General features: G+C 38.6%; 2 protein-coding genes and 1 pseudogene across 2 annotated transcripts; 1 reads left to right on the top strand and 2 right to left on the bottom strand.

The window, feature by feature from the left end:
• The first annotated feature begins 20452 nt into the window (after positions 1-20452).
• On the top strand, positions 20453-33062 carry LOC145766244 (phosphatidate cytidylyltransferase 1-like). The gene is made up of 12 exons (XM_082577914.1): positions 20453-20629; positions 20981-21085; positions 21768-21878; positions 22481-22534; positions 22860-22982; positions 27942-28061; positions 28469-28639; positions 29662-29880; positions 30161-30295; positions 31160-31263; positions 31898-31997; positions 32828-33062. Exons 1-12 carry the CDS (start codon positions 20576-20578, stop codon positions 32837-32839), a joined length of 1308 nt encoding a protein of 435 aa, XP_082434040.1. The 5' UTR covers positions 20453-20575; the 3' UTR covers positions 32840-33062.
• A 1246-nt stretch (positions 33063-34308) lies between these two features.
• On the bottom strand, positions 34309-48040 carry LOC145766367 (actin-binding protein WASF3-like). Its single transcript, XM_082578065.1, has 8 exons — positions 47777-48040; positions 42675-42836; positions 42066-42219; positions 40590-40716; positions 38588-38769; positions 37491-37801; positions 36892-37014; positions 34309-36571 (listed from the first exon to the last, which is right to left on the bottom strand). Exons 1-8 carry the CDS (start codon positions 47880-47882, stop codon positions 36408-36410), a joined length of 1329 nt encoding a protein of 442 aa, XP_082434191.1. The 5' UTR covers positions 47883-48040; the 3' UTR covers positions 34309-36407.
• Positions 48041-50976: 2936 nt separating this feature from the next.
• Positions 50977-53736, bottom strand: LOC145766421 (calponin-1 pseudogene; annotated as a pseudogene).
• Positions 53737-72089: the final 18353 nt, after the last annotated feature.

Genomic DNA, 72089 nt, shown 5'->3' with positions numbered 1-72089 from the left:
ACACGATCTTATCCTTCTGCTATGCCACCGGACAGTACCATTTTACAGTAGTTATTCATACCCAAATTTTTGTTGAACATGCGCTCAGAATGCACAAAATTCAAAGTAATTTTTCAAAGTTTTCTTGGGGAGGACACGCCGTCAGGCTTCGCCTACCGGCCGTTTAACCCCCCTCCCCTTTCAAAATACTTAGCTACGCTACTGAATTGGATCATTGTCATTGGGGCCCGCAAAGCACATTCCGCACAGGGCCCGAAATACCCTAAAACCGGCACTGACGCCACCCCCTGTTTGCAGTGATCGGTAAATAGTGCTTCCACTAAACTTGCTGTAGTTTTCTCGTCTCTGCTCGGATTTTAACAATTTTACCACTGTTGGAAAGTACAATTATATATCTACCCGAATCAATTAAACACAAGCACAAAGTAAGTACTATCTTTATCTTGTGATAACTTAAACTTCACCAACTTGCACCAATTCTCAGCAATTTAATTTTTACAAAAAAACATATTGATGATAACGTAGGCCAAAACACAAAATTCCATGAAGCAAGCAGAGAATAATAAAGTTTCCGAAGCAACTGACAAGTTGGTTTCCATAACATATCACTTACGATGCACTGTAGCTTTGTAAAATTAACGTTCTGATCTCTTTTTTGAAACAATGAAATGATAAGTTTTTTAGCCTACTTGGAACCTCTGACCAGAGCATTGGTCCCAATACCTGCATGGACTTCTTGCCAAATTCTGTGTTTGATCTGTTTATAAAATAATTGTTGCCTGTTTGATATCTTTAATTTAATTTGTTTAATGTTTGTTTAATTTAATGTTTAATTTGGTAAATTTTATGTCATTCTAGGTAGTTATATTCAACACTCGACGTTGGTTTAATGTTTTTATTGTAAAAACACAGTAAAATTGTTAAAAAATCCATATCCATTCCGCTTTATCACCTTCATTCCGCCGCTTTTCAGCATCCTTTTTTTCACCCCTTATGTAGTAGTTGCGTCCGTTTTGTGACGTCATGTTGACTAGGGTGGCGGATTCTATACTTGCACCCAAACTTCTTACTTGAGCAAACAAGGAACGGTATCAATCAATAATTTTATTTTTAGTCATTAACGCGTCCGGGACGAAAAAGATACTAACTACAAAAATTGATATAGACCTACCAGCACGTTAACGAACGGAAAAAGGTGGCAAAACCTTGAAAGGTTTAAAATGTGCCTGAATGAAAAATTATGTAGTAGGCTACCGGTATATACATCAGTAGTTAGCACCGCCACAAAACCCAAAAAACAAATAGCAAAAACAGAGAGAAGCACCACACATGTAGTAATGAATGACAGCCTAATGAAAAGTGCTGTGGATTGAATTTTCCAGGGGCTGTAGCCTACTTACCTATATCGCAATCATAGCGAGAAGCCATAGGCCACTAGATCTAGATATATTGGTACCTCATATATACACGATAGGCTATACTAAGCTCAGCACCTGCTCTCCTGGGCCACATTGAAACGGGCTTTTGCCTGAGGATGGGTTTCTTTTATGTTTGATTTTCTTTCTCCATCCTATTATTATCACTGCTCATCCACATCAATATTGGAACTGGCAAATTTAATCCACAACACTTTTCATTAGGCTGTCATTAATTACTACATGTGTGCTTCTCTCTGTTTTTGTTTTATTTTTTGCTATTTGTTTTTTGGGTTTTGTCACTTTTGTGGCCGTGCTAACTACTGATACGGTATATAGCCTACTACATAATTTGGTGCTCTTCCACAAGACGCCCTGTTGGTCAACCAGACAAAATGATGACGTCACACATTGGAATGGACTATTATGAAGGAGGAAGTGCGGGGTGGAAATTGAACGAAATACACCAGAAGGAAATTGTCTCCCATTCATTCATTTCTTGTTCAATTTCAACAAATTTGCTATTGTTGGAAAGCACAAGCATAGATCTAACCAACTAAATTAATACCAAGTCCTAAAATACTACTAGCTCCATCTGGTGGCCACCTAAACTTGACCAAATTCAAACCATCACCAAAACTTCATTTTAAATGATAAACAATCTAAATCAAATCTAATTAAAAGAACATGTTACTGTTTATTGAAGTGCTAACTTTCATTGTTATATCTTATTGAACATGCGCGCAATCGTTGTTCGAAGACAGCCCCCCAACGAAGCTTTTGCCCTATGCATTTCAATGGCGAATCGATCGTCTTCCAGTTCACGCCCTGCATGTTCACGATAATTAATTGTCTCCCATTTATTCATTTCTTGCTCAATTTCAACAGATTTAGTATCGTTGAAAAGCACAAGCATAGATCTAACCAACTAAATTAATACCAAGTCCCAAAATACTACTAGCTCCATCTGGTGGCCACCTAAACTTGACCAAATTCAAACCATCACCAAAACTTCATTTTAAATGATAAACAATCTAAATCAAATCTAATTAAAAAAACATGTTACTGTTTATTGAAGTGCTAACTTTCATTGTTATATCTTATTCAATATGCGCGCAATCGTTGTTCGAAGACAGCCCCCTAACGAAGCTTTTGCCCAATGCATTTCAATGGCGAATCGATCGTCTTCCAATTCACGCCCTGCATGATCACGATAATTAATTGTCTCCCATTTATTCATTTCTTGCTCAATTTTAACAGATTTGCTATCGTTAAAAAGCACAAGCATAGATCTAACCAACTAAATTAATACCAAGTCCCAAAATACTACTAGCTCCATCTGGTGGCCACCTAAACTTGACCAAATTCAAACCATTATCAAAAGTTTATTTGCAATGATAAAAACATTAAACGACAACCAATTAAAAGAACTTGTTACTGTTTATTGAAGTGATAACTTTCATTTTTATACCTTATTTAATATATGAGCAATCGTTGTTCGAAGACAGCCCCCCAACGAAGCTTTTGCCCAATGCATTTCAATGGCGAATCGATCCTCTTCCAGTTCACGCCCTGCGTGATCAATGGTGAATCGATCGTCTTCCAGTTCACGCCCTGCATGTTCACGATAATTAATTGTCTCCCATTTATTCATTTCTTGCTCAATTTCAACAGATTTGCTATCGTTGAAAAGCACAAGCAGGGATCTAACCAACTAAGTTATAACCAAGTCCCAAAATACTACTAGCTCCATCTGGTGGCCACCTAAACTTGACCAAAATCAAACCATTATCAAAAGTTTATTTGCAATGATAAAAACATTAAACGACAACCAATTAAAAGAACATGTTACTGTTTATTGAAGTGCTAACTTTCATTTTTATACCTTAATTAATATATGAGCAATCGTTGTTCGAAGACAGTCCCCCAACGAAGCTTTTGCCCAATGCATTTCAATGGCGAATCGTTCGTCTTCCAGTTCACGCCCTGCGTGATCAATAGCGAATCGATCGTCTTCCAGTTCAAGCCCTGCATGTTCACGATAATTAATTGTCTCCCATTCATTCATTTCTTGCTCAATTTCAACAGATTTGCTATCGTTGAAAAGCACAAGCATAGATCTAACCAACTAAGTTAATACCAAGTCCCAAAATGCTAATAGCTCCATCTAGTGGCCACCTAAACTTGACCACATGCAAACCATCACCAAAACTTCATTTTAAATGATAAACAATCTAAATTAAATCCAATTAAAAGAACATGTTACTGTTTATTGAAGTGCTAACTTTCATTTTTGTATCTTATTCAATATGCGCGCAATCGTTGTTCGAAGACAGCCCCCCAACGAAGCTTTTGCCCAATGCATTTCAATGGCGAATCGATCGTCTTCCAGTTCACGCCCTGCATGTTCACGATAATTAATTGTCTCCCATTTATTCATTTTTTGCTCAATTTCAACAGATTTGCTATCGTTAAAAAGCACAAGCATAGATCTAACCAACTAAATTAATACCAAGTCCCAAAATACTACTAGCTCCATCTGGTGGCCACCTAAACTTGACCAAATTCAAACCATCACCAAAACTTCATTTTAAATGATAAACAATCTAAATCAAATCTAATTAAAAAAACATGTTACTGTTTATTGAAGTGCTAACTTTCATTGTTATATCTTATTCAATATGCGCGCAATCGTTGTTCGAAGACAGCCCCCTAACGAAGCTTTTGCCCAATGCATTTCAATGGCGAATCGATCGTCTTCCAATTCACGCCCTGCATGATCACGATAATTAATTGTCTCCCATTTATTCATTTCTTGCTCAATTTTAACAGATTTGCTATCGTTAAAAAGCACAAGCATAGATCTAACCAACTAAATTAATACCAAGTCCCAAAATACTACTAGCTCCATCTGGTGGCCACCTAAACTTGACCAAATTCAAACCATTATCAAAAGTTTATTTGCAATGATAAAAACATTAAACGACAACCAATTAAAAGAACTTGTTACTGTTTATTGAAGTGATAACTTTCATTTTTATACCTTATTTAATATATGAGCAATCGTTGTTCGAAGACAGCCCCCCAACGAAGCTTTTGCCCAATGCATTTCAATGGCGAATCGATCCTCTTCCAGTTCACGCCCTGCGTGATCAATGGTGAATCGATCGTCTTCCAGTTCACGCCCTGCATGTTCACGATAATTAATTGTCTCCCATTTATTCATTTCTTGCTCAATTTCAACAGATTTGCTATCGTTGAAAAGCACAAGCAGGGATCTAACCAACTAAGTTATAACCAAGTCCCAAAATACTACTAGCTCCATCTGGTGGCCACCTAAACTTGACCAAAATCAAACCATTATCAAAAGTTTATTTGCAATGATAAAAACATTAAACGACAACCAATTAAAAGAACATGTTACTGTTTATTGAAGTGCTAACTTTCATTTTTATACCTTAATTAATATATGAGCAATCGTTGTTCGAAGACAGTCCCCCAACGAAGCTTTTGCCCAATGCATTTCAATGGCGAATCGATCCTCTTCCAGTTCACGCCCTGCGTGATCAATGGTGAATCGATCGTCTTCCAGTTCACGCCCTGCATGTTCACGATAATTAATTGTCTCCCATTTATTCATTTCTTGCTCAATTTCAACAGATTTGCTATCGTTGAAAAGCACAAGCAGGGATCTAACCAACTAAGTTATAACCAAGTCCCAAAATACTACTAGCTCCATCTGGTGGCCACCTAAACTTGACCAAAATCAAACCATTATCAAAAGTTTATTTGCAATGATAAAAACATTAAACGACAACCAATTAAAAGAACATGTTACTGTTTATTGAAGTGCTAACTTTCATTTTTATACCTTAATTAATATATGAGCAATCGTTGTTCGAAGACAGTCCCCCAACGAAGCTTTTGCCCAATGCATTTCAATGGCGAATCGTTCGTCTTCCAGTTCACGCCCTGCGTGATCAATAGCGAATCGATCGTCTTCCAGTTCAAGCCCTGCATGTTCACGATAATTAATTGTCTCCCATTCATTCATTTCTTGCTCAATTTCAACAGATTTGCTATCGTTGAAAAGCACAAGCATAGATCTAACCAACTAAGTTAATACCAAGTCCCAAAATGCTAATAGCTCCATCTAGTGGCCACCTAAACTTGACCACATGCAAACCATCACCAAAACTTCATTTTAAATGATAAACAATCTAAATTAAATCCAATTAAAAGAACATGTTACTGTTTATTGAAGTGCTAACTTTCATTTTTGTATCTTATTCAATATGCGCGCAATCGTTGTTCGAAGACAGCCCCCCAACGAAGCTTTTGCCCAATGCATTTCAATGGCGAATCGATCGTCTTCCAGTTCACGCCCTGCATGTTCACGATAATTAATTGTCTCCCATTTATTCATTTTTTGCTCAATTTCAACAGATTTGCTATCGTTAAAAAGCACAAGCATAGATCTAACCAACTAAATTAATACCAAGTCCCAAAATACTACTAGCTCCATCTGGTGGCCACCTAAACTTGACCAAATTCAAACCATCACCAAAACTTCATTTTAAATGATAAACAATCTAAATCAAATCTAATTAAAAAAACATGTTACTGTTTATTGAAGTGCTAACTTTCATTGTTATATCTTATTCAATATGCGCGCAATCGTTGTTCGAAGACAGCCCCCTAACGAAGCTTTTGCCCAATGCATTTCAATGGCGAATCGATCGTCTTCCAATTCACGCCCTGCATGATCACGATAATTAATTGTCTCCCATTTATTCATTTCTTGCTCAATTTTAACAGATTTGCTATCGTTAAAAAGCACAAGCATAGATCTAACCAACTAAATTAATACCAAGTCCCAAAATACTACTAGCTCCATCTGGTGGCCACCTAAACTTGACCAAATTCAAACCATTATCAAAAGTTTATTTGCAATGATAAAAACATTAAACGACAACCAATTAAAAGAACTTGTTACTGTTTATTGAAGTGATAACTTTCATTTTTATACCTTATTTAATATATGAGCAATCGTTGTTCGAAGACAGCCCCCCAACGAAGCTTTTGCCCAATGCATTTCAATGGCGAATCGATCCTCTTCCAGTTCACGCCCTGCGTGATCAATGGTGAATCGATCGTCTTCCAGTTCACGCCCTGCATGTTCACGATAATTAATTGTCTCCCATTTATTCATTTCTTGCTCAATTTCAACAGATTTGCTATCGTTGAAAAGCACAAGCAGGGATCTAACCAACTAAGTTATAACCAAGTCCCAAAATACTACTAGCTCCATCTGGTGGCCACCTAAACTTGACCAAAATCAAACCATTATCAAAAGTTTATTTGCAATGATAAAAACATTAAACGACAACCAATTAAAAGAACATGTTACTGTTTATTGAAGTGCTAACTTTCATTTTTATACCTTAATTAATATATGAGCAATCGTTGTTCGAAGACAGTCCCCCAACGAAGCTTTTGCCCAATGCATTTCAATGGCGAATCGTTCGTCTTCCAGTTCACGCCCTGCGTGATCAATAGCGAATCGATCGTCTTCCAGTTCAAGCCCTGCATGTTCACGATAATTAATTGTCTCCCATTCATTCATTTCTTGCTCAATTTCAACAGATTTGCTATCGTTGAAAAGCACAAGCATAGATCTAACCAACTAAGTTAATACCAAGTCCCAAAATGCTAATAGCTCCATCTAGTGGCCACCTAAACTTGACCACATGCAAACCATCACCAAAACTTCATTTTAAATGATAAACAATCTAAATTAAATCCAATTAAAAGAACATGTTACTGTTTATTGAAGTGCTAACTTTCATTTTTGTATCTTATTCAATATGCGCGCAATCGTTGTTCGAAGACAGCCCCCCAACGAAGCTTTTGCCCAATGCATTTCAATGGCGAATCGATCGTCTTCCAGTTCACGCCCTGCATGTTCACGATAATTAATTGTCTCCCATTTATTCATTTTTTGCTCAATTTCAACAGATTTGCTATCGTTAAAAAGCACAAGCATAGATCTAACCAACTAAATTAATACCAAGTCCCAAAATACTACTAGCTCCATCTGGTGGCCACCTAAACTTGACCACATGCAAACCATCACCAAAACTTCATTTTAAATGATAAACAATCTAAATCAAATCCAATTAAAAGAACATGTTACTGTTTATTAAAGTGGTAACTTTCATTGTTATATCTTATTTAATATGCGCGCAATCGTTGTTCGAAGACAGCCCCCCAACGAAGCTTTTGCCCAATGCATTTCAATGGCGAATCGATCGTCTTCCAGTTCACGCCCTGCATGTTCACGATAATTAATTGTCTCCCACTTATTCATTTTTTGCTCAATTTCAACAGATTTGCTATCGTTAAAAAGCACAAGCATAGATCTAACCAACTAAATTAATACCAAGTCCCAAAATACTACTAGCTCCATCTGGTGGCCACCTAAACTTGACCAAATTCAAACCATTATCAAAAGTTTATTTGGAAGGATAGGAACATTAAACGACAGCCATTTAAAAGAACATGTTACTGTTTATTGAAGTGCTAACTTTCATTTTTGTATCTTATTCAATATGCGCGCAATCGTTGTTCGAAGACAGCCCCCCAACGAAGCTTTTGCCCAATGCATTTCAATAGCGAATCGATCCTCTTCCAGTTCACGCCCTGCATGTTCACGATAATTAATTGTCTCCCATTTATTCATTTTTTGCTCAATTTCAACAGATTTGCTATCGTTAAAAAGCACAAGCATAGATCTAACCAACTAAATTAATACCAAGTCCCAAAATACTACTAGCTCTATCTGGTGGCCACCTAAACTTGACCAAATTCAAACCATCACCAAAACTTCATTTTAAATGATAAACAATCTAAATTAAATCCAATTAAAAGAACATGTTACTGTTGATTGAAGTGCTAACTTTCATTGTTATATCTTATTTAATATGCGCGCAATCGTTGTTCGAAGACAGCCCCCCAACGAAGATTTTGCCCAATGCATTTCAATCGCGAATCGATCCTCTTCCAGTTCACGCCCTGCGTGTTCACGATAATTAATTGTCTCCCACTTATTCATTTCTTGCTCAATTTCAACAGATTTGCTATCGTTGAAAAGCACAAGCATAGATCTAACCAACTAAATTAATACTAAGTCCCAAAATACTACTAGCTCCATCTGGTGGCCACCTAAACTTGACCAAATTCAAACCATTATCAAAAGTTTATTTGCAATGATAAAAACATTAAACGACAAACAATTAAAAGAACATGTTACTGTTTATTGAAGTGATAACTTTCATTTTTATACCTTATTTAATATATGAGCAATCGTTGTTCGAAGACAGCCCCCCAACGAAGCTTTTGCCCAATGCATTTCAATGGCGAATCGATCCTCTTCCAGTTCACGCCCTGCGTGATCAATGGTGAATCGATCGTCTTCCAGTTCACGCCCTGCATGTTCACGATAATTAATTGTCTCCCATTTATTCATTTCTTGCTCAATTTAAACAGATTTGCTATCGTTGAAAAGCACAAGCAGGGATCTAACCAACTAAGTTATAACCAAGTCCCAAAATACTACTAGCTCCATCTAGTGGCCACCTAAACTTGACCACATGCAAACCATCACCAAAACTTCATTTTAAATGATAAACAATCTAAATTAAATCCAATTAAAAGAACATGTTACTGTTTATTGAAGTGCTAACTTTCATTTTTGTATCTTATTCAATATGCGCGCAATCGTTGTTCGAAGACAGCCCCCCAACGAAGCTTTTGCCCAATGCATTTCAATGGCGAATCGATCGTCTTCCAGTTCACGCCCTGCATGTTCACGATAATTAATTGTCTCCCATTTATTCATTTTTTGCTCAATTTCAACAGATTTGCTATCGTTAAAAAGCACAAGCATAGATCTAACCAACTAAATTAATACCAAGTCCCAAAATACTACTAGCTCCATCTGGTGGCCACCTAAACTTGACCAAATTCAAACCATTATCAAAAGTTTATTTGGAAGGATAGGAACATTAAACGACAGCCATTTAAAAGAACATGTTACTGTTTATTGAAGTGCTAACTTTCATTTTTGTATCTTATTCAATATGCGCGCAATCGTTGTTCGAAGACAGCCCCCCAACGAAGCTTTTGCCCAATGCATTTCAATAGCGAATCGATCCTCTTCCAGTTCACGCCCTGCATGTTCACGATAATTAATTGTCTCCCATTTATTCATTTTTTGCTCAATTTCAACAGATTTGCTATCGTTAAAAAGCACAAGCATAGATCTAACCAACTAAATTAATACCAAGTCCCAAAATACTACTAGCTCCATCTGGTGGCCACCTAAACTTGACCACATGCAAACCATCACCAAAACTTCATTTTAAATGATAAACAATCTAAATCAAATCCAATTAAAAGAACATGTTACTGTTTATTAAAGTGGTAACTTTCATTGTTATATCTTATTTAATATGCGCGCAATCGTTGTTCGAAGACAGCCCCCCAACGAAGCTTTTGCCCAATGCATTTCAATGGCGAATCGATCCTCTTCCAGTTCACGCCCTGCGTGATCAATGGTGAATCGATCGTCTTCCAGTTCACGCCCTGCATGTTCACGATAATTAATTGTCTCCCATTTATTCATTTCTAGCTCAATTTCAACAGATTTGCTATCGTTGAAAAGCACAAGCAGGGATCTAACCAACTAAGTTATAACCAAGTCCCAAAATACTACTAGCTCCATCTGGTGGCCACCTAAACTTGACCAAAATCAAACCATTATCAAAAGTTTATTTGCAATGATAAAAACATTAAACGACAACCAATTAAAAGAACATGTTACTGTTTATTGAAGTGCTAACTTTCATTTTTATACCTTAATTAATATATGAGCAATCGTTGTTCGAAGACAGTCCCCCAACGAAGCTTTTGCCCAATGCATTTCAATGGCGAATCGTTCGTCTTCCAGTTCACGCCCTGCGTGATCAATAGCGAATCGATCGTCTTCCAGTTCAAGCCCTGCATGTTCACGATAATTAATTGTCTCCCATTCATTCATTTCTTGCTCAATTTCAACAGATTTGCTATCGTTGAAAAGCACAAGCATAGATCTAACCAACTAAGTTAATACCAAGTCCCAAAATGCTAATAGCTCCATCTAGTGGCCACCTAAACTTGACCACATGCAAACCATCACCAAAACTTCATTTTAAATGATAAACAATCTAAATTAAATCCAATTAAAAGAACATGTTACTGTTTATTGAAGGGCTAACTTTCATTTTTGTATCTTATTCAATATGCGCGCAATCGTTGTTCGAAGACAGCTCCCCAACGAAGCTTTTGCCCAATGCATTTCAATGGCGAATCGATCGTCTTCCAGTTCACGCCCTGCATGTTCACGATAATTAATTGTCTCCCATTTATTCATTTTTTGCTCAATTTCAACAGATTTGCTATCGTTAAAAAGCACAAGCATAGATCTAACCAACTAAATTAATACCAAGTCCCAAAATACTACTAGCTCCATCTGGTGGCCACCTAAACTTGACCAAATTCAAACCATTATCAAAAGTTTATTTGGAAGGATAGGAACATTAAACGACAGCCATTTAAAAGAACATGTTACTGTTTATTGAAGTGATAACTTTCATTTTTGTATCTTATGGGACGAATATGACATTATTTCTAAAAAAACGTTATTTTAAAGCAAATCATGAACTAAAGCAATTTTATTGCAAAGTTTAGTCATTGTTTCTTAACATGAAATCAAAACAGTGATGACTGTAGGCTAATATTCTTTATTGTTTTTTTTTCATCATTAAAAAGTGTCAGACAACTGTCCCATAGGTTGCTTACATACATGATCAATGGGACAAGGGGTTATGTCCCAGGAGACACTTTTCTAGATACATCAATTGATTGTCAAGGGTATGATGGAATGAAAGAGACTCAAGAGAAAAGAAGCAGAACTTGTTTTCTTGGTTTTCATCAATAAATAGACCCGCTTTTCTTTTCAGACATGATAAAATAAGACACTTTAAAGGTTCAATGAATTGAAATCTAAAAAGGTATATACTTTTGCCATGATCTATAGCAAAGTGTAGTGTAATAAGGCTTTTCAAGATTGTACAAAATAAAGCAGTAGCTCTTATCTACATCCCTAGTGAAAAATACTTTTTAAGTGAAAAAAATTTCTTTCAGCCTTAAAATAACGTAGGAATATGTCCCAAAAGTGATTGCTTGCACAGTCCCATTGGTCATTCAACCACCAGTTTGTGTTTAGCTTGTCTGAAGACATATCACAGTACAATGTGTACTTTTCTGTTGTGATAGCATCAGACCCAACCATTTGGCTTAAACTGTCATGCCAGGTCCCACTTGATACAACTTATTCATAGTGTAGAAACTGTTAACAACAATTAACCATTTAAAGTTACTTTGGGAGCAGAAAAAAAAATCAACTGACCTCGCCACTTAACTGCACAGCTCCTTTTCAAAAAGCACGATGGCTCATGCCAAAACAATTATGCATCCATTAAAAATAAATTTAACAATTTAACATGTTTTTGTTATTTCTATTTGGAAACCGTTGCAGCAAGCATTTTAGGCTGAAATTTATTTAAAGTTGCTTTCGTATTTTTTAGATCTTGGATATCGCCACCAAACGGTCAACCATCACCATCATTATGTTTCGGCCACAGGGGTTCATACGAACCACATTGAAAACCTGTGGCTGAATTGTAAACGGAAATTTAAAAGAATGGGTGGCACCACAAGGCCCATGATACCTGGGTATCTTGATGAATTTATGTGGCGACATCAGTTTCCACGGGGACGACATTTTCCGGAAGTTCTCCGCGCCATAAGGGAGTCCTACCCCTTACTGTAGCCGCCACATCGTCCATTTGCCAAAAAAAAAAAAAACAGCCCTTTTCAGGGCTACCTAATGATAAAAAAGAGTTGCTGCCCACATAGCCTACTTTGTGATATTTATTCTATAACAAACAAACTAGGCTAAAAAAAGTGCAATGTCACATGAAACAAAATAATTTTTTTAACTTACGTTTGTAACATGATTTTTGTGTGTTAACGTTTAAGGTTTGGACCTATGAATCATTTTGTTTACACACACGGATGCCTTTGGGAAAAAGACTTCGTGTGGTAATGAAAGAACACGAGAATGCAAGCCCAAGTCATTTCATTACGGTTTCGTTACTTACCTTTGATCCATATTTAAGCCTAGGTTTATTAGGCTTAGCCTATGTGTTGCGAAAAAATTTCTTGGCTAAGCATTGAACAAAACATAAGTATCCGCACCCACTGTCTCGCTGGTTGTTGTTGCTTTTTATTATTTGCAGAGGTTTCTCCATCCAAATAGGAACAATTTTCTGGCTCCTGCACTTGGAGCTGACATCACTTGCTTCCTCAACCGAGCTTTTCCAATAGATGTCGACTGAGGGCCGAGTGACAAGAATTCTTCCACGACCTCCCAAAGGATCAAAGTTCTACACCGCTCTAGAGCACACATCGCTTTCCTATTGATCAGTGTTTGTTACATTACTTGATTCGGACAAGCCATCACACCACCAACTAGGCTATTTGTGTGCCTGATCCTAATACTTTCTATGACTTTAGCATTTTTTCAATATAAATGGGACACAATTAATTATCGCGATCACGCAATGTGAATCCAGAAAGACGATCGATTCGTAATTGAAATGCATTGTGCAAAAGCTTCGTTGGGGGGCTGTCTTCGAACAACGATTGCGCGCATATTGAATAAGATACAAAAATGAAAGTTAGCACTTCAATAAACAGTAACATGTTCTTTTAATTGGATTTGATTTAGATTGTTTATCATTTAAAATGAAGTTTTAGGGAGGGTTTGCATGTGGTCAAGTTTAGGTGGCCACCAGATGGAGCTAGTAAAATTTTGGAACTTGGTATTAATTTAGTTGGTTAGATCTATGCTTGTGCTTTTCAATGATAGCAAATCTGTTGAAATTGAGCAAGAAATGAATAAATGGGAGACAATTAATCATCGTGATTACGCAGGGCGTGAACTGGAAGAGGATCGATTCGCGATTGAAATGCATTGGGCAAAAGCTTCGTTGGGGGGCTGTCTTCGAACAACGATTGCTCATATATTAAATAAGGTGTCAAAATGAAAGTTAGCACTTCAATAAACAGTAACATGTTCTTTTAATTGGTTGTCGTTTAATGTTTTTATCATTGCAAATAAACTTTTGATAATGGTTTGAATTTGGTCAAGTTTGGGTGGCCACCAGATGGAGTTAGTAGTATTTTGGGACTTAGTATTTGTTTAGTTGGTTAGATCTATGCTTGTGCTTTTCAACGATAGCAAATCTGTTGAAATTGAGCAAGAAATGAATAAGTGGGAGACAATTAATTATCGTGAACACGCAGGGCGTGAACTGGAAGAGGATCGATTCGCGATTGAAATGCATTGGGCAAAATCTTCGTTGGGGGGCTGTCTTCGAACAAAGATTGCGCGCATATTAAATAAGATATAACAATGAAAGTTAGCACTTCAATCAACAGTAACATGTTCTTTTAATTGGATTTAATTTAGATTGTTTATCATTTAAAATGAAGTTTTGGTGATGGTTTGAATTTGGTCAAGTTTAGGTGGCCACCAGATAGAGCTAGTAGTATTTTGGGACTTGGTATTAATTTAGTTGGTTAGATCTATGCTTGTGCTTTTTAACGATAGCAAATCTGTTGAAATTGAGCAAAAAATGAATAAATGGGAGACAATTAATTATCGTGAACATGCAGGGCGTGAACTGGAAGAGGATCGATTCGCTATTGAAATGCATTGGGCAAAAGCTTCGTTGGGGGGCTGTCTTCGAACAACGATTGCGCGCATATTGAATAAGATACAAAAATGAAAGTTATCACTTCAATAAACAGTAACATGTTCTTTTAAATGGCTGTCGTTTAATGTTCCTATCCTTCCAAATAAACTTTTGATAATGGTTTGAATTTGGTCAAGTTTAGGTGGCCACCAGATGGAGCTAGTAGTATTTTGGGACTTGGTATTAATTTAGTTGGTTAGATCTATGCTTGTGCTTTTTAACGATAGCAAATCTGTTGAAATTGAGCAAAAAATGAATAAATGGGAGACAATTAATTATCGTGAACATGCAGGGCGTGAACTGGAAGAGGATCGATTCGCTATTGAAATGCATTGGGCAAAAGCTTTGTTGGGGGGCTGTCTTCGAACAACGATTGCGCGCATATTGAATAAGATACAAAAATGAAAGTTATCACTTCAATAAACAGTAACATGTTCTTTTAAATGGCTGTCGTTTAATGTTCCTATCCTTCCAAATAAACTTTTGATAATGGTTTGAATTTGGTCAAGTTTAGGTGGCCACCAGATGGAGCTAGTAGTATTTTGGGACTTGGTATTAATTTAGTTGGTTAGATCTATGCTTGTGCTTTTTAACGATAGCAAATCTGTTGAAATTGAGCAAAAAATGAATAAATGGGAGGCAATTAATTATCGTGAACATGCAGGGCGTGAACTGGAAGACGATCGATTCGCCATTGAAATGCATTGGGCAAAAGCTTCGTTGGGGGGCTGTCTTCGAACAACGATTGCGCGCATATTGAATAAGATACAAAAATGAAAGTTAGCACTTCAATAAACAGTAACATGTTCTTTTAATTGGATTTAATTTAAATTGTTTATCATTTAAAATGAAGTTTTGGTGATGGTTTGCATGTGGTCAAGTTTAGGTGGCCACTAGATGGAGCTATTAGCATTTTGGGACTTGGTATTAACTTAGTTGGTTAGATCTATGCTTGTGCTTTTCAATGATAGCAAATCTGTTGAAATTGAGCAAGAAATGAATAAATGGGAGACAATTAATCATCGTGATTACGCAGGGCGTGAACTGGAAGAGGATCGATTCGCGATTGAAATGCATTGGGCAAAAGCTTCGTTGGGGGGCTGTCTTCGAACAACGATTGCTCATATATTAAATAAGGTGTCAAAATGAAAGTTAGCCCTTCAATAAACAGTAACAAGTTCTTTTAATTGGTTGTCGTTTAATGTTTTTATCATTGCAAATAAACTTTTGATAATGGTTTGAATTTGGTCAAGTTTAGGTAGCCACCAGATGGAGCTAGTAGTATTTTGGGACTTGGTATTAATTTAGTTGGTTAGATCTATGCTTGTTCTTTTCAACGATAGCAAATCTGTTTAAATTGAGCAAGAAATGAATAAATGGGAGACAATTAATTATCGTGAACATGCAGGGCGTGAACTGGAAGACGATCGATTCGCCATTGAAATGCATTGGGCAAAAGCTTCGTTGGGGAGCTGTCTTCGAACAACGATTGCGCGCATATTGAATGAGATATAACAATGAAAGTTACCACTTTAATAAACAGTAACATGTTCTTTTAATTGGATTTGATTTAGATTGTTTATCATTTAAAATGAAGTTTTGGTGATGGTTTGAATTTGGTCAAGTTTAGGTGGCCACCAGATGGAGCTAGTAGTATTTTGGGACTTGGTATTAATTTAGTTGGTTAGATCTATGCTTGTGCTTTTCAACGATAGCAAATCTGTTTAAATTGAGCAAGAAATGAATAAATGGGAGACAATTAATTATCGTGAACATGCAGGGCGTGAACTGGAAGAGGATCGATTCGCGATTGAAATGCATTGGGCAAAAGCTTCGTTGGGGGGCTGTCTTCGAACAACGATTGCTCATATATTAAATAAGGTGTCAAAATGAAAGTTAGCCCTTCAATAAACAGTAACAAGTTCTTTTAATTGGTTGTCGTTTAATGTTTTTATCATTGCAAATAAACTTTTGATAATGGTTTGAATTTGGTCAAGTTTAGGTAGCCACCAGATGGAGCTAGTAGTATTTTGGGACTTGGTATTAATTTAGTTGGTTAGATCTATGCTTGTTCTTTTCAACGATAGCAAATCTGTTGAAATTGAGCAAGAAATGAATAAATGGGAGACAATTAATTATCGTGAACATGCAGGGCGTGAACTGGAAGACGATCGATTCGCGATTGAAATGCATTGGGCAAAAGCTTCGTTGGGGAGCTGTCTTCGAACAACGATTGCGCGCATATTGAATGAGATATAACAATGAAAGTTACCACTTTAATAAACAGTAACATGTTCTTTTAATTGGATTTGATTTAGATTGTTTATCATTTAAAATGAAGTTTTGGTGATGGTTTGAATTTGGTCAAGTTTAGGTGGCCACCAGATGGAGCTAGTAGTATTTTGGGACTTGGTATTAATTTAGTTGGTTAGATCTATGCTTGTGCTTTTCAACGATAGCAAATCTGTTTAAATTGAGCAAGAAATGAATAAATGGGAGACAATTAATTATCGTGAACATGCAGGGCGTGAACTGGAAGACGATCGATTCGCCATTGAAATGCATTGGGCAAAAGCTTCGTTGGGGGGCTGTCTTCGAACAACGATTGCTCATATATTAAATAAGGTGTCAAAATGAAAGTTAGCCCTTCAATAAACAGTAACAAGTTCTTTTAATTGGTTGTCGTTTAATGTTTTTATCATTGCAAATAAACTTTTGATAATGGTTTGAATTTGGTCAAGTTTAGGTAGCCACCAGATGGAGCTAGTAGTATTTTGGGACTTGGTATTAATTTAGTTGGTTAGATCTATGCTTGTTCTTTTCAACGATAGCAAATCTGTTGAAATTGAGCAAGAAATGAATAAATGGGAGACAATTAATTATCGTGAACATGCAGGGCGTGAACTGGAAGACGATCGATTCGCGATTGAAATGCATTGGGCAAAAGCTTCGTTGGGGAGCTGTCTTCGAACAACGATTGCGCGCATATTGAATGAGATATAACAATGAAAGTTACCACTTTAATAAACAGTAACATGTTCTTTTAATTGGATTTGATTTAGATTGTTTATCATTTAAAATGAAGTTTTGGTGATGGTTTGAATTTGGTCAAGTTTAGGTGGCCACCAGATGGAGCTAGTAGTATTTTGGGACTTGGTATTAATTTAGTTGGTTAGATCTATGCTTGTGCTTTTCAACGATAGCAAATCTGTTTAAATTGAGCAAGAAATGAATAAATGGGAGACAATTAATTATCGTGAACATGCAGGGCGTGAACTGGAAGACGATCGATTCGCCATTGAAATGCATTGGGCAAAAGCTTCGTTGGGGGGCTGTCTTCGAACAACGATTGCGCGCATATTGAATAAGATATAACAATGAAAGTTAGCACTTCAATAAACAGTAACATGTTCTTTTAATTGGCTGTCGTTTAATGTTCTTATCGTTCCAAATAAACTTTTGATAATGGTTTGAATTTGGTCAAGTTTAGGTGGCCACCAGATGGAGCTAGTAGTATTTTGGGACTTGGTATTAATTTAGTTGGTTAAATCTATGCTTGTGCTTTTTAACGATAGCAAATCTGTTAAAATTGAGCTAGAAATGAATAAATGGGAGACAATTAATTATCGTGATCACGCAGGGCGTGAACTGGAAGACGATCGATTCGCCATTGAAATGCATTGGGCAAAAGCTTCGTAAAAGCTTCGTTAGGGGGCTGTCTTCGAACAACGATTGCGCGCATATTGAATAAGATATAACAATGAAAGTTAGCACTTCAATAAACAGTAACATGTTCTTTTAATTGGATTTGATTTAGATTGTTTATCATTTAAAATGAAGTTTTGGTGATGGTTTGAATTTGGTCAAGTTTAGGTGGCCACCAGATGGAGCTAGTAGTATTTTGGGACTTGGTATTAATTTAGTTGGTTAGATCTATGCTTGTGCTTTTCAACGATAGCAAATCTGTTGAAATTGAACAAGAAATGAATGAATGGGAGACAATTTCCTTCTGGTGTATTTCGTTCCATTTCCACCCCGCACTTCCTCCTTCATAATAGTCCATTCCAATGTGTGACGTCATCATTTTGTCTGGTTGACCAACAGGGCGACTTGTGGAAGAGCACCCATAATTTTTCATTCAGACTTGTTTTAAACCTTTCAAGGTTTTGCCACCTTTTCCCATTCGTTAACGTGCTGGTAGGTTTATATCGATTTTTGTAGTTAGTATCTTTTTCGTACCGGACGCGTTAATGACGAAAAATAAAATGATTGATTGATTGATACTAGAGGTCACCATGATCACAATATATGGTAAATATAGCCTCTGCCAATAAATATAGTTTTGGTGTAGGGCAGGCTATTTTGTGTCATTTTGAACTAACCGTTTGTTGCAAACATGTCTGCTGTAAAAATAGAACCGATTGAAATGCAAGAAGGCACGGTACGGTACTAAAAATTTCACTTGATGCCATGTTACAATTGAGTTTGGGAGAAAGGTTTTAAAGTGTAAAAGAAAAGTGTCAGACAATTGTATTTAGCAGGACATATTGTTATGAATAAGTACTTTATGTTGACTGTTTTATGGGGAATGGCCCGTTTCGGTGAGTCCGATTCGGTGAGTCCGATCCCTTAACGGGGGATTTTTTCAATTTTTTTTTTAAATTATTGGGTACCGCAGCCTAATTATCATTGCCGTTTTAGGGTTAGTGGGTTGGGGTTAGGGGTTAGAGGTTAGGAACTCACCGAATCAGACTCACCGAATAGTAGCAGACTCGTTTTATGTATAGTCAAGTGGGGTAAAAAAATTTTTTTTTCAGAAAGGTTGTCCTAGATTTTTTAGCTTATCAAGTATGACCATTAAAGTTGGTCACAATATACAGACCATGTATGTCTATTATCCCCCAATGAATTTCTTTAAATCCATTAACTGGTTTGACAATTATGCACAAAATACCTGAATTTTTTTTTACTTCAGCTTTGGGGTAAAAAAAACACTTGTTAGTATAGCAGCTTCTTCTTTATTATTATAATATTGATTTCATATGTTTTGCTATTGATTTCATATGTAATGTAAATGATTCTCCACCAGAGGAAAGAAGCTTTGTATATCAAGGACTGTGAGAGATGCTGAACCCATAGTCGAAACTGACCGGATGAGTCATGAATCATGATGATGATGTAAACGATTTTGCCCACAATTTTTGTATGCACTTTTTATTAAAATACACTTTGCAAAATCGCAAAGTCTCATTTCTGTAATAAAAATAGCAGCAAGACAAAAAATTGTGTCTAGTATACTTATGACCGCCATCCTGAATTTTATCTGCTGCTCTAGTTTGAACATGCGAGTGGGCGATTAAATTTTGCAGATTGTGAATCCTAAAAAGTCAACCAGCAGTTTGTGAATAAACATACAACTAAAAAACAACAGACAGGAAATAAAACCAACAGTTTGTGTATGTATGTGTTACGCACTATCGATCGATGGATCACTCTGTATTCTCAATCTGCGCTATTGATCGAGTAACCCGCAACACTAACCTTAACCTCGGACCCCCAATTCCAACAAACATCAATTGATTGTGCATAACACATGCATACATTGGCACTGATGCATCCAGAAGTTTGTTTTTGTATTTTTTGATGATATACTGCTTGGCAGTTGATGTAACACCAATACAAAGCCAAAACATTCCATAAAATGCACTATTTTTTTTTACCCCAAATCAACAAATTTTATCGGGGTAAAAAAAACACCTCAATAATAATTTACACAAACGTTTGGAGGCCCCAGTCTTTGTTGCATCTAGTAGCCTCACAACATAGTACTCACAATATAACATTAAAACATTCATACTACCTATCACTAAATTTTAGCAAAAACGTTTAATAAACTCCTCCGAACCTTTTTTTTGCACCTTTCGCTGGCCATATTTACTCTATTTAACATATCTCTTTTTTGTCAAATCCAATCTTTTTCCTCTACCCCTCAAAGCAATCACCAGAGACCACTTAAACAGACACCCAAAAGTTGAGTGAGTATCTACTCATTTTAGATATGAGATGGTAAGTGTTTTTTTTACCCCACTTGACTATATGTATATTTTAGCATGTTTTAGGTGAAAATGTATACTGAAAGACTTACCCTCAGATAGATTAAGTGTTATTTTTTTGGTTAAGTTAGCATTACAAAGAATTTTGTTGTACTGTTGAGCCAATAATTTTAATATCTCCGCAATGGACGGTGGGAAATTACGCAAAAGACCTGTGGATTCGAAATCAGACTTTGATGTATGATTGTATGAAATTAAGCATTTGCCATAACTTTTTTTTTAAATTGCTTTTACCACATTTTAACTAAATCCCTAACTACAACACATTAGCTTCCAGCACATAACTTTTTTCCTTTGGTAAAACTCTAATAACAAACATAAAAATTACTTTTTTAATGCTCTTAAAAATGTTTCAATCATTTTCATTATTTTGCTTAGTATGTTTCTCGGCAGCCGATTTGTAGCAAGAATTGACAGCGATAGACACGTGTTTCGCCCATGAGGCTGGGCTCATCAGTATCGCACCGTATTCATCAGTATCGCACCGTATACATATCAAGAAAAGTAAAATTATTCTCACTTGTTCCAGGATGGAGACCATATCTTGACAGATTCAAGCTTGCCTAGAAGTGATGATCCAATGCCACCTGCTGCTAAAGAAGAGACACCCGAGTTTATGAAAGATGCACTTAAGGTAACTTTGATTTGTTGGGTCAGCTGGTAGCTTACCTTCTATAACTGATGAAAGCAGAAGTCATCAATGCAACTAAGCTGCCAGTTAGACTCATTTGTTATCCATTGTGCTCGTTTTTTTCACCAATCTAAATGTTTTATTTATTGTGTTACGTTTATTGCAAACAAGTTTTCTTTAAAAGCTACTACAGTAGTACCATACTCAAAGAGTTTTCTGTTTAGTCATATCACACTGATACTAATATATATGAGTAAATGTTTTTGTCCAGAATGTTGCAGTTCTAGCCTAAATAATGTTGCAGTTCTAGCCTAACAACAATTCGAAAATAACCCATCATGCACTGAAATGAAGGTCCTACCATCAAAGTCCCTCCCCCCAGGAGCAAACGCTCTTGGGTAAAGTGGAAAACATTAAATCGACTCTGAACCGGTGTTGGACGCACTAAGTCTGCAATGGTGAAGTGGGGCTACAACACGGGCCCAGTTGCATGTATCTGTGGCACCGAGCCCCAAACTGCGGATCACTTTCTTGTTTGCCCTCGGCTTACCACCCGGTGCAGTAGGTGGGACCTGTCAGTGGATAATTCCGTTGCGGAAGAATGTGTCAATATGTGGTGTATCAACAAACTTTAGAAGACTCGATAAAAGAAGAAGCCTAATATATCCTTTTTTGTTTTGCGAAGGATCTTTCACCTCGTTGGCGAAATTGGTGGATCCGAGGCTGGTTTTCAACCCTCATGATCTGTGGGTTTGCTGTTCTCATTTACTTTGGTACATTTGCTTTCCTGGTGACAGTAAGTATTTCATGGTTCCAATATATATCTTTTTATTAAGAATATCATTGTTGATTCTGACATTATATCATATATATACAGTATTATATGTACTGAGGTTGCATTAATAAGTGCAATTCACACTGTTGATAAAATTCAGCTAGGTTATTGAATCTCTTATGATTAAATAGTTTTCTGTTCAAAGCTGCTTTAGAAGCATGTTTTGTTTAAGCTGTAGAGCCGCAGACATATTCAACATCATATTGGAAGGCAAAGAGATGTCTTATGATTTTTGCATAGTCCTTGTTTTTTATTTCATTTGAAGTGATTAAATAGATGACCTGCAGGATGCAAGGAAAATCCAGATGCAGTAAACACTGCAAAGTGTAGTGTGACAATGTGTATTTCTTAACCTGGAAAAATATTTTTATTCAGTGTTTACGATTTCTTATCAAACAAGCTGATTTTGAAATCACTTTGAGTCATCTTAAGAGCAGGCAGTCACTCACTCAGCTATCAGTATATATATGTTTATTCAGTCAATTCTTGTAACTTGTGATGCATTTGAGGTTTTGGTGGCAAGACAGCATTGCTGAGAAGTTTTAATTATTCTTTCTATCCAGGTAATTGTTGCGCAAGTGAAATGCTTTCATGAGATCATTACCATTGGCCACCAGGTATTTTTCCATTTTCATACAACACTAAATATGTTTTTTATTCTTCTTATTATATTGTGTAAATGTGTAGGATACATGGTGTTTGTTGCGAACTAGAGGTATCCAATTGGAATCAAAATTGTTTTTCCACCAAAGCGCCAATGTGCTCAGCTCAGGGAAGTTGTACAATTTCAGTCATACCATTAAGTGTCTTGCCAGAGACGCAGCCGCATGCTCAAGAGCAGTATCAAACCGGCGACCTTGCGAACGCCGAGTCAGGACTCTCACCACTCAGCTATGCACTCATGCAGCCGAAGAAGCCTCATTCCTTGACTTCATTCTTTAGGTGTACAGATCATATGATCTTCCTTGGTTTCGGACCCTCAGTTGGTATTTCCTGATCTGTTCCAACTATTTCTTCTACGGGGAGTCACTTGCAGGATATTTTGCTGCTCTCATCCAAAAAGAGGTAATTTATATAATTAATAACCTTAGTTGCTAACGAAGCCAACTTGCATGCTACTTCACTAAATATTAGTAAATTCAAGTTGGATATTTTTCCATCGGTTTTAATCCGTTTTCATCCGTGTATAAATATCGGAATGGCCCGTTTCGGCTAGTCCGATTGGGCTAGTCCGATTCGGCTATTACCCTATTCGGCCACAGCCCGATTCGGCTAGTCCGATTGGGCTAGTTCCCTATTTGGCTACAGTCTTTATCAGTTAGTTTCCTATTCGGCAATTTTTTGAATATCCAACGATAATCCTTCTATAATCCAACAAAAACCTTCTGTAAATCCAACGACGCCTTCTGTTTATTTAGAGAATTTTGTATTTTATTCCACAATAGGCTATCGTTTCTTTTGCATTCTTGCATTTTATCCAGTGTTTACCTTTGAGTGCCTTCCCAGACGGCAAAATCAATCATTTTTGTTGTCTGGGTTCGTTCAAAATATGTGTTTTATATCAAAACAACATTTTTCTTGATTAACAATCCAGGTTAATGAGATAAACAGGGGTCTGCTACTATTCGGTGAGTCCGATTCGGTGAGTCTGATTCGGTGAGTTCTTAAATTCTAACCCAAACCCTAAAACACCAATGATAATTAGGCTACGGTACCCGATAATTAAAAAAAAAAATTAAAAAAATCCCCGGTTAAGGGATCAGACTCACCGAATCGGACTCACCGAAACGGGCCATTCCGGATAAACAGAAGTGTTTTGTTAGTTGTTCGAATGTGTTATTGTTCAAAATCATAGGCGCCTAACTATTTTTTTGGCCGTGGGGCGAAAGCGTGTTTCATCAGCAGCAACATAAATTCAGCAAATGTCACGCAGATGGATGACGTAATTATGCCGTCACACTAGGATTGCTTTTATTGCCACACTCGGAGTTATCGCTACGTTCGACCTACCGTTAATTATTATAAACAAAACTCGACCACTTCGGTTAAGCAAACACATGACATGCGTCTGCGTTAGCTAGCGGTTGATGGACTGCGACTCTTTAAGCCAGTGTTTCCCAAACTTTTTTTTAATAGCGCCCCCTGGACAACAAACAGAGTATCAAACGCCCCCTCGACAAAAAAGTAAAACCAAAGTTATTTTCCATTCAAGTCTAATGAGACAGATGAGGTGCAATGTCATCAGCCTCTTGACATCGGGCTTCAGTTGCATAGGAACAATCTTAAAGTCTCCCTCTATCTAAGTACATGTCAAGACGGTTTCTTTTATTATCCAGAATCGTTGTCACGGCACTGAAAGCACGCTCCACCAAGTATGAGCCGGGAAAGACGATAAAAAATTTGACCCGATTCCACACGTGAGGGTATTTCTCTTTGATTTGGTTCTGTAACCAGAACTATTGGTGCGAGATATTGAACTTCAGTTTGAGTGCAAAATCGCCTTGCAATGTTATCAGTTCCTTCTCAAGAATTCCATGTTTGGAAATATCACAGAATGGGTCGATTATCTAGTCAGAGATTATCCAGTCAGACTCCGCAGCAGTGGCCGAGTGGTTAGCGTGTTGGGATCGCAATCGAGAGCCTGCATGTTCGACTCCAGACACCCGCACTTGATGTTGTTTCTCTGGGCAAGAAACTTTACAATAATTGCCTCTACCCAGTGATCGATTTCGAGTAATTTACGGTAGTACCAAATTTAAGTCATAAGTAGAGTAGACAACCGGAAACAGACATTGCCGTCTGCTGCAGCGTGGGTCAGGTGTACGTCGGAAGGAGTACACCGATGCATGGCGCTTTAGTCCGCTTTCCCGCAATGCAGGGTAAAGATAAAACAAACAAACAACTGAAATGCATCATGGAATCGAACTCCCATGTCTTTGTGTACTTCTTGAAGATGATTGCTGTACGTCTCTTCATCAACATCAAATATGCCTCTGTCACTGGTATCAAGTTGATGCAAGCTTGAGACTTGGAAAAATTCTCGTCTAGCTAAATTTTGCTGATAGAACGCGAGCTTATCACTGAACCCAGACAGTGCCGATTTCACCTTGATTAGATTTACTTCGTTACCGTGAAGGGATAGACTCATTAAATTTGGAAAATATGTCTGACAAGTAGGCGATATCATTTCTCACAACCAAGACGTCATTCGCAAGGCCAGGGTCACAACTCTATGGAAATTCCACGACCGTTTCAAACAGCGATTAAAATCGTGCAAGGCAATTTCCCTTGGAAAACCATCGTACTTCGGTGTGGAGTAGTAAGCGCTCAAAAGATCGGGTTTGCATATTCGCAGTGCTTCAAAGTAAGTCATGCGTTACGACCTCAACAAACTTGTAGGGCACTGCGAAGTGACGTTGCCAACATGATTGCATGACAAAAATCCTTTGCAAACTTTTTCTTGTAACTGCCCTGGTTTACTCTCAGCGCCCCCCAATCGCCCACTTTATAGCCAGCGCCCCCTTCATGGTCGCAAACGCCCCCAGGGGGCGCTGGCGCCCACTTTGGGAACCGCTGCTTTAAGCTAAGCACAACATAAAGTTTAGCAACGAACTAGATTTATTAGCATGAAACAAGAGACGACAAGGTTTACTAAAAGGTACACTGTAAATTGAATGACAATGTTTTGAAAATGGAATGCAAATACTAACTTGATCATACGCTTGAAAATATACCTGTGGAAAGTAAAATCATTCATGTTAACATCAATTCAGCAGCACGTCACCTTGAATTAATTTAAAAGTTGCTGACATTCGTAAGCAGCCCTTGAAAAATAGTTACGGAGAGACGTTTGATTAACTTTTCGACTTGACATTGCTCCCTTTTCACTACAATATCGCAACTTATGACTGACCGCTGTAAAACGCCCGTTTTCGCGTTGCAGATGAAACAAAAGATGCGCATATTCCGCCTTTGATCGGGTTTTTATGGCAACGGACGTGTGTGCGCCATGCAGTTTGCGTGAGTCCGTCACTGCGTTGATTATGCGGCGTGCGCGCAATGCGGTTTGTACCAGCCCTTGTTGCGTTGGTTAGTGGTTACCTCGGGCCGAGACTTCAAGTTCATTTTCACAGCGAGCGATTCACTGGGCACCGCGCAATTCACTGCAGTGCAGAGGTTTCGACTTTCGAAAGCGACATCAAGTCTGTTTGCAAGCTCATATGGCTAAACGCACGCTCCGTCTACGTAGCAAATTATGTTTTTCTTTTGGGTGCATTCAACATCTGATGACATTGCATCGACACAAAATGGTAGATTTTTGCTATGTCCCAGGCAGCAAAATCAATCATATTTACATTGATTCAACGTCTGCAGACGTTAAATCAATGTAACAATGACAGATTTTGTTGTCTGGTGTGGGATTGTAGTATCGCTACTCGTTCTAGTGATTATTTATTGCGAAGCTGTTGCGGTTTGCATTCCAAGAATGTTTTCCTGCTGCCGATCCCTAGTTCATCTATTGTTTTATGTATCAATACAGCATAAAAAGTTGCCCCCACGGCTGAGGCGCCTATGTTCTAAATACATGTAAAAACTTACATACGAGTTATTAATTACGGAGATAGCATAAATTTGATGCTCTAAAATAATGTCATATATTATCATATATAGTCAAAGCGGCAAATGCGCGGACGGACAGTTTTTACAATAATGCACGGTCCATCAATTTAGAGAATTAACCGGCGGTAAGTATTAACCGGCGATTCAATTCGATAATATCAAACCTCCATCTTTACACTCTGACTACAAAAAAAAATTGGGCCTATATCACGTGAAAGTTACGAGTAATTAAGCATTGATTTCAACGACCTAATTTTTGGGCAAAATCAGCTTTACGACCGGTTTTGCGAACTTTGATCTTCCGCTTTGCAAGGCAACTTGATAGTTACTTTGAACTTTAGTCCAACGTAGAGTGGTTTCACATTAACCTGAATAAAAAAATGTCTACTTCTGGCTTTTCCCAATTAAAATCATTAATCAGCGCATTCGAAAAGGTTTTCCAGAATTTCGTTATTGCTTTGTGACAAGCATTTCTATGGTAAAGTAGTCTTGCTCCTCCGTCAAGGGGTGGTAATTACACGCAATTTATTATGACGCAACCGAAGGCTTTAATTTATCACATGGCTCACCCAGACAGTAAAATCCGCCATTTTTACATTGATTCAACGTCTGCAGACGTTGAATCAATGTAAAAATGATTGATTTTGCCGTCTGGGAAGGCACTCAAAGGTAAACACTGGATAAAATGCAAGAATGCAAAAGAAACGATAGCCTATTGTGGAATAAAATACAAAATTCTCTAAATAAACAGAAGGCGTCGTTGGATTTACAAAAGGATTTTGTCGGATTACAGAAGGATTATCGTTGAATTTTCAAAAAATTGCCGAATAGGGAACTAACTGATAAAGACTGTAGCCAAATAGGGAACTAGCCAAATCGGGCTGTAGCCGAATAGGGTAATAGCCGAATCGGACTAGCCCAATCGGACTAGCCGAATAATAGCAGACTCATAAATATTGCATTTGTTATATGTCCTCAGAAATCGTAGAGCCAAATTTGTTTTGGGCTCCATTGGACCCACGTTAGACAGAGGGTTAAGCATCATGTCAAGTTTTCTAAAAGTTTTCTTTCCGAAATCACTAAATACGAACGCAGTCAATTGTTTTTGAAGTTTCAGCTTTTGCAACAAGTGAGCCCAAGTGGAAACTCTCAGTTACAGGAAGATTTCATATTTTAAATTGTTTGGAAAATGTTTGTTTTAAGAGTCACTATGCAATATGCATTCATTAGAATAGTGCATGATACAGTGTTAACGTACCGGTACCTGCATTACAAAAGGGTGCAAATATAAGGCCATTAAAAACATGATGATCATTTGATTATATCAAATTGTCTAGTACCTCATCCCGAGGAATTGCTGTTGTGATATTTCATGGACTAAATGCAGATCTTGCATTGTTTCAGGAATACTTGATGTTTCTAGCCCGCTACCACCGCTTGATATCATACATGGGATACCTGATTGGCTTTATGCTCTTCGTCGTCAGTTTGGTCAAAAAGCGATATCGTCTTCAGTTTTTTATGGCAAGTTGTGGCCACCGGCTCGTTGGCTTAGTGGATTGAATGTCTGTCTCTTATTTGTGAACCTGGGTTCGATACCCTGCTGGGTCATACCAGACAATCTTGCAAAAATAATACCAAATATATATGTTGCCAAAGCATTGAGGAAGAATGGACGTAGGATAATAATAATTACGTAACTTTTCTCTTTGACGACTGCACTAGTTTCTTAACTAGACTCTAATTGGTAATTGGTTCTAATTAACTAGACCCTAATTTTAATATTTTTATTGATTGAGCGCTGCACATTTTTTACTGGCTCAATCAAAACACGATGCTGATCTTTATGTAGACCATTGGTGGGACTTATAAAAAGTTGTGCATCACGTTGTGCACTTGACGTTTAAAGCCTGTTTTTTGAAACTCGACAGTTCGGATGGACGCACGTCACACTGCTGATCATTGTGACGCAGTCGCATCTATTCATGCAGAACCTTATGGAAGGGATCATATGGCTCATTGTCCCTGTGTCTACGGTCATCTGCAATGACATCATGGCCTACATCTGCGGATTCTTCTTTGGAAAAACGCCGTTAATAAAAGTGAGGACATTGTTGAAGACTTCCGTTATATCGGGTGCAAGCCTTGAAAGTATTCCACCTTTTGGGTAAACTGGGCTATAAAAAGTTGACCACAACTGTTAAATTTTCTGATTTGTAAGCCAGGGTCCCCAACCACCGAGCCATGACCAAGTACTGGGTCGCGAAAAGGTTGCTAACAGGTTGCGAGAACACGCGTCCAAAATGGCAGTCCAGAGTGCGAGTTGGTTGAAAGTATGTCCTTAACCATAAATTAAACTCACTATTAAAGTAAAAACTATCACAACCATGCACTAATACGTATGAATTGTTCGTATAAACTGCTATAGGTTTACATCAAAGCAATATGGCAATTGGTTATATGTCAACTAAAGAAAACACGTCACTTTTCTACATTTTTGCAAAATTTTCTTGCTCGCTCAATCCCATGTCATTAACGTAACAGGTGGCATTGGGAGCGCATGGTTTCGGCCGTAGATATCGGAAAAGTTGTAAGGGTCCCAGTTGGTCACTCAAACTTCTAAAGAAATCCTGTTTTAATCTGATGATTTTGCTCAAATACAAGATGTGCGCTTTGATCGGAAAACGATTGTTGGGTCCAGAAGTGAACAAAAAACGGTCAAAGCAAGGTTCAATTAGTCAAAATGTTCTGAAGAACAAGCCCCCCAGATCCCCTGTTAACATATTTATCTTTTCCAACCTCGGCTTTTACCTTGTCTATTTTGTTATACGATTCTTGCTTAGGCTAAAGTGCGTTTAAAACCTCTATAAAAAATAATTAGACCTATAGCCTAAGTAAAGTTTTGTTGTTCAAACCGCAATCTCAAGCTTCGCTTTTCCTATTACCGGTCTGCGAGGCTATTTTTGTTTTAAAACCAGTCTGTGATAGAAAAAAGGTTGTGATCGTTGTTGTAAGCAATGTAGTTGAGTTACGAGCCCAGACCAGAGCCACACTACCACATTTGTCAAGCTGTAATTGAGTTTTTGTAAGGCTACTTTTTTTAATTTAATTTTCAATGTTTCAGCTCTCCCCCAAAAAGACCTGGGAAGGCTTCATAGGAGGAGCATTCTTCACTATCATATTTGCGTGGTTCCTCAGCGCATTTCTGAGCCAGTTTTCCTCCTTGACTTGTCCATCTGAAATATCTTCGGACTTCAGCGTTACAGTCGACTGTCAGCCTTCCCCAATATTCCATCAGCAGGAATACGCCATCCCGTTCTTCTTCCGAGTCTTCCTCCGAGCGGTGAGTGGTGAAGGTTAAAGCGTTTCCGTACATCTTCTTTTGTTTGTGTTTTTTCGTTGATCAACTGTGGGAATATTTATCTTCCAAATGAAATTGCAATGAATTTAATAGAAAAAGGTGCATTGCTTGCAATGGTGGATAACTTTCAAATTACATCTGGCTACTTTTTCCGTAAATATAAGGTAGCTTCCGTAATTATAAGGCGCTTCTGGATTGCTGCACCGGTTTATTGTTTTAAAGGTTACTAAAAAAATCAAAACTAATTGTGCTTTCGTTTCAGCTGGGGGCCGACCATGCATCGGTGTACCTCTACCCCATGCAGTTTCATTCATTGGCTATCGCCTTGTTCGCTTCTCTCATCGCCCCGTTTGGTGGGTTCTTTGCCAGCGGCTTCAAACGAGCGTTCAAGGTTAAAGTAAGTGACAAAATACAATCAGATCTCTTTAATACGACCAACGTTGTTCCATGGTATGAGGCCGGTTCAACAGGTGTTCACTGTTCACCCCAATAGCACGATTAAATGAACGAACGGGGTTGCAAACAAAGAAACGGCGAAGCAACGCTGGTTTGACTCTCGGGATGCGCGCTTGAGCAGCGCATTCGAAGGACTGCTCTCTATTCAGCGGCACCTAATGAATGGAATAATTCCTCGGCAACGAAGCTTCACTCTGCCAATCTCGATAATCGGCCCTGCGTGAAAAGCTTCTACAAGTATGCGAAACTACCAGGAATAACTTACGGTATCAAGGCTTTGTCAGTCTGAGGATAAAGATTCAAAACCCACACCAACCAACACACTTCAACCAAGAGTGTCAAGTTACCGGAGATTGAGATCATGAAATTTCTAAATATCAATTTCGAACTTTCGTGAGTTTTTGCGATAAATTAAATGAAAAAAAATCTGACGTCGTACCATCACTTTTGTTCAACCTAGAGACAATAGTTTTGTACAGTCCTTGCTTGCAAATTGTGCCAGCCTGAACGCTATTCGGAACTACAATACTGGATATTATTTTCTCGAATGTTTAAACAAGCCAGATTCCAGCACTATGAACGTACTTCCAACCTTGCCGCGTGCCAAACCACGTGACTACACCTGTTCCAAGATTCCACGACTGAATCAATCAAGTCCATTTTTCCATCCACCAGATACAGTGAAAATACTAGTGATGAAGGAATTAATAACAAATCCTACTGAATGAAAAAAGGGGCAGCGAAGCGACCGCGAACAATCCTTTATGAGCAAACAATCCTTTATGAGCTTGTATGTTGTTTCCAGGATTTTGGAGATACGATCCCGGGTCATGGCGGGCTCATGGACCGGTTCGACTGCCAGTATCTGATGGCCACCTTCGTCAACGTCTACATATTCACATTCATCAAGTAAGAAACAGACAGTTGATATAATCGCAACCTTCGTCCCGTCAACAACTGCTTTAATAATGATACCACTCTTTTTTAATCAAAAAATAAAGAGCCCAAAATGTAGATTGTAAAGTCATGTTCAGCAAACGTTTACTGGACTACTTCTGGGCTCTATATTAGATTGATCAGGCGTTTCAACGATTTTGCTCCTAACTGTATTTTAATTTCAAGATTTGCCATTATTATTTGCGGTGAGATGGCGCGGCGGTTAAGGCGCTTGCTTTCTAACCATGCAATCTTGGTTGAACTCACAGCTCAAACTGGTTGTTGAAAAACACCGCTCATGTCTATCCAAGATGAAATAAATTTGATGGGCGTAGTTGCGAAAGGAAAGGCGACCGAGAAAAAGGAACTGGCCACCCAACTCTACTTAGTGCCGATGGTTTAGTGCAATGAGAACCTTATCTTCTTATTCCTCTATGCTTGGATGAAGCATGGGACTCACCTTTGTGTAATTTCCGAGTGTAAATGAAATTATTTTCTATTTAAAGTTAATTGTTTACTTATTTGGCTTTGCGAAGTGACTGCTCCTCTACCAGCTGACCCACGGTAAGCTTATTTATGAGAGTAATGTGACTCATCATGTTTCCAGGCTACCATCCCCTAAGAAGCTCCTACCAATGATCACAGCCATGTCGTCCCAAGATCAACTGGAACTATATCAAACCTTGAAAGGCGCATTGGCCGATCAGGTAATTAACAACAGATCATTCTGGACAATCGCGCTTGCCAACAAAACAAACTGAAGACTTTGTTATAGATTTTGCTACCGTATCTTCTGGAAACATTGTATAAAGGCGCCTTAGCAATTTTCAGTTTCTTCTATGCCACCAACTGTAGATATAACCACCAAGGAACTTTTCAATTTATTGTTGAAATGTTTCTTGTTTAACGAGGTGGTGCACATGCATCCTTATGAAGTGGATTATTCTATTTGCACATTCAATTACTGCTTCAATGAGAAGGGTACCGGTACCGTTGTTGAATTGCTACTTTGTAAAAACCAGTTCAGCTATTTAAAAGTCATTTTATTTATTTTTTAAAGATATTTTTTATACCCGAATTATGGTTTTCAGCTGTGAGCTGTACGTTTTCTGTTTATCAAGCAATCCATGTCCGGGGTTTCAAGGAATTTTACTCCTGAAGTCCGGTGGCATATTTGTAATGTGCATGGCGTTGCAGCAGATGAGTTTTATTAACCAATCATAAGGCAGGATTTAAATCAGCTGTTTGCAGTCATGTGACTCACCCCTCTTTAAAAAGTAAACTCAGTGAACGTTTCTCTGTTGGTAACGTGGTATAGCGGTTTGAGGATTAGTGAAGTCATTTCGATAACTTAGGTTCGATTCCCACCCTGTCATCAATTTTCTTCTGTAATGAACAAAGTTCAAAGCAAGAATCAACTCTGGCTGAGTGCTAGAAGGGGCGCAATGACTGCAGTCAGCTGGTTCATAGAGAAATTTGTCCTATATTGAAGTGTCTACCTGTCAAAACACCCCATCTGACCGTTCTTAATTTGCAGGGATTGTTGTGAGAGACGATTATGCGCCAACACTTGGGGTCTATTCTTCGAAGCAACTTCTCTAATCATCGTTTCATGATCAATTTGTTTCGTAATTATGCTGGTGTCAATTTGCATGCTTGCCATTTTACGCCGATGTTCTCCCTCGGAGATTATGTGCACTCTTTTATTAGTAATCTTTGTCGTGCTGTATTACTCGTACTGTGATTGTTGTGAATACAAGTTATTCAAGCTGTATGATTTTCCATAAGACCGCCGTTGTGTAGGTGGTCCAGCACGTCTTCCGATATGTGACGTATCGACACTGGACGTTACTTTTTTGTACAATCCAGGCGACGCCCGGTAGTTAAGATTGTAGTTAAAGTGAACGGAAAGACAAGGAAGCCAAACACCTTCAGGCATGCCTTTTAAGTGTCCTTTTAACTGCCGTACCATGGCATTCACCACTCGGCTATGATATGCGAACTTCCATCATTACATTGAAACTTGTCTCGTTCAACTACGCCTCCCGCCAGCAACTTTCCAAAAGGTACCATAAAAATATTCCCCATGTTAAAACCTCGGAAGAACAAAGAAAAAACGCAAATGGCAGCTAAATTAAGTCATCGGCTGACTTGGCACAGAGGGTCAGGGCGATGGTAGTCATGTCATTGACGTGGGTTTGATTCCCACCACTGCTATTGCTGTTTTTTCTTCTGTAATTACCAAACAAAGTACGGTAATAAATGTTAATGTGCCTACCCTACTGATTAGCGCAACACTGATTGGTCAATTTCAAAGTAGGGAATTTTTATGGTACTATTTGGAAAGTTGCCTTCTAGCATGCGGTTCCAAAATTGGAAACCCCCTGAACTGAGCAAGGACGTCATTGTTCGAGAACCTCTGATCCGACCGACACGTATCGGATCACCAATGAATTAGCAGTGAAAGTTGGTAGGTTTTGAATCTTTATCTTCGGATTGACAAAGCCTTGAGGTTATTCCTGGTAGTTTCGCATTCTTGTGTAGGCTTTTGACGCAGGGCCGGTTACCGAGATTGACAGAGTGAAGTTTTCATGTTGTAGCCGGAGAATTATTCCATCCATTACGTGCCGCTGCTACAAATGCGTTGTTCAAGCGCACATCCCGAGAGTCGAACCAGCGCTGCTTGATCTTGCAGCTTTCGTTAGCTCAGTGGTTATGCGCCCGGCTCAAGATCACGCGGCGCAAGTTCGACTCTCAGGGTGTGCGCTTGAGCAACGCATTTCAGGACTGCCCTCCATTCAGCGGCACCTAGTGAGTGGAATAATTCCCCGACAACAACAATCGGAAAACTTCACTCTGCCAATCTCGGTAACCGGCCTTGTGTCAAGAGCCTCTACAAGTATGCGAAACCAGCTTCTTCGTTCACGGAGTCACGCGCTAAGCAACCGACGTATCGGGGCGGACAGTTACGGCGATTGCCGAGTCAATGCGCTTGTGCCGCGTGTTTCAAACTCACAACACCTTCATAAGCTATGTATTGATCAATAGACATTCGATAAGTTCAACTAACAATACTGCACATAATTTCTCGTTACAAAGAAGCGTCGTGAAAAAATCCGCACAAGATTTAGGCTACATACATACCAATGGTAGTTTTCTGAAGTTCAAGCTGCAATGTACAGCACTGTAGTAAAACTATGAAAGCGACCACTTTGCAAGATTCTACAGTACGGTAAATCGAAAAAGTATTTCTCAGGCAACCGAGTCAAAACTATGACGCAAAATGCCAGACAATGATTGACCGGCTGTTACCCAGACAGCAAATCAGTCGTTTTTTCACATTGAATCAATGTAAAAACGACTGATTTGCTGTCCGGGTACAAGGTGTGATGTTTTCTGTACAACCACCATGCTGTAGAGGACATGAATATTTCATCTTTTGACAAGAGTACATATCCGAAACTGTCATCAATCTTTTAAAGTACAGTACAACAATGAATATTTCAATAGCCAGCAGCTACCAACCAGTGCAAAGTTGGCTCCGTTTAATTTGCCATTCATCAGCTTAAAAACAAAAGTTACATTTTCAACATCAGGTTCTGTTGGGCTGATGTAAAAATTAAGCTTTTGTTTTATGGAAGCGGAATCAAAACTCTCCTGATCGCCAAGAGATGATTTCAATGATGCAACAATGGGAACATGAAAGTGCACGACTATGAACAAAACATGGAAAGTTTTGAAACAATTGCAAAGACTAAAGTCCCGAAACATGCAAATGATCCATCGAATGTTACATTTTGACAAGTGTAAAGTCACATAAACGCTGCGAACAATCTTTCCAGTCAAAAGCAATCTTAAATGTGATAGTTCAAAGTAGAAGAGACGTAATAAAACCGTTAAATTAACATTGATTTTCCAAGGTAAAGCTATGAAAATTCTGAATACACGTTATTCAACAATATTGCTGATACGCAAGAACAGTAACCAACAATTTGACAGGCGCACAACATAGTTACGTCATCAATGGCCAAGCATGCAGCCAGAAACTGTCAGCGTTCAATGAAAAACATCAGCGAAAAGAAGAAAACATTTTCAACCAAAAGAGATGGAAAATGGCCTATGCTAACTCGCAAATTTGGTGCTTTTTGCATTGTTTCAACATCCGTAGCAGATGTGGAATAATGCGAAACAGACCAATTTTGCTTGTTGGTTTTCCACTACAACATAACAAGAGGTGCGGAAATTTAAAGAACAGAATAGGAATTCCTAAGAAACGTGTTAAAGACATAAAAATACAACTTTCATATGATAAATATGAACACACAAAAACAGTACAATTCGCTAACGTTTAATTTGTCAGTTCGTTTTATTGGTCATACCTAGTCGGTCCCAGTAGTTTTGATCTGCACAATTCCTATAGTTTTGACATGTTTGCATAATTTGTCACTTTTTTCTAATCCCTTTGAGGTGACGAGTAAGGCAAATTATTCTACTTCTATATGTTTCATACGATAAACACACTAAAACTCAAATTTGTTCGTAAGTTCCATGCAAGTGCACACGGTTTTGATGCATCACGTCCGGTCGCATTTCTTCAGCTGTGAGTACCGAGTTCAGATAAGTTCATTGGAATTAGGAGAGTTTGTCGCCACCGAGTGACAAGTGATCAGATGAGTTGTGAGTGACCACAGGTTATCGAAAAAGATGAGCTTCCCACAGCATAAAAAGTTCATTTCAATCGACATTTGTGTGAGTATATTTAAAACAGATCATATTGAAAGCAACATAAAATGATTTACACACGACAAATGCTTGCTAAGAAAACTGAAAAAGCTACAACCCTAAAAAAGTTGCAAAACTACGGCAAAGTTTAGACAGCGTATAATGTATGGTGAGCAGTGACGTCATCAATCAAAGCGTTGTGTATCTTATTTTCTATTCGACGCCAAGAAAACAAATGAACCATATTCACTTCAACGATGGGGTGAGCTGAGCTGTGAACCATTGTCACTGGACTGTAACTTATTATACTGCGCCACCATTGTACATTTTGTACAAGTCACCTCTCATTTCGAACCCTGCACTGCTTGTTCATTTGTTCACTAACTTCGAGCTGTTTAATCTTCCCACTCGGCATCGTCATCAGACACGTAAGAATCCGACTCCGAATCGGAAAACTCAACAGCGATTCGGCGAGCCAAGATCGAGGCCACGTCATTTCCGCCTCCAAGTGACGTCGCAGCCGTCTTTTCGCGTTCTTCTACTTTCTTTAAGTTTATTCCTGAACAAAAAACTATGCAGTCAACCATATGATATTACAACGTAACGCGGAGCTCCCAATTTCTTTTAGTTGTTTTGAAAAGTAGGTAGTAAATAAGCAAGCCCATCAAGCAATCTTGGCAAGGTGCATGAAATAATTAGCGTCAAAACGAAGTTTCCAATGATATTTTCGTTCTATACATTCAGAATTGTTTCACCAGTAGAAAAGGAATAATTCAAGAAGTTTATTTTCTATTTTTAGAAAATAGACACGAAGTTTGTCTTTATATCCTTCTTGTCCAAGTAATCAACATGGCTACAGTTGTCTGACAAAACACTCACCAACTCTGATGGCCTGCAACAAACCGCCTCTGCTATCCACCGGAGCAGCCTCTTGCTGAGGAGCCTTGTTCAATCGAACGTTTGCCAACTGCGCTGCCATGCCGCCGGTATTGGCATCTGATACTGCAATAAATATTTGATAAACTTCTTAAGTAAGCGCTGTATAAACTTAACCATACAAACATGTATGCCCATCACTCAAGGGGATGTGAGACTTTGTAGCCATCAAAGCCCCAATCGGATAAAAACGAAAGACGCCAAACTTAAGTTTCACGCCTGTTTGGGATCATGTGATGCATATCTATGTGTATTGAGTATTGTGTACTGAGCTGGAATCGAAGTTCCAACTTGTTGGGAATTGTGGACGTCTCCGGATAGGAATTCAGTGTATGACTATGACGGGAGGAGTCACTGCAGACAACTGGTCGACCCTGATATTTCGGAATGAACACCAGGCTTTTTGAAAGCAAAATGAAGAGGTTGCTACAGAAGACTACAGTTTACGAAAGGGGTGAGAAAGCTTTTTATTTAAGTTATGGGCAAACAAACCAACAAGTGAGGTTTATTGGCGTCAAGAACTAAATTTTGAAACAACTCACCTGGGGAGTCCAGAGCCAGTGGAGGGGGCGGCGGAGGTGGGGGAACATTTGCTGGAGGAGGGGGTGGGGGGACATTATCTAATGGTGGGGGAGAAATATTATTTGGAATGGGGTAGTCAGGTATTTGTCCATTCATACCTGTCGGGGGTGGTAGTGGTGGCTCGGGTAGGTCAGTAATGGGTGGGGGGAAGTCGTTTGGTATGGGGGGTGGGGATGGGGGCAGAGTAGAGGGAGAGTAAGTCGAAGCACGAGACGCAGTGTCGTAATCCGACGTCGCAGTAGACCGAACGTCAGGGGTTGTCTGGTTGGACCTGCAACAAAAGGAAACTAAATTTAACAACCACTAAATATAAGCAGAGAGGAGGCAGATCTCAAATGCGAAAACGTCAACTATGGTTGAGTAGGTTGAGAAACGCAGCAACAGAATCTGTAGACTGTAGCTATCTACAAGTTTAAACCAAAAAGCAATACGTTGCTCTCTTTGGTTTCATGCTTTCTCTGTGATCATATTCATAGCAAAAATGGTACAATGTTGCACGGTGAAGTGAATAAAACACGTTACAAGCTGTAAGTGAGTTTGCAGTGCATGACGTTGCAACTGGGCATCAAGCTTGTACATTCGTTTCACCGAGTGACCATGTGGTGGCGACATCATTGCGTGTTCAATGGCTCATGTTAAAAGCAATCTACAAGTGTGACGTCAAAGTCGAAAATTGTGAAGTACACAAATTGCACCAAAACGAGAAAAAATCGGCACGTTTCTCAAACAGTGTTGCCAGATTGGATTTTTTCCCAATTCGGAGAAATGAAATAACGACTGAAAAAATTTAACGATTTTAAAGATTAAATCACGACAGTAGCTGCGGGATTGATCGGCATTTCAGTTATTTTATTCTTGACGCATACCACCCGTCTTGTAAAAAATGAAGGCCGTTTTATTCTGAAACAAGCTTTGGTGCGATTGACGTTGGTAAAACTCGCCTATGGGAAAATGTTATGACAAGTGTTGAAGAAATTTACTGGTGGACGTCTGGCAACACTGCTCAAGTGCTCATATAAACATTTTTCCTGAAACATTATGTAGAAATTTAACTCACTTCATCTTGGGTTGGTCTGGCACTGGGGCTGCATTGACATGGTTTGAAACAGGCCTAGTTTGGATGTTGGCTGCAGCGTCAACAAACTCAGCGCCATGCTTCATCTGCATCGCTTTCATTCGAGATGCCGGCACAGCAGCCTTGACCTTCGCCTCTCTCCGCATGTTGGGGTTTGCTTTACGCTGAAACAACAATTAATCACACATTTCATCACCCAACCAATATGCCAGTCTTATTTGCATTAAGTTACGTCTGCAAAACGAATGACTCAATCAAGGAAGTAGCACACGTGACAGCTAACAACTTTAACAATGGACGTTGGACAATGTAAGCTTGAAACACTAGACATAGATTTGAAAGTGTGCCACGAAAGTTTATCATACACGGCACTAAGCCAATCGTGAACAGCTGCAAGACAGTAGAAACAAGACAGTAGGCACTATTAACGATTGCGTGTGCTTGAAAGTAACGCATAATAATGTTTCCCGTTGTATCACAGTTCATTGGTTCCAAAACCACGCGGATATTCCGTTTATTTGGATTGCTCAGTGGAAACGGAGATTTGAGACAATTCTGCCAACCAAACTATCCTCTCTCAGGTTGCTACCATTAAGCATCAATGTATCCCAGCAACCAACCCGTCTTCAGACGTTGAATCAATGTACAAAAGGGTTGATTGTCGGCTGAGATTGGGCCATTTTTACATTTCCTGATTCGGAATGTCCACAATAGTTTCTTGACTACACCAAGCAGTAGTGAAACTGGATTGCAATACGTAACCGTGAAGGTGCCATTAAGTTGATAACCAAAGACTCCAGGTTTAATCTTGATGCGCAAACCCTATAAATTACAGTACTCTACAGCTACAGAAGTTCAACAAACAAAAAGATGAAAACTGCAACATAACAAATAAAAGAATAAACTAAATTATGTTACCAGCAATAAGAAGATCGTTGCAACACCACTTTTAATTTCTTAACCTTCTCTAAACAACCATAAGATGTTTTAAAAAAACAACTTGCGATCACAAGAAAACAATTTTCCATCAACAATGACACCTCACGCATCCCTATCCAATATCCATGCAATACATTTTCTTTAGCGTTCCTTTTTCAATAAAGCTTTATCACGTCACTGAGATGCTGAAATTATGATATGACTTGCGCCGTTACAGATGCGGCACAAGCGAAACACGTTCAACTGAGGGCCAGTGTTTGTATCAAACAGAGATGTAATTTAAACTTTTGCTGGATGATCAAACATTACAAACAGCTGAGTAACAGTTGCACAATGCACATTGGACTTGGAGACCACAGTAATTCACAATAGTAATTGTGCAACTACGTAATGGTCGTCATGTCATCAAAAAGATTCAAAAGTATCATCCACGGTTCACGAACACGAGTGAATAGTGCACTATTTCTTCGAAAATGATCGGAAAATCTCATAATTACAAGATGTTATAAGAAAGTTCACCTGCCCGGGCTTCAAAATCCGTCACTTTTACATTGATTCAACGTCTGCAGGCGTTGAATCAATGTAAAAATGACGGATTTTGCTGTCTGGGGCAGTGTCACCCACAAAGACAGTTTTTGTCATATCCAAGCTACAAAAGGCAGTTAAAGATTGAGGACTGAAAGGCAAGCAAACCAATCATCTTGTGTCTAATTAAATGTTTAGTTTATGCCTTCAGTTGGCGTTGAACCGACGTCCTTTGCAGCAAAAGACAACGTTCTTGCCACTTGACCACGCAGTTAATGTTCATAAACAAACAACTACCAAACCGCACTAACTTACACACAACCATTGCAAACTTATAAATTAGTCAGAGAAGTTGTAAGCCAAAAAGAGTAATAGTCGAATTAAACCTACCGGTATTTCATTTTTACCATTGTCAATCACTAACAAAAAAAAACTATGATTGGTAAAATGGCTTTGCTTAAACTTAAAGCAATAACCATAATTAACGAATATAGTTAATTTATGGTGTAAATGTAATAACCTCTTTTTTCCGTTGTTCACGCCGTTTTTCCTTTGCATCCCTCATTTCCTTCTGCATTGCTTCTCTCCATAAGTTAAAGAAGTAATCCGGGTCAGTATAAATCTTCAGTGCATCTCTGCCATCGTCCCTGAAAGACAAGGTTGAAAATCTATTCAGACAGCCAGACAGGATTAGTGACCAATGAACGTTGTCCTCACAGAAAATGCAGGCAAGCATAGCACAACACGCGATTCTATTCTTGACCGGTCTTAATCTACACCCAAGCATCTTCTGACGGCTTAATATAGGGTGAAAAAGGTTGTAAAGAGTTTGATAAGAGATACAATTTACACGTCATTCTATTCTTGACCGATCTACACAAGTCGATTAATGTGTGCAAGCTTTAATTTAAAATAACTGGCGACATGGCGTGAATGGTGTGTTGAATCAATGTATTGACTGCAAAACAAAAAGGACTATTTAAAGAGAGTGTTGCATTAGGTCATGAATGAACGACATTGCCAACATGGTCAACACTTTATTAGCACAAGCTTCATCCCTGTTAAATTATAAATTACAGGTCACATATCGGTTGCAAAAGGAAAAGGCCAAAGAACGTGACAAAGGGTCAAATCCACACCATAAACAGCCGCACTTTCCAGCAAAGCTAACTATCGGCATGGTTGAATTTGAGGCAAAGATTTACTGCTTGTGATGGGCAAAGTTAATATGACCGAAGTTAAACAGCGTAGAATGCAAGAGGATAAGCAAAATCAGAAACCTTTGCTTTCTATGAGTAAGCACGAGACAGCTGCGTTTGTGAATGGCTTTTCTGACAAGCGCGGAAGTAAAAGATAAGCAAATGCCATTCCGGATAAGTGCGTATTATTAGAAAGTGCGTGAGTGAATGGATGGAAATTGTTGTGAAATAGAGCAAATTGGCGGAAACTAAAACACGCAACAAAATATTATGACGAAAAAGTGGAAAAGTAAATCAATTATATCAATTGTACAGTGGTTCAACAGTTGTTAATGAGAACTGATGGTAATGGGAGCAATAAGAAACAAATCAAATATCAATAAAACCTCAGTCAATATAGACGGTTGAAAATGCATTGGGAAACTTCTCTTGTGTACAGAAAATCACGGTTTTATCGCAACCGAGACGGTTCATTGCAATTGCAAAAGTTAAAATTTATCGTCAAGTTTATCGCAAAAGAAATGTCTTAACTCTCAATAAACGAAATCGGCGATTAATGCTGGGGGAGACCTTTATGGCAGTTCAGTTGCTGACGGGGAACAGCAACACGGCCGAAATACTGTACGTGTCTACTGCTATCGACTTCTGTTCCACTCAGCTGGCCAAAAAGAGGTTCTATTTTTGCAGAAAAATGCTCCGTGAACTACTTACACCAATATTATTTGGTTGCGTGTTAAAGGCCGGATTCAAAACCAGAGATTTAAAAAAATCAACATGAATCACAGCTAACCAAATACCTGAATTGATTGAGATCTTGCAAAGGCGGAGGTTTATCTGCTTTATTGTAAGTTGCCTTTAAAGTTTCCGAAAGGGACTCTCTGGAAACCACTTGCTGGTCGGTTATTCCACTGGATCTGAAGGCTTTCTTCATATTGATGTCATGAAGAGACACTGAAAATTACAACTTATCATGATAATTTTCCATGGACTTCAAACGAATACAGCAATATCATTATAGGAATAATATATCTCTAGCAATATCTTACAAGATTCAAAATTAATAGTGTGAGCAAACTTTAATGGCAAAAATACATGTATCAACCAAAATGTATCTTGTCATCTAAAGCAAGGTGCCACGATTATACGGAATGGCCCGTTTCGGTGAGTCCGATCCCTTAACGGGGGATTTTTCTTTTTTTTTTTTTTTAATTATTGGGTACCGTAGCCTAATTATCATTGCCGTTTTAGGGTTAGGGGTTTGGGGTTAGAGGTTAGGAACTCACCAAATCGGACTCACCGAATAGTAGCAGACCCACGATTATACCACTCTATTAATACTGACACAAACTTGATTTAATGAAGTTAATTTACAAATTTTAGAATTTAAATTATTCAAAAATCTGTACCTTCTTCTACTGTCGAATCAAGTCGAGTGACTTTAACACTTAAATTGTCAATTCGATCCTGAAGTTTACTTGCTCTAGAGTAGAAAGAATTGGCCTCGGAAAATAGTTCCCCAAACATATCTTCAGCATGAATGGAGAGGGAAGAGAGTTGAAGCACCACTCCTAAAAATAATTTTACAACACACCTTTACAAAATAAAGATAAAACATATATAACAAACAATCCAATAATGTTGATTTATGGATCAAAACATTAGTAATTGCATGATTACTTTTTACTACATATCATTTTAGTACATATACATTAATCAAACAATGATACAAACAACATGATTATAATATATATGCAGAAAGGAGCGATTGTCCTGGCAGTCAGCACTAGGCTGAGTAGCCTACTGACTAGAAAAGAGAACTATTCCAGGCCTCGAAATCCGTTTTTGCTGACAGCGGACAAACGTGTCCGGTCTGAGCAGCTATCTCGGCGGACAAATTAAGTTTCACGGCGGACACACCAGTTTTAGCGTCGATTGTCATGCTTAACACTTTATCTTGATAATTCTTCGCCATTTGAGAACTATAGCTGCGGTTTAGAAGGCTTTAATTTCAGCGAAGTCACTCTGAAAGGCTTTCACCAGACCAACGACGTGCGCTTGAAGAGTCAAAGCGCCGTGTAGCTGCTTAATACGCCGCATAACTGATTAACTTCCACCGAACGAGGTTGTGTGGCTTCTTGCGTCACAATGCTCTGGGCACGAGTGGGAAAATTTCTGCACTAACGCTACTATTTTCTGCTGTGCAAAGTTTCACTAGGCTTTTTCCGTTAGGTTTATTTTTGCGTGTCAAGTGAGCGAAAGTGAATTTTCCCAGGGCCTTTTCTTAATGTAATACCCAAACTTAACAAATTTTGCTGCACATCTTGCTGTAATAGCCTACTCGTATAACCTAATTTTGTAACCAACTTTGCCTTATCAATATTACTCGGAGATCAAAGCCAGATATTGTGACGTAAGACTTGAACTAAGTTGCGCGTGCTTAGTGTGGAAGTACTGGTACTCCCATCGATTCTTAGCGAAGAATTCACCTTTGTTTCGCTGGTTCAATATCAGGATGAAAAATGTCATCAATAGTTGAAGCAACATAAAAACCGAAAGTTTTCCTGCTTGAATGGAAGCTAAGGGATACAGCATTCACATTTTCCAGATGCACGCTAGAATGCGCGGGAAATTATATTCTCGCAACACTTGTTAATCGTGCTATGCAATGACAATTTGTATCGCTCCTGTGTTATTTCTCGGCGGACAAATATGACCGATCTAGATGGTACTTCCGCGGACATCACATGCTGTGACGGCGGACATGTCCGCGGTGTCCGCCGTGAATTTCGAGGCATGCTATTCCATTGCAATTTGCTAACTATAATGGTGCAGCCTCTATGCTAGCTATTAAGACTATCCAATCAACTATATACTAACTGTATACATATTTTTGCAGCCTATTGCAAGGTAGAAAGAATTTACAGTTAGACACGTGTTATACTTCAACGAGGCAATGCGCAATTGCGCATCAATAATCGCTAATCAGGATTTGGTTGTTTTCTTTCCACAACAAAAATGATTTAACTGACTGGTAAAGGCAACGTTTGTGATTCCGTGACATGAATTAGTGGTGCGATACTAATGAGCCTGGCCTCATGGGAAAAACATATGCCTTTCGGTGTCAATTCTTGCTACTTTGCGATTGTCTACCACACTGTCCACACATATGATTATATTTATGCAATAAGCTACTTTTTAAACCTACAAGTATACTGATCAGCTTGAAGCAGAAACATGTGAAAGAAACTTTAATTAAAAGATAGTGTCTTAAAAAACAGCTTTCGAAGTAATAGCACAAAAAGTTAAAACATAAAATATTTAAAAGGCATGGTTGCAACTAGAATGAATAATTAAAACTCAAAGAAAGGTTTGTATAATATTGCATTGGTTAACAATGCTTTTTCTTAAATGTAAACACCTAATTCAACCTCTTGCATGGTTTTAAATCATGATCTGTGTAGCACATTGCCAAAGTCACAGCAGAACCACTCCGCCAATAACACTTTTGTGTTTATAATGGTAAAACAATAGGCTATTAATTTACATAGAAATCTTTGCTATGGATTATATTAAGTAAATGAATTCATTAGTTTGGCTTTAGCATCAAATTTCAATCAACTGTATTTGAAAAAAGACTTAAGAGTTTGGATTTTAGCAGGTTCTTGTGCTACAACACTACAAACCAAGTAAACTCTGTGCTGAGTAAAATAAATGCTACCAACAAAATGTAACATATTTTATTTCTTGAAACCTAGCATAAAATGAATAGCAATGTAAACCGACATTTTGGCATACCTCTGCTTAGGCTTTCATAATATGGAACACCCATTTTGAAAAATCCGATTCAGAGAAGCCGATTCGAAGACAGCCTTTTACGAAGAAAGCCGATTCGGTGAATTTTTTATTCTTCTGCCATGAGCTGGGTCTAACCAAGAAGCTAATGGAAGGAATTTCAGGTCATGTAATGCCAAAACTCAGGTTTATTCTAAACTGCCACTAGACTTTAATTTAGTTAATTATGAACATCAAATGCTTTTTTGGGTGACAGGTGATTTAATTAGCCTCTATTGTTAACCATGAAACGCCGTTTGATAACTGTTAATCTTTTTTTGCTGAGACTTTAGTTGAGTCTTTTTTGGTGACATTTTACTTGGTACGGTACTGTTTGACTACTGCTTTTTTTTGGCTGAGGGTTTATTTAATTAACCTCCATTGTTAATCATGAAACGCCGCTTGATAACTGCTTTTTTTCTTGCTGACTTTAGTTGAGACTTTTTCGCTGACACCTTACTTGGTTAACCTCAACTATAAGCGAATCCCTTTGAATAAACAGATGCCGCTGTGGGATTTCTCCAAATTGGCTTGTATGAATCGGATTCTTTGAATAGTAGCAGACTGTTCATAATAAGCTATTCTGGTAAAAAAATGTAGAAAAACAAATGTTGCAACAGCAGGTTTATACCAGGCATGCAAAAACTTTTTTTTGAATTTTTCACATTGAATTGATGTAACTGTACCGAACATTATCATGCATATTTTCTAGTTTGGAAGTAAAAGGAAAATATGAAATTATTTGATACATTATTTTGTTTCGGCAAAGCGAGAAAATTACCAAAATTACTAGTCTCTATTGTTTTACAGTTTTTCTACAAAAACTCAGAGATTGTTTGGACAACAAACCTTACAGTCTTTCATCACAATCCATGTTTTGAACTTTTGGAAAAAATTGTTTTTTTTTTATTCATAACATGTATTACTTTATCTTTATCTTTGTTTGTTCTAATTATCCCAGCCAGATTTTTTTAAATATTTAAAAAAGTTTGTAATTAGTTTCCTCGTGTTTTTAGAACAATTAACTGAGAGAAGCTGTGACACCATCTTAACGTTGCAGGTGTCCACCTTTGCAATAGCCGTTCGTCACAATCATTTGTTAAATTTACAAACCAGTTGCAGCAATTTAAAGGAAGGTTAAAATTGAACGAGTTGGCAGTGCGATATAACCTTTAGTTAATGTCACATTGTCACAAGTTGATGATGACCAAAACAAAAGTCATGTCGCAACAAAGTTGTGAAAAGCTTTGTAAGCTAGGTACATGTATTATTGTATATATAGCATACGTTTCATGGATTCAGTGCAGATGACACAAATTTTTTTGGCTTCACAAAAGAGGTATTGACAAGTGCAAGGTTCGACTTCCTACTGATGCCACTACAAATCATAAAACTATTCTTTAAAAACAAATTTATGTTAAGATGGATTGTAAAATATTTTGCTTTAATTTTTCTTTCAGCTACTTTAGCACCAATCGTATACAGGTCATGATTTCACTAAGCAAAAATCAAAAGCATTATCTGGGGATGTTAAAATTTACTATTTTGCAGTCGGTGTGCCAGTAAAAAGTTTTTGCATGCCGGATATAGACCTGCAATTGCAACTTACGTTCGTTTTTCCATGATTTTTTTACTAAAATATAGCTTATTATGAAAGCCTAAGCAGAGGTATGCCAAAAGTGTCGGTTTACAGTGCGCGAATCAAAAGTCAAAAACGGTATAACTATTGACAGAAACTTAAACAACACAATTTTTGTGCAGGCTACAAAAGAGTTATAAGAAAAAGTTTTGACCAATAAAACTAGCCTTAGCAACTAAGACCAATAATAGTGTAAGTGTATGTCTGATGACATAACATATTTACTCGATTGTAAAGTTTTGACCAATAAAACTAGCCTGAGCAACTAAGACCAATAATAGTGTAAGTGTATGTCTGATGACATAACATATTTACTCGATTGTAAACCATGTCTCATAAACTTTTATTTCTCATCATTTGTGCGGTTTAGACTTGGAGGCAACTAACACGTTTGATCAATATTAAATAGTGTACTCTTCATCAATTGTACAATATTAAACAAATCAGCAATCAACTGGTATTATGAAAGTTGTTCCTTATAAAAGACAGTGGCTCAAGAAAAGCATGATACCAATAAATTGAGTTCAGTTGTTTTTTATTTCTGACCATCATATTAAAAACAATACACGTCAACATAGCAAAGGTCGAGAAAGCATCACAAGCAATTGGGGAGCTGGTATACAAGTCCCCTCCCCCCTTGGTAACTCATGACAAAGACAGGACTCAACCAAACATATAGGGTGAAACTACTTTACCTTTGCTTTACTGTTCACGCACTTCAATCCACATGGTTTGGTCAATTCCTCTTTGTCATGAGTTGCCAAGGGTGAGGGGGGGACTTGTATACCAGCTCCACAATTGGTTATGCCGTAGACATCAATGCGTCATACACATACGAATTGTTTTCAACAACACAAGTGCTAACAACTGAACCACATGAGCACCTGAAGTGTGCAAGATATCATATATGACACATCATGAAGCTAAACTCATGAAGGACAATATTACAAAATCTCAAAACAATAGGCTAGCTTAGTGATAATTCATTACTATAATCCAACAGATGATATTGACAATTATTCTAGAAAACTAACTCACCAGACAAAGTATTGTTGGTCATACATTCCAGCTCACTTTTAACTTCTCTTGGAATTGCCTGCCTACACAAGGTAGATGGTTCAACTGCACGCTTAACAAGCGGCATCTTCTTGGTTAATATCTAATCCACACGTACTTCAAGCAGTTCCTCACGTTTTCCACATCTTTAGATAGCCTTTTCAATGTTTAATTTATAGCTCAATAATACAAAAATTCTAAGTTGAAAACGCTTTTTTAATGACAAAACTTATTGCCTGATGTACAGTACGGTACCTAACATGCAACTGCTGATCAAGAAAAGAAAAAATACAAATCAAAATTGACATGTTTTCAAACTTAAACAAGACACCTTATCACAAACGAGTCCTACCCCATCTACAAATCTTGCTGAGCACTTCATTGCAAAACAACCATTCCAGAACCACGTACAATACAAACCCACATTATTTTCTCTCATAACCTGATTCTGACAAAATCTACGGTGACTGATGCTTGTCTTTCATTCATATCATTCAGCTAAAAATATGATGCAGGTTCCACCCTTACCTGGTATCCGTTCAATACTTTTTCATTTTTCTAAAAAGGGACAGTCAAGACAGCGCAATCCAGAAATAGTTATCATATTTATACATACCAACCCATACAGCAACTTCTGTTATTTTTACATTAATTTAACGTTTGCGCTTCTTTCTTTTCTTCAGTTTTTAAGTGCGTAAACTACCAGCGTATGTGAAATATCGAAAAATACACACAAGTTATTTTATTACGGTAATCTAAAAAAAACCTGCACCAGTAAGCCTAACTGGTTGTAGCTTAGTGTACTAGTAGGCCTGCGGCTCAAACTATTCTTTTCACCTTTCTGAGAGATAAAAGCACCGGTTTGGTGTCTGTGTGATATATTTATCACTTTGGTCAAAGCCATTTAGCCTACTCCTTAGAACAGGAGTCTCAAACTCAAATTGCTCTGAGAGCCAATTGAATAGGCTACTTGTACATTAACAGGAAGGTCGCAATACCATTTTGATTGCGGAAAGTTAAGCCTGTCCCTGTGGCCCGTTCTATCATTCCAAATTTTGTTTGCTTGTAAAGAGTTTTCGATGAACTCTCTCGTTCTACAGGTAGGCTACCTCGACTCCCAAGTCTGCCCCCTTCAACCTAAGCTGGCAGACCTCACCCCAAGTGCAACGCCACTCAGAAATCACACCGCTCTCCGTCGCCGCAGGTGTAGCAGTTTCAAAAAAGCTATCATTGCACTGTTTCAAAAAAAAGATTAAAATGTTAATTTTACAAAGCGATGACGCATTGTAGGAATGATGGCCTGTGTTATGAAAATCAACTTATCAGTTTCTTATGGAATTAGTTCAATTACCGTAGGTTTGTTTTTATTTCGGACCATCACATCGAAAAAAATATATCGGCCAAAAATAACAGAAGTCTACAAAAAGGTAGAAGCGAGAAACCGCGAGTGTTGCCGGCTGGGTAGCCGAGTGGTGAGAACGTCTGCGCTACGTTCGAAAGGACGTGGGTTCGACACCGCTCCAGAGCACGCGGCTGTGTCTCGGCAAGGACACTTAATGGCAAGCCAAAATAAGGGGAGCAGCTAACTCGAAGACTAAATGTTACTTCGCTGCTTCCTGTCGTCTGTTGTATCGCATCTGTGATCGCAATGAAGGCCTACTGTAGCCTATGTTATCGCAATGGGCGCAAATAAAAGCATGATTATCATTATTAGGGTTATAACGCGAGCATGATACCAAAACAGGAAAACAGTTTAAAATATAGCACGGTCGCAACACCTCAATAGAATTTTTTTAATTTAGAAAATAAACACAAGGAGAGAAAAAAAAGAAAGTGAACTTTTTTTCCCTGCTTTTTTTAACAAGTTAGGCTATAACTTATGAGTAAAAAATAAAAAAATGAATCAAAAAAAAAAAACAAGACGAAAAGACAGTTGGTATGTTGATCGACTTTGGTGGGTTATCAAAAGTGCTGATGGTCTTGAGAGGAACACTCTTGATGCGTTAGCTCTTCATGAAGAGCAAGGTAGGCAAAAGATCTTGCCACAGTCAAAGCCATTTCAGAATACAACGCACCAGGCTTCGCAAGACTAACAAAACCGATACAGTAGATATCATTAAAACAGCATAATGCAACACGTAGGCCGCCGCAGCAGACGGAGTGCTACATCTTCTTGAAACATCTCTGACAGAAACTAAACTAAGAAAACGTTTAGGCGTTCAGTGTAACACAGCGGTCCAGAGATAGATAGAGAGGCAGCAACCTCGACGACGTGGGCTCGAATTACGCCCGCAAAGCAAACATCTTGCAACCGACTCTCAACATGCGCGAAAAAACGAAATTCTTGAAGAACTGGCTGCCGCAAATAGGCTACCAAGGTTTCTACTGCGACAAAGGCACAAGAAGTGAATAGGCAATGTGATTGTGATATAAAAATATGGGTTTCCATTTGCTATACTCACTATAATAGGCTACCAGTATGGCCACTGAGAGTGTAATCGAAGCCTTAACTTCATTGTTTACCGTTTTTAGAATGCCTGGTTACATACATTCTGATCGAGGGTCTTCTTTCATGAGTCAAGAACTGGGACAGCTTCTGCCGGGAGAAGCTCGGACAGCTTCTCCCGGCAGTTCATGAAGATCTTGACATTTGCATCAAGAACCTCTTCCAAAACCTGAAAGTGAAATCAGAGAAAAGTATATTCAAGTGTAATGTTCATTTCAACAAAGTTTGGGCCGCTTGCTTCTCATACAGTAACAGCCTAATTTCTTTTTAAAACTCTAACAGTAAGACTATTTGTTTTATCCAATCAAAGTGGAACTTGTGAGAAATATTGCAAAATTCAATGAGTCTTATCAAGTTATTTTTAGGCTGTTTGCTCAGTTAGTTGAGCTCTAGAATGTGTAAACATATAAGCATCAAGATCAAGTGATGTTGGTTCGACCCTCATGATGTGCCCTTGAGCATCGCACTTCAAGGACGGCTCTTCATTCAGCGGTACCCGGTGGATGGAATAATTTACAGACAACAAAAATTCACTTTGTTCATGTTGCTGACAGGACCTGCATCAGTGGTTCAACTCTCTACAAGTAGCTGAAACGGAACTACGAAGATTAAACTTTCAAAAAGACTTCCCGCGTAGGGCTTCGTAGTAATGATTTTCACAATTAATCCAGTCAGCTACGCGCATCATGAGGTGTAATGATTAAAAACAGGCAGCCTACAAATTAAATTACGGGGCTGTCCATAAAGACAACAGCAAAAACAATGACGCCCTCTCTTCCACATCCGCAATCTCTGCGTACTGTGTCATCGAAAAGTTCGCAAATCACTTTGAACCGACATTTGGTGTAGGGGTTAGGCTACACAAATTAGGGTGCAAAGAAAAAAAAAGTGGCATCATACAATATTTGAACAGCTCCAATGGTAACAGCTCTTTGGGGAACAACCTATAGCACGTTAGATATGCATTATGCAACTGTCTACTGTGCTTCCAAAACGAAGTTGTTTAATTTGGTAGGTATTTCTACAAATAAGCAAGTTTTCTCATAATAGCCTAAAAACTGCTTTTGAAAAAAATGTAGAACATGTCTGTCTCACTATTGCCATTGGAGCATTGTAGTACAGGTCGTTTTAATAGCAATAGACCTACATGTAATTTTTTACGTAAGTTACGATGAAGCTAGGGCTTAAAAAAAACTTCGACTAATGAGGCATACTACTTCTCCGGCTGCTACATAGGGGCAAGAAAATAACAACAAATTCTGCTTCCTGTTTAATCGACATCGATAAGGGAAAAAGTGCAAAAGTTCGTTTCCGGTATGATTCAGCGAATTGACGCTATGTTTAATTCATTGCTAATTAATAAGACTTAAAAAATAAAATTTGCATTTGCAATAATAGGGGGCTAAGGTACTACTTCAGCTGGCAAATACGCCCCTTTCAGATTGATTCAACGTCTATAGACATAATGTAATGGTATGTAAACAGAGTAGATATTGCTAGCTGGGTTAAGACACAAATCGACCAATACTTTCCGCAAACACAACAACAACAACAAATGAAGAGATAATAATGCATCAGCCTATATCCCATTGAAATGGTAAGTAAGATATCTTGACGTGTTTTAACGCAACACAGCTTCCAAATAAGTGTTACACTAAGTGATTTGCAATTCCGATTTAGTTAGCCTGGTGTACCAAGTAGCTACTACTACTAGCATCGCATATGCCAGGATAATGTTACAGCAAATTCGAAAAACTACAAAAACAAGTCATATTGTTATGCACTAATATAACAGCATGGAAGTATTATAATGTCAGTTTTAACAGCATGACATTTTGAAAACGAGAGATCATGAATGATTTGAAGAAAACATAAAGCCTACCGACACAAACGTACAAATTATTATCACAAAAATACAATAGTTCTGCCAAACCTACAGTTGCTGAGACATTTTAAAATAAACCACCAATTTTGATAAACATACAACTAAAGCATTTACTTTGGCAGTGAAGAAATAACAATTTAAGCAATTTGATCGTCATTTTTTGAATTTTTTTATCTTAATTTCCTATAAATACTACTGAATTGGTGGGTTCATAACTAAATTCAAGTTTATTCTCACAAGTTCTCTATATAGCCAAATTCATAATCGAAACTAACTTGACTAAATAGTAAGATCTAACTTCATCATTACAGTAGCAGTATTTCAACAAACTTTTTACAAAACTAAGTTTATCAAAAATATTTAAAACATTGGAAAATACTCAAAAGCATGTGCCAATTGTGCCATAACCTTAAACTTTTAACTATGAAAAGTCATTTATATAAAACAATGCAATATACTAAAGTCATTTGTTATAAAACGTTTAAACTGTTTTATACCAACAATCATCCACGAATTTCTTTTACAAATGACACATGTAATTAAGCCATGCACGAAAGAAACGTGTATAGACTGAATGAGAACCTGGAATGCGTTTGAAACATGATTTGAAACTTATAAAAATTAAAATCCGCACAATGGGCATGAAATATTGAAATATCAACGCTTGCCAATTGTACTATTTTCAGGTCGTGCAGCACGTTTTAGCAACAGCATAATTGAAAATAATGTTCAGTCAACCTGTTCAGAATGAGTAACAATAAAAAGTACTGCAGAAAAGCTTCTGGATACACTCGCAAATTAGTAGGTAACACTTGATACATGTTGTTAGTAGTTCAAATTATGGATAAAATAGTATGATATATAGAAATACAGAATATACGGCAATGGCTTTTGTTACAATACAAAATTTAAACTCATTTTTTGGAAGTGTATTTTTTGTCATAGGCTGATCTGGATGCTCCATAAGCCCCCATTCCTGATTGGTTAGCAAATTTATTCGTTCCAGCTTGTAAACCAATGATGGTATCGCCAGCTTTCAGCTCTTCATCTGTCCATTCGCGCTTTTGCTTTTCAGGAATGTGAATGCCAATATCTGTAGCTGTAAGACCTTTTGATGAAGCTGTGTCAACCAGTGCCAGTAAACATGTTTGAAATTGTGACATTCCAGAGCCATCATATAAATCTGCTGTAGTGCATAATGAAGGCTCTGGTACACCAATTTCTTTAATGCCAACCAAAAATGCATTTATATTTTCCATACAACGAAAAGGATTCAATAGAGTTTGGTGTGGCATGTTAGACTTGAGCACACCTGGCTTCAGCTTATTGACTAATTGACAAAGTACTCGCCCATCTTTGAGCCAGTCTTGAAACGAAAGGTCTTTCATTGGATCACATTCAACAGTGCCAGCAATCCAGAGGCGGAGATCTTCCTCAAGAACTTCATCATACTTTGCTTTCATTTTCATTTTAACTTCTCTACTCAATCCAAAGCTCGGACCTTGATTAGCCATATCTTTTCAGTTTTACAGCAAAGACTATGAAAACAAACAAAAGTCTTAGCTGCAAATGTAATAAAATTTCATGGAAAACTTTTAGATGAAAGTAATTGTCAATTGTTCAAAATATTAACGGCTTATGAGGCTCCAGTAATTAGAAAATGGAAAAATAATTTCTGTCTGAAAAAAGACAATTGGGAGACCAAAAAAGAGATGACTAAAGCTGGTGAGAGAAGAGATCAGTGTATGGAAACTGGACAAAATCAACCCCAACAACCGGGAAGCATGGCAAAAGGGCCGCAAAAACTGGTTGGCCTCTGCTAGCGGAAACAAACACTAGGTCTTATTTAAATATACAAATGATAAAGAAGGGAGAAATGGGTGATGACTGATGAGTATATAACACACTTCTCGAAGACTTTGTCAATCACTATACAAGATGGAAAAGGGTACAAAACTTTTATACAAATACTGAAAAGACTGATTACAGGAAATGACAAAACTCATCAGTTATGCATACCGATACCATATTAAGAATCGAAAAAGAAAGTACTAGCTACAATATGCGATATATCAAAACGTCATTGAACGAGAAAAGGTAGAAAAACCTTGAATAGTTGTTCACTCTGTATAGCAATTTTTGCAGCTAAAATGAGTTGGTACATTGATGAATAAGTGTTTTATTTGGTACCCGGTCATTTGGTTGACAGGAAGTTTGGTCGACAGACATTTGGTCGACAGGACATTAGGTCGACAAAATGATTCATTTTAGGGTTAGGGTTAGTTAACTAACCTTAACCCTAACTCTAACCCTAAAATGAATCGTTCTGTCGACCTAACGTCCTGTCGACCAAATGTCTTGTCAACCAAACGTCCTGTCGACCAAACGACCGTACACCGTTTTATTTAAACTCTTGTCAAAATATTACAACATCACATTATAATAAGCTGTTACAATTATAAATCACACAAATTTCAATCACATCAATTTAAATGTTGCTTTAAACTGGAATGGTATTTTGTTTTGATTACCATCAGCGTTGCAAAAGCTGATTCTCACATATATACATGTGGAGAGTCCTTTGTTTTTGCATTGCAAATGGGTTTTGGATCTAATCTAATTTGGTATTGTCCAATTCTGAAAGAAAATACTTTCAATTTGACAAGTGCTGACAACCAGAGGCTTAATAACGTAATAAGATTCTACAGCTTCTGCAGCATTGTTAGCCAAAAACATTTCAAATAAACCATTTTCAATCTTTTGTTTGCAGATGTTTAATGTTTTAATGAACGCTAACTTCATGAACTTTAGATTTTAATGTAAAAACATAGATGCTTTCTCCTTAGTAGAACAAATTAAATTCGTTCAATTTTTCAAGCAAATCTGATAAATAGCTAGGCCTAGTCTGAGTTTTGAAAAATCACAATGTAGCCTAATTTTTTAACATTAATAGACTTTTTAAAGCTTAGGCTTTAATTTTGAAACCCACGTTGACAATGCAGCAAAAATGGTTTTAAACTCTGATTCCATTACACTACCTACGGTACATAATTCAGATAATATGAAACCAAGGAACTTTCAGATATATAATAATTAATTAAACTACCATTCAACGTTTTATAGGCAGAGAAAACTTTTTCTCAAACCGTAGAAAATTTCATTATCAGATCACCGCTTCAATGTGTGATGGAAATCTACAGATAAATCTGCATCAAGCATTGCAGAGTGCAAAAAAACCTTAAGCGAGTAATGTCGGTCTGGAATTGCATGCGAGAAGTGATTTTCTGATGTCTCTGGATTTATTAATATTCAATTGAACACTGAGAATATGTCCTTATAATGTTTGTAATGTATTGTATTGAGTTTAAATTTAACCGTTGTTATTGCGTTCATAAACGTAGTTGCACTGATGAGAATTTAATATTCGAAAACGCGTTCTGCAACACTGTTTTTTGCACTCTGCAATGCTTGATGCAGATTTATCTGTAGATTTCCATCACGCATTGAAGCGGTGATCTGATAATGAAATTTTCTACGGTTTGAGAAAAAGTTTTCTCTGCCTATAAAACATTGAATGGTAGTTTAATTAATTACTACCTACATAAATTTGCAAAATATGAGTATTCAGTGAGCGACTCTTAATTTAAAGTTAATAACTTTCACAGCATTTTGCACAGAAGTGTAAATATACAGTACTTTGAGTAAAATTTGTATACTCTCTGCCGACTCCTCAAGGGGTTGCAACCCCAAATTTTAGACGCCCTGGACTAGACCACAATATAGATTCACCAATTACGGTACTTTAAAGCTGAAAATACTCCATATAATTCTTATTATATAAATAATAGGCTATGTGAACGATGCAATGAAATAAGCAAACTAATAAAAGAAATTAAGACAAGCAACAAAGGAGGTTGACTGTTAACATGATCGCCACTGGGACTAAACAGTTCTCATCATTGGTAGCACTTGATGTTGGGATGTTCACTGGCACCACCTGTGGAACATGCAACCATACTTCTGATTTACACAACCTAGTCAAAACTAGGAGCTGGTATACAAGTTCCCCCCCCCCCCCCTGGTAACTCATGACAAAGACAGGACTCGACCAAACATATAGGGTGAAACTACTTTACCTTTGCTTTACTGTTCACACACTTCAATCCACATGTTTTGGTCAATTCCTCTTTGTCATGAGTTGCCAAGGGGGGGAGGACTTGTACACCAGCTCCCAAAACTACAGCAAACTAATTTACAGTAAGTTGTTCAGCAGCTATAATTCAACACTTTCTTTTATTGGTTTAGTTTTCAATGTCTATCCTCGCATTGACAAATCCTTGATAGGTTATTCCTGGTAGTTTCGCATACCGTACATATCCTAGTAGAGGCTTTTGAGTTGATGTAGAGCCAGTCATGGACTTCTAAATACTAGATTCTAGTATTTAGAAGTCTATGGGCCAGTTATCCAGATTGACAGAGTGAAGTTTCCGATTGTTGAAGTGTTATTGCCGGGAAGTTATTCCATTCGGATGCAACCTAGTTTGTACGGCTGTACCATGAACAGTTCGGACCGTCAGTTCGTACCTTGAAAAGATCGAGAGAAAAAATTAAAAAAAGCCGAAGTCGTTGATCGCAGTTTCCGCAATCATTTTAAAATTTTCTCCCTGAAAAGATCGAGAGAAAAAATAGCTCAAAGCCGAAGTCCGCTGATCGTAGTTTTTCCGCAGTTTCCGCTAACCCTAACTCTAACCATAGAGTAATCTATGCTCTAACCTCTAACCCAGTGATTCCCAAACTGTGTGCCGCCTCAGATTCTCAAGTGTGCCGCAAATCTTTTTGGAATTTTGGAAAAAAACTGTATAGATATTTAAAATAAGCCATGCAGACAAGCAAATGCGACTTAAAAGCGCTCTAACTGCTTCAATAGATAATAAATAAGCACATGTGACGATAAAACCAATTATGGCATTGCCGATAGAGTAGGGTAATTGGGCTGCTAAAGAATACGTTCAGTACGGGTTTATTGCTTCAAGACCCAAAGATAACCAACAACCTTTCTGCGTTATCTGCAATGAAGCCTTATCTAATGAGTCGCTTGTTCCCAGTTAGCTTAGCAGACATTCGGAGAAAAAGCATCCAACATGGAAGGATAAATCAAAAGGATATTTTGCGAACCTGAAGTCCCAAACAAATAAGCAGGCAAAGATCATGAATAGCTACCTCAAGCTGCCGGAAAAAGGATTGATTGCAAGTTACAAAGTGGCTCACTTGTTGGTGAAACATCAAAAAGCACACACGGATGCAAAAACAGTAATTGGACCAGCATTAGCCGTTGTTGTTGAAGAAATGTTTGGTAGTGCTTCACCCGAAAAAGTTAGAGTTCCGTTGTCAAATAACATAATTTCACGAAGGATAGAAGAGCTATCCTCAGATTTAAAGGATAAAGTTCGCCAACACGTTGTTTCTACAGACAACGAGCTGTCTGTAGGCCTACTATGGTCTTTACAAATTAACGAATCTACTGACAGAACTGGGAAATCTCATATGCTGGCTTTTATTCTCTTCATTAATACTGAAACATTGGTAAATGAATGTTTGTTTTGCAAAGGATTGAAGGGTACAACCAAAGGAGAAGACATATATTCAAATTGGTAGATAAAAATGTTTTGCTTTCTGAGTTGAAATGGAGTAACTGCGTGAGTGTTTGTACTGAATACTGATGGTTGTCTTTCAATGCAGGGGAAAAATAAAAGATCGAAGAAAGTCTTTGATTCGTTTCCCGCTCTTTATGAATCAACTCATAAACAAGAAATCATTCCGCAAATCATGAACACATTGCCTGGACTTCAGCTTGCACTGCAACATCACTTCCCAGAATTTGCTATTAACAACTTTAGATGGGTAGTTAATCCATTTGGAAGCAATGAATCAAGCAATCTTTCTGCAAAAGAAGAACAGCTTATTGATTTACGAAACGACCCGTTTTTTCAAACGCTGTTTCCACAAAAACTTGGATGAGTTTTGGCTGTCTGCTTCCAAATCCTATTCTATGATCGGTGCAAAAGCAATCAAAATTATATTGCTATTTGCATCTTCGTGGCTATGTGAACATGGCTTTTCTGTTTTGACTGAAATTAAAAGCTGTAAACGAGAGAGACTGCTTGGAATTGACGATGAAATGCGGGTATGTTTGTCAACAATGCAACCTCGTTTCAGTCATATAAACAAGCACATCCATCGCATTAACAGGTGAAAATAATTTTTTTTTAAAGCAAATTTTCTTTTGTAAGTGTGCCGCGAGCATTTTATAATTTTTCTAGTGGTGCCACAAGCTGGAAAAGTTTGGGAACCACTGCTCTAACCCTAACTGATCGCAGTTTCCGCAAAAAATTTTCTGCAGTTTCCGTTAACCCTTACCCTAATTCTAACCGTAGAGTAATCTATGCTCTAACATATATGATCATTTACTCAAAAACTTAAATAACAATAACTATACGTGCTCCATTTTTCTTGACTTGAGTAAAGCATTTGACACTGTTGATCATGGAATTTTATTGAACAAATTATATTGTTATGGTTTGCGTGGAAAAATATGGAACTTGATGAAGTCTTATTTAACCAACAGACAACAATGCACCAAACTTAACTCGTTATCATCAAACTTTTCGACGGACATCCCCCAATGGTCAGTCCTTAGTCCTTTGTTATTTTTATTATATGTAAACGATCTACCTACTGCGTCCTCTTTCATGACCACTCTTTTTGCGGATGACACCAGCCTAAACATGACACACCATAATTTGACTTGCCTAGAACAACAAGCCAATAAAGAAATAAAAAAGATTGATGTATGAAGGAGAACCAATGAATTATCGATTAATTACACTAAAACCAGAGATGTACGTAGGTATGCGCCGCAAATTCTACGCCGCATACTTGCGGCGTAGACTTTTTGTTTGCGCTAACGCTTGCGGCCACATTTTTTTGGATAGTTTGCGCTTGAGGCTGCGCCGTAAAGTTTTCGCAGTTTTTTAGCGCATAGCGTCAACGCATACTTTTTAATGTCTTAGTTGTTTGCAATTTTTTTTTGTCAAACTGCGAAATGTTGACCTCTTGCAATTGCCCATTGTTCTAGTGTTGTGTCACAGTGTCATCTATTGTTCAGTCAGCTGGAGTTTATTTGTATACCGGTATCGCACTACTGCCTTTGACGCTAGAGTCCCACGTGGAGACTGAAGTCTTGCAGAAAAAAAGAAAGAATTAGTTAAAACAACTTAGGCCTACTGAGAAATTACTTAGTAAATTACGGGTCAGAACAGGAATGTAATGTAAGCAAGCAAGTAGGTAGGTTGGTAATGTCGCTCCATGTAAAATGTAAACAATGACTTGGCTTCGTAGTGTGAAGTTTTTTTAGTCAAGCACTGTTAAAGGCGTTTGTAAGCAATTGTGAGCACTTTAATTTATATTAGTTAAGTCTTGCATTTTGGGGCAAATCAGAAACTTCTCAGGCAATGAGCAGTGCAGCCTATATGTATCTGAACAAACTCAAATATTTGGTCTCCGACCGTGATTGCTTGCATGATGTTGTACTCTGTATGTGATATGTAGTACACAGAGGTGGGCAGTAGCGCGCTACTGTTTTGGTAAAAGTAGCGGTAGCGGCGCTACTTTTTCGTTGGAGTAGCGGCTGCAGTAGCGGCGCTATATTTTTTCTAAAGTAACGGTAGCGGGAGAGGCGCTACTTTTTTTCAGTTGCACTCCCGCTACCGCTACTTTTTAATTTAAAGTGTCAAAAATACTCGTTTTTGTTGCAACACTGGCCTGGTCAAGCAGCTATATAATCGGTGTGGTTGCAAAGTCTCGGTCTTTTGGGAATCTCGTTTTCTGGTGTGGAGCTGCGATCAAGGTATGAAATCGATAATGTTCATTTTAATTTTAATAATAACTTATCCGAAGTAAAGTTGGTTGGTTTTATCATGTTGGTTAAAGTAAAACTGTTGACAAACGGTTAGCTAAGATATTTGTTGCTGATAAAAATTTCTTACACGATGGTTTTTGTTAGAAGAAATCATTACACGGCAATTTTGTGTGATGCCGATGCAGCGATAACATTTTAAATGATATTAATTATTTTGTAGTGACAAATTCTTAGTGTGGAACACCGTAGGCCTACAGGTCACACCCTTTTATTATTGTGGTTGTGCAGTGCATGCCATTCGGTAGTGCACTCACTCGGTCAAACGTCGGTGCAGAAGCAAACAGCAATTGTGGACTCCTTTTTTTCGGACAGGAGCAATTAAGTCCTTGAGCTTTTCGAATACCGAGTTAAAACAAAACATTAAATACAACACCCCCATTCCTTCCAGTGCTGCGGTGGAGAGACTTTTCTCTGTTGGAGAAGATATGCTTAAGCCAAAGCGGGCAGGACTTAGTGACTTTCGTTTTGAAATGCTCGTGTTTTTGAAAGATGCGTACCGGTAACAATAAATTTCCCTTAGAATGTGTTTTCTATAACGACGTTAATATGACAGTGTAAACCAGGGGTTCTTAACCGGGGGTAAATTTACCCCCTGGGGGTAAATTTCACCTACCGAGGGGGTAAATTTACTGAATCATAAATTAAAGCAAACTTCATTTTTTCAGTTACTAAAAAACTGGTAGTGTTGCATTCGATTCTGATTCAAATTTATGCTTAATGTAAGTTTTCGTCTTTTTCTTTTATCTACAAGTGGACTACCAGTTACTTTTCAGCAGCGTATGTGTGCTACATTTTTACTGTACAGAACCTAATTGGGACCACAAAGTGGATTGCAACTCTGCTAAGATTGCAACTTCCTTTATTGCGCAATAAAGTGCATTGTTTTCGCAATGGTCAAAACGTGGCGTAGCTCCATTTGTCTCATACTTCATTAGAGGACAGTGGACAGACTGCACTGTGAAAGTCTGACTGCGGCTACAACTCCATCAACAACGACGGAGAAAGTCTGGTCGCTTGGGCAACCAACAACAACCTCGTCCTCTTATACGATCCTAAGGGCGCAGCGAGCTTCCTCTCCGGTCGTTGCAACAATGGCACGAACCCAGACCTGGCTTTCGCAAGTGATGAGCCCGATGATCGCCAGCCGGACAGACGTGTGCTAGAGAAGTTCCCAAGGTCTCAACATCAACCCTCGCTTATCACGTCACCCTTGCTCGCCACACCTATTCCGAGCAAGCCTGTCAAGCGATGGAACTTCAGAAAGGCCGATTGGGAATACTACAGCTTCCTCACAAATGAAGCTACGCAGTACCTCCCATCCCCACACACCATTAAAGTGGACGAAGCCTACCAGGACTTCTGTGATGCAATCATATCTGCGGCAAAAGACTCCATCCAGCGAGGTCGACGGAAAAGCTACATACCATGCTGGGATGTGGAGTGCGACAGGCTCTACCGCGACTTCCGTTCCCCCTAGGGCACCGCCACCTCCCACTTAGCAACAGCCCTGCTGGCAAGATTGGATTCAAAGATGAAGGAGCGCTGGACAGAAGCTATCCACTCAATCGACTTCACGCACTCCAGCCCCACAGCATGGAGTACATTCAACAACCTCACTGGCAAATCACGTGCCCCTCGTCGCCAATGCTCCATTTCAGCAAATGCCATCGCCTCACAACTTGTGAAAAATGGAGTGCACAGAACGAGAGACCGTGAATCAGACAAGTCCATCCTCAAGGAAATGACGGACCTCTGGAAGGTCCCAACACCTGTCGAGGGCAACGTCTCTGGTGAGATTACCCCAGAGGAATTTGCCTCTGCCCTCCAGCACCTAAAGCCAGGCAAATCCCCGGGCCTTGACCACCTATGCCCGAAACTAATACTCCAAGCTGCCCCCACTATGAGGTCCTGGTTAAAAGACTTCCTTTCCTGCTGCTTGCGTCACCTGCGCATCCCAAGAATCTGGAGAAGAGCCCTAGTGGTTGCAGTCCCAAAGCCGAAGAAGCCCCCAGGAGATCCGAAGAGCTACCGTCCCATCTCTCTGCTCTGTATCCTCCTCAAGATACTCGAGAGACTTATCTACGCCCGTGTCGAACCGATAATAGACCCTCAGCTCCCTCGGGAACAAGCCGGCTTTCGCCACGGAAGATCAACCGTAGACCAGGTCACTCTGATAACCCAAGACATCGAGGACAGCTTCTCGGCAAAAAAGAAGGCTGGCGCCGTGTTTGTCGATCTCACGGCTGCCTACGATACTGTATGGCACAGCGGCCTTACTTGCAAACTACTCCGTCTCCTTCCTGACAGGCATATGGTCCATATGATTATGGAACTTGTGCAAAACCGCAGCTTTACTCTTTCCACCGGTAGCGGCCGACGAAGTAGACTACGTCGACTCAGGAACGGCGTCCCACAGGGTTCTGTCCTGGCTCCCCTCCTCTTTAACACTTACATCTATGACCTGCCTGACACCATCTCCAGGAAGTATGCTTACACAGACGACCTGGCTCTCCTACATCCAGCCGGAGATTGGCAGTCAATGGAGAGGAACCTAAGCCAAGACATGTCAACTATATTAACATATCTCCAGAAATGGAAGCTACAGCTCAGCAAGGCAAAGACAGTGTCGGCGGCCTTCCATCTAAACAACAAGGAAACAAAACGTGAGATCAACATTACCACTGATGACGAACGCCTGCCCTACTGCGCCGAACCCACCTACCTCGGCGTAACCCTGGACAGGTCACTCACGTACCGACGACACCTAGAGTCACTGGGCAAAAAACTATCTGCGCGCGTTGCACTTTTGAGGCGGCTGGCGGGTTCCGGCTGGGGAGTTGACGCGAAAACCCTTCGCACAGCTACCTTGGCCCTCGTCCATTCTACCGCCGAGTACTGCGCACCAGTGTGGTGCCGCAGCTCTCACACCCGCCACATTGACACCGCCATCAACGACGCACTACGCACTGTGACTGGATGCCTGCGTCCCACTCCAACGGACTGCCTTCCCATCCTTGCAGGCATCCAACCTGCTGAGCTTCGCAGTAAAGAAGCCATGATTTCCCTTGCTCGTCGCGCGCTGGACCCCGACCACCTCCTCCACAGTACATTCCAGCGCCTACCTGGAGAACAGCAACGACTGAAATCAAGACGCCCATTTGTGCCCGCCGCACGACAGCTTCTGAACAACGTTGAAGATCTTGGAATAAGTGCGGCACACTGGACGAACTACACATGGAACACGGAGTGGCAAAGCAACAACTCCCGACTCCGTGATTTCCTACCTGACGTCGATCCCCACCCTCCGGGAATGTCCCTCGCAAGACTTGCGTGGGTCCGGCTTAACCGCCTACGAACCGGCGTCGGTCGCTTTCGTTCAGACATGTGCAGATGGGGCCTGGCTCCCTCACCGGGATGCGAGTGTGGTGCCACAGACCAGACAGTAGACCATGTCGTCCATGACTGCCCAATCCAGCAACCACCACATGGAACGCTTGGACTGAAGGCCCTGGATGACGAGACTGTCGAGTGGCTGATGACCTCATACCCAAACATATAGTCCGGAAGAAAGCTCATACGACGAAGAAGAGGACAGTGGACAGACTGCACTGTGAACGTCTTTCGCAAAATTATTTTGAAGTGAGTAAATAAGTTAAACAATCTACGGTTATTATGTCGAAGCAAACTTATTTAGAATCATATTTTGACTTTGGGTTCGACTTCATTACGACGACAGATGATGTTCAAAAACCTCAGTGTATCGCATGGTTGACTGGACACGATGACATCACAAGGGGCCACCAAAACGGTGGGGGTAAATTTTACTTTTTTCATTCGGCAAGGGGTAAACGAGACAAAAAAGGTTAAGAACCCCTGGTGTAAACGAATGATAACATTCGTTTTCAAGGTCATTTTTGCGTCATTAGGGACTTGAAGAGTATTTCCTAGTGTCATTTTAGACTAAAGTAGCAGAAGAAGTAGCGGTAGCGCGCGCTACTTTGGTCCGAGTAGCGGTAGCGGGTAGCGCGCTACTTTTGTAAATTGGTAGCGGGTAGCGGTAGCGCGCGCTACTTTGGTCTAAGTAGCGGTAGCGGGTAGCGCGCTACTTTAAAAGTAGCGGGTGCCCACCTCTGGTAGTACATTACTTTGCCTTTGCCGGTTATTCTTGTTGTAGGCTATGTAGCGTAGTAATGTGTAGGCCTACATTCAGTAGGCTATCAAGCTAAGGTAATTTTTACTTGACAATTTATACATTCTGTTGCGTAAATATGTAATTAAGCTATATATGTTTTGTAACTTGATGAGCATTGAGCAGTTTAGCAAAACATGCATCCAGGGGCCAATTGTGAGAGGCTTTTGAGTAGCCTACTGCTAATAACACTAGTAATGCTAACTATCCCTGAATGCTAATAACAAAGAGTTGTAATACGGTAATACTAATCTCCAAGTGAATTGGAGCATGATAAAACAAATCCATGGCTCTACAATCTACATGGAAAAGTATTTTAAGCTCTCTTCTTCGAAAGGCAAAAACTTATATTTTCAATGCCAAATGTGCCTTCCGGCCAAAAAGATAATTTCTTGTAACGAGAAATCGCGAAGTGGCTTGAAAAGTGTGTTGTTTTGAGTGGTTTATTACCGTGTGAATGTTTGGCACCTAGCAAACAAAATGAGTTTGCGCTAGAGTATGCGCTAACGCTGACGCCGCCGATTTTTTTTAGAGGTTGCGTTGACGCATGCGGCGTATAGTTTTTCGAAAGTTTGCGCTGACGGCGTCAATATTTTTTGTATGCGCGTACATCACTGACCAAAACGAATTTTATGATCATTTGTAGAAATCCTCCATTTGCAAAATCGTTCTCTCTCACCTTAAACGGCCAAAGCATTAACAAAACTGATCAAGTAAAATATCTTGGAGTAACGATGGACTACAGATTGAACTGGAACGCCCATATCTCTGACCTTTGCACAAAATTAAGTAAAGTATGTGGCATTGCTTACAAAATCAGATACTATGTCCCAATATCCACATTACGTCAATTTACTTTTCATTATTTCAATCAAATCTTCAATATTCGATAATTAATTGGGGTAGGGCCAACAAAACGTTATTACACAAGGTGGAAGTGATTCAGAACAAATTTATTAGAGCCTGTTTGTTTGGTGACAGGAAACCTCGACGACCTACATGTAGGGGAGATGTGGGACCAATGACCCTTTTTGCACACTTTGGCCACAATTTTTCAAAGTTTGACTCTCAGAATCACCAAAATCTGCGAAAAAGTTGTCAGCAAACCCATCTACTTACATGCCAAAAACCAGATGAATATCTCGAAATTTTATCCTTCAAAACTGAAATTATAAAAAAATGAAAAAGTGGGTCATTGGTCCCACACATGTGTGACCGATGACCCACCCTCGTGGGACCTTTGACCCACCCTTACAATCGAGTCGAAAACTACACAATACTTTCAGGTTTTAAGTGTTGTTTTTGATTTTGCATGAAAAATACAATCAAAACAATAGGAAAAGTGAAATTTCAAGTCTAGCATCAGAAAAGGGTTCATTTATGCACTGTCAAAACAAAGTCACAATGCATCATTAAATGTCATGGCGAGATAAATCTTCGTTAAACCACATAATTCCAGAAAGCCTTTTGGTAGCTGCTGCGTAGCCTACCCGTGTAGGTTTGTCAAGAATGCACATAATTTCTGAGCGCTTCAGAGACGCAAGGTCCTCAATATCAGGATACACAAAAGCAGTTTTAATTTTGACGCTCCTCTTCAAAAAATAAATCTCAAAATCTTCATCCTCATCAGGACCATTCAGCAACAGGCCAGCAAACCTCTTCCTTCACTGGAATACACTTTCACAAGCCCATAGCAACCAGCTTCATCACTCTGCTTTGGCGAAGTCGTCGTGTCATGACGTAACACTTTTCTGACTAACGGCACAAAGTGTTTCTTTCAATATTGTTTTCTTTGGCAGTCTTTCTTGAACTGACATTATGTTCTAATACTTCCTTCAAAGAATTGTTCAACTCTTCTTGTGTAAACAAGGAATATTTATTCTTACACAGCTAAAAGTAGGCATATTGAAGCTAAAAAAAATAAAATAACATTGGGGGACCTTTGACCCTCCTGATGGCAAGCATGGGTCAAAGGTCCCACATCTGCTCCATCTTGGCATTCATGCAATTGTTAAAAAACTGGTGTGAATTTTTACCGGAAACCAATGCAGTTCTGTCACCCAATCCATGGTGCATAGCCTAAGCTAAAAAAAGTATTTAAAAATCTTTTCTTCCTATTCGAAACAAAAATGAATGCGCCCGAAAAAACTCATTTTTTTCCTCTAAAAACGAATTCTGCCACATAAAATCAAACTAGCAAGTCTGAGTTGACCAAAACGCATGTGCTTGACCAAGAAGAAATCTCGACATTAAAACAACAAATAAAAGAACAAAACGCCTACAGGATGGCAAAATCGAGCCTATGGTCATTGGTCCCACCCTGCTCATTGGTCCCACATCTCCCCTACAGCAATTAAAAGTGAGTGACCTTGCAAAGCTGGCATATGCACAGTTCATGTTCAAGTAGGCTAAGAAAATAATTTTTTGCCAGCATGTTTCTCTGGCTACTTTGTTACACTAGACGACATACATCAACATGATACAAGACATAAGGCTAAAACCAGATTTTTTCTTCCCAGGTTTGAAACAAACTTTGGCAAAAAATACTCCATTTCTTGTGTGTGCAAGTGTGGAGTGAAATTTCACACGATATAAAAGATTTACCGTTCCATTGCTTTAAAAAAAGTGTCAAAAACCAACTGTTACATGAATATACATGCGTACCTTAAGTGCTCAATACAAAGGATATAACTTACCTTTGCAGTATATCATCATATCGTACTTCTTAATCTTTGTTCTCTAAAGTTAGTATCAAATTGTCCTATTTTTGTATGCTTTACATAAAAATTGTTGCAATTCGGTGGTGGTAGGCTATTCACGTTTTTCCCCGTTATTTCAGGAAAACTTTCGCAATAGCTGTAGCCTATTATAGCACACAATCACTTATTGGTCGTTGGTTAATTCTTGGTCGCTGGTTTGAATCTTCATCCTCGGCTTACTCAGTTTGAGAATGCAGATTCAAACCAACAGCAGTTGTTTTTCAATCTCAGTGGCAAACCCTTTTATTCAATGAAGTAGTGTGCCTGCCTCTGCACACTAGTGTGTATGAATGTGTAGTTAGATTTACTGTGATGGGGTGGTGGCTGACTAGATGACTGCTTATGGTCTTTCGCTACTATCCTGATTGCGCCATAATCTAACCAACAGTTGTACAATGCATTGTTTTGACAATTACATTTTACTCTGATTGTTAGTTAATATATGGCGCTGTTAAAACAAAATTAATTGACTTGACTTTTATAAATACATTACATACATTCGCCACAACCCTAATTAAGTCGCGCATAATCGGGTCAATAGATAACTATGAGCGAACAATGTCGGTTTGTGACGACACAAACTTGCGTAGATATTTTGCTTTTGTTGCTAGCACTTTCTCCGTTATGAAGGCACTTTTCTCCGTTATGAAGCGATTAAAAAGCGACACACGGAACAGAATGGCTGATGAAACCCTGGATGCCTGCTTACGTCTGTCGACCACTGAATTTAAACCAGAGATCAACACTATATGCAAAAGCAAAAAACAATGAATTGTTTTGGTTTGCTAATTTGTTGACGTGTTATGTAGGCCTATAGCATCTTTTTTACTAGCTGAAAATCACTTTTTGAGTCGCAAGCATAGATTAAAAAGTGAGTTAAGCGTGCAGCAAACACTAGGTCGATCAGAACAGCAAACTCAGTCCTTTCATTGCAACTGTATTTTGTCAGCGACAAGATTTGTTAATGTTCATAGCCTGCGAACAGTAAGAATATAGCTAAAACAGATCGAAATCTATAGAAAAGAAGTTCAAAATCGCAACCTAGTTAAGTTTTTATTTAACAACGTTTCTACTTTCAGCAACGCGTTATCATTTCTCACTATGCGGCCCGTGAAGTTTTTCTCAGACCCTAATGTGGCCCTTCATGTTCGCAGTCTTGGACCACCCTGAACTAGATGAAGCTAAAAAAAAAGACCAGAATAAACCAAATCATGGCAGAACTGTACCGGTAGGTTACCAGTTATATGCCATGGGTGTTATTTTGCCACAATTGACTTTCTAAACTAAAGTATACCGCGTTAAAATATTTTTGAAAATTTTGTAATTTGCGGTGTGTGGTGCAGTGCAGTGTCAAAGTTCCAGATAAATTGCGGTGTGCGGATAAAAATTTTGGGTTTGCTGCATCTCTAACATACAATAATAATGACAAATTGCATTACGACACATGAAGCTTAACAAAAAAGACCAGAATAAGCCAAATTGAAGCAGAAATAAACTAAAAAATCAGACGTAAAGTATGTCCAAAAAAAACAAATATAAACCAAAAAAAAACTAAAAAAAAACTATAAACCAAATCGAAAAAAAAAATAAACCAAATGGTTGCAAAATAAACCAGATTTGGTTTTAAAAAGACTAAAATGGTAACACTGGATCGCTTTGGTTGCCAGATGCTGCCAAGTAAATTTCCCCAGCACGGCGACAATGTTAAACCGCATTTTATTTTAACTTTTGTTGGTGTGTTTCTGCTGATTTTGATTGTTATTCAATATACTGTATTGTTTTGCTTTAATGGTGAAAATAAAAAAGATAAATGACTGTGTGGCAATTGGAAGAACTATCTGACCACTTATTAACAGGGTTGAATCCCGAGAAGGGCTCGAGAACGCTTAGCCCCTCCAAATAGAAAAAAAGCTTAATAAAGAGGAGGCTCATTCAAGCTTTTATTTTTTAACTCTTTTGGCTAAACAACAACTTTTCGATTGAGCGATGAACAGATTTCTCACAACAGAACTGTAAAAATTACAAAGATAAATTGATGACAAGCACTGTTCTTCATAGTTAGCTCCATATATCAGGTAACCCAGGGTCAGGGTTGCCTGATTGGTTGGTTTTGAATCTTTATCCTCGGACTGACAAAGCCTTGATAGGTTAGTCCTGGTAGTTTCGCATACTTGCAGAGGCTCTTGACGCAGGGCCGGTTACCGATATAGACAGAGTAAAGTTTCAGATTGCTGAATGCTTGTTGTTACCGGGGATTTATTCTACCCATTGGGTGCCATTGAATGGAGAGCAGTCCTTAAAATGCGTTGCTCAAGCGCACACGCCGAGAGTCGAACTAACGCCGCTTGATTTTGAAGTTTCTTCGTTGACGAAGTCACGCGCCAACGAACTGAGCTATCGAGGCGCTATATAGCCTACATAACTTTATATTGGACAGTGAAGCTTAAGCTTTTTGAAAATACGGTAAAAGAAATGGTCTAACAAATATCGTGGTTCTTTTGTCATTGTGAATGTCCGCATGTGATGTGACTTGTCCGTCGAGTGACTTGGCCCACTCGTAGCCTATGCATAATTTATAATTAGCTACCGGTACTGTAAAACCTAGCAGACCACAGAAGAATTAGCCTAATCTTTTGTATTTTTGTGACCTTCATTGCCAAGGTTTAAAAATATAGCCTAATTTATGTTAATAAGCAATTACGAAAGTAGCCTACTCAGAGAGAATGGCTTCACCAAATCTTATTCGCAGCATAAATCATTGCATTAAAAATTCAAAATAGTTTTATATTTTGCTGCACAAATCAACTTGATGCAGTTGGCTGAAAGTATCAACAAAGAGTGCTCAAGGCTCAAGCAGTTTGTACACTGTAAACGAAAAAGGCTCGAAAAAGAACCTATAAGGGAGCTACTGCGAATGGGGTTCTTTTTAAGAAAAGAACCCTTCAGGGGGTTCTTGAAAGAACCTATAAGGGAGCTACTGCGAATGGGGTTCTTTTTAAGAAAATAACCCTTTAGGGGGTTCTTGAAAGAACCTATAAGGGAGCTACTGCGAATGGGGTTCTTTTTAAGAAAAGAACCCTTTAGGGGGTTCTTGAAAGAACCTATAAGGGAGCTACTGCGAATGGGGTTCTTTTTAAGAAAAGAACCCTTTAGGGGGTTCTTGAAAGAACCTATAAGGGAGCTACTGCGAATGGGGTTCTTTTTAAGAAAAGAACCCTTTAGGGGGTTCTTGAAAGAACCAATACTGGGTTCTTTCAATAACCCCCAAAGGGTTTTTTTTCTTAAAAAGAACCTTTTTGAGGTACTATAATAAACCTTCTGAAAGTTCGATAAAATACCTTTCAGGTTTTTTTCTTATTTAGTACCTTTTTGAGGTACTATTCTGAACCTTCTGAACGTTCGATAAAATATCTTTCAGGGTTTTTTTCTTATTTAGTACCTTTTTGAGGTACTATTCTGAACGTTCGATAAAATACCTTTCAGGTTTTTTTCTTATTTAGTAGGCTACCTTTTTGAGGTACCAACCTTCCTATGGTTCCAATAGATACCTTTAGATAAACTTACAGTGCTATAACTGATGCTTAAGGTTTTATTGAAAAAGACGGTTACAAAGCAAATACCTTCACAAAACACGATTATCAAGAAATCGTGTTTTGTAGAAATGAACAAGTGTAAAGAAAACGAAAATCGATGAAGCATCTTTATTCTTTACATAGGACGATAAAAAAATACAGACCACAACAACTACAAAAATTGCATAGGATGATCGATAGCTTTTAAAGAGCACAGAAAACGTACTTGCAACAACGAGATACCGGTACACGTTTTCTGATCTCCAAAATACCTTCCGAGCATCCTGTATAATCACTGCCCATTACAATTTATTCACAAAACGCAATACCTTGCTTGTTACCTCCACATTTAAATGTAAAATGTGGGTAGACAAAAAAGATAAGGTATGCTTAATGGATTTGGGGTACTGGATGTTAAACACCCAGTAAGTACTCATCAGCACGGCCACAGCATCCACTAAATTATCCATTCCAATTACTTGACACCCGTCAACCATGACAGTGAAGCCATCTTCTTCTTCAAACTGTATAACCGGATATGTTGATTCTGGATTCTATAACAAACAATAAGCATATATATCAACTCGATGGCCAGCACAAGTGCAGGCTTTGAGCAACATTCACTTTACCAAACAAATAGCCTACAATGGGTGGGAGACACACAACCAAGGGCCTTTTCCTTGGTATCACATTTAGCGATTATCAATCAAGTGCGATGGCTCGCCATGCAGGACATCAGTAATGTTCTTAATCAACTTTTACATTCTTAATTAGCTTAATTATAATCACCAATTGCTGTAACAAAGCATGCATTGAAAATTGATGCTTATTGCAATGGTTTTGATGTAGCCATGATAACTCTCATGAAAGAGTGACGGTACCGTGAGTAGCCAGCTTGGATTAAACTAGTTCTTCTCTAAAAAATGAACTATTATCTATTAATTAATAGTTGCTAAACATACTGTACGAACTACAAATTAGGGAGCGTTCAACGTCAACCGGTAACTGGGGAGGGTACCTGAAAGTTGATATTGGAGGAGGGGGTGAAAAGCTGGGTGACGTCAATTGTAAACCCTTCTCCTCAAGCAAAAAAAGATAGTTTAAACTTAACTTGATATAATGAAAATACAAGTTTAGTTATGTTACCTGTTAAGTTCAGAATGTCCGCCGGCAATTTCTGCTTTTTAACGTCCTGATAAAAACGGTGGTAGCTAGTTTCTGAGAGCAGTTCAACACAATCTTTTTGCACCAGACTGTTCATTTCTTCGATCATCTGCAAAGACAAAAACCTCAAATTAACCCTCACATACATCCACGATTTCTGTCACTATATAGGATATATTAAAACTCATAGTATAAATACAGGGTCAGTTGGATAATAATCCTTAAAGGCGAAATATATTTGT

Source organism: Aplidium turbinatum, chromosome 3 (assembly GCF_918807975.1).
Source record: "Aplidium turbinatum chromosome 3, kaAplTurb1.1, whole genome shotgun sequence".
NCBI classification, from domain to species: Eukaryota; Metazoa; Chordata; class Ascidiacea; order Aplousobranchia; family Polyclinidae; genus Aplidium; species Aplidium turbinatum.
The sequence above is the reverse complement of the archived record's forward strand: the minus strand, read 5'-3'. Positions and strand labels throughout refer to the sequence as shown.

Excerpts from the sequence above, each read along its gene's own strand:
- LOC145766244 (XM_082577914.1), top strand. The coding sequence starts at position 20,576 with ATGGACGGTGGGAAATTACGCAAAAGACCTGTGGATTCGAAATCAGAC. Across the intron at positions 20,630-20,980 it reads ATTCGAAATCAGACTTTGAT|GATGGAGACCATATCTTGAC; the intron begins GTATGATTGTAT and ends CACTTGTTCCAG. Across the intron at positions 28,062-28,468 it reads ATCGTCTTCAGTTTTTTATG|TTCGGATGGACGCACGTCAC; the intron begins GCAAGTTGTGGC and ends GAAACTCGACAG.
- LOC145766367 (XM_082578065.1), bottom strand. The coding sequence starts at position 47,882 with ATGCCGCTTGTTAAGCGTGCAGTTGAACCATCTACCTTGTGTAGGCAG. Across the intron at positions 38,770-40,589 it reads GTGAACAACGGAAAAAAGAG|CGTAAAGCAAACCCCAACAT; the intron begins GTTATTACATTT and ends TTGTTGTTTCAG. Across the intron at positions 37,015-37,490 it reads ACTGGCTCTGGACTCCCCAG|TATCAGATGCCAATACCGGC; the intron begins GTGAGTTGTTTC and ends TATTTATTGCAG.